Source organism: Neophocaena asiaeorientalis, unplaced genomic scaffold, assembly GCF_003031525.2.
Source record: "Neophocaena asiaeorientalis asiaeorientalis breed wild unplaced genomic scaffold, Neophocaena_asiaeorientalis_V1.1 scaffold191, whole genome shotgun sequence".
In the NCBI taxonomy this organism is placed as follows: Eukaryota; Metazoa; Chordata; class Mammalia; order Artiodactyla; family Phocoenidae; genus Neophocaena; species Neophocaena asiaeorientalis.
The window spans coordinates 4,250,668-4,322,756 of record NW_020175105.1 but is presented as its reverse complement, the minus strand read 5'-3'; positions in this window follow the sequence as shown (position 1 = coordinate 4,322,756).

Here is a 72,089-nt window from a genome sequence, read left to right as displayed (position 1 = left end):
CTAGAATAAACCCCACTTGGTCATGGTACATAAATTTTTATATATCATTTGTTGTGCTAATAAAATGTTAGTGATGTTGAATCTCTTGATATATTTCCACAGGCTACTGTGACTCTGTTTTTCTTATTTCTAGTCTGTTTTTTCCCTCTCCTTGCTTCATCTTGGATCTTTTTATTACTATTTCTTCTAGAACATGATATTTTCTTTTGTATTTTCCAATCAACTGTTATTCACATTCAGTAAATTTTTTCTGATCTAGAAATTCCATTTTCACATCCTTACTATGTTTATATCTGTTTATAAATCCTGGTATCTATTTATAATAATTATTAAAAATATCTTGTCTCATCTTTTTTATTTTTGAGTCTGTTTGTATGGACTAATTTTTCTCCTAATTATGGATTACATCTTGGAGCTTCTTTGTAAGTTTAGAAAATTTTGATTGGATGCCAAATACTTTGAATATGCTGCATTTTTTGTCTTCTTTTAAAGGGTGTTAAAGTTTGTTCTAACAGGCAGTTGATTTACTTTCTGATTATCATGGTCATTTTGTGTCAATATTTATTCTAAGGTAGTTTTGTCCTACTCTTAAGACATAACCTTTCTTGCTTCTCTGCTAAATGCAAGTGTTCAACCAGGTAAATTATTTTCTGGTTGGTAGGGTCATGAATGTCTTCCAGCCTTGTGTGAACTTGGGGAAATTTTAGCTTAAAGCTCTGCCATCCATCTTGCCCAGACTTTGGAGTTTCAGTTTATGCATGAGTAGCTTTTACTCAACCACATATTTAAGAGGACTCCCAAGCAGATGTTTAGAATTATTCTCTATCTAGCTTCCTCTTCTGGTGCCCTGCCCACAAATTGCAGCCATTTTGATCTCCCGCACAGCTCAGCTCCAACCCCTGAAATCACTGAACCACTGTGCTTTACTTAGATTCTCTCTCCTACTCCATGAACTTGAGGATGGCTCTAGACAAAACACTTTTATTCATTGTACAAAGAATTGTTTCAAATATTTTGTCAAGATTTCTAATTTTTTTATGGCTAGAGGGTAAATTCAGCTTGTTACTCCATCTTGGCTAGAAGCATATGTTCTAACATATACTTATTTCCCCTAGTATTAATACTGTTTCTTTGGGGCTTTTTAAATTGAATAAAATTGCAACTTTTGAAACTGTATACCCTGATCAAACTTTTATTTTTCTAAATTTTCTTCCAAATTTATGACCAACTATAAGGTCTAACTTGTTGAGGGTGTGGGCAGAGTAAAATGGGTGAAGGTGGTCAGAAAGGGCAAGCTTCTGGATATTAAAAAAATAAGCCCCAAGGATATAATGTACAGTGTGGAGATTCTAGTTAAAAATACTGTATTGTATATTTGAAACTTGCAAAGAGAATAGATCTTAAAAGTTGTTAACACAAGAAAAAAAAAACTGTAACTATGTGTGATGATAGATGATAACTAGACTTATTGCAATGATCACTTAGCAACATATACATATATGGACTGATGTTGCACATCTGAAGCTAATACAATGTTATATGCTGTCAATTTTATCTCAGTAAAAAAGAGACATGATAGTGCTGTTCTAGATTCTTATGTATGTATGAAGTTTATCCTGAACCTAGTTTATGTGTTGGATTCTCTATCACAGTTAATAATAAGTATCTGGTGTCTGTTGCTCAATCAGATACCAGAGGTTTAGCCAAAGATCTTCCTTCTCTCCTCTTGTGCTATACCTCCACTTATAAACAAGATTAAACATAAGAAACAGAATGGTTTGTGGTTAAGAGCATGGATTCTGGATCTATGCTACCAGGATCTAAATCCTAACTCTACCTTTCACAAGGTCTGTACCATTAAGAAAATGGTTTAAGCTCTCTTTGTATGTGTCTTCATCTGAAAATGGTTGATGATAATATGGTTATTTCACAGAATACATGAGTGTGTGGTTATAAAGCAGACACACAACTGGCAAAATATAATAAACTAATATGTTTTTCAAAACATTTAAAAATACATGTTTACTTTCTATAGATACCTTCCCACTGTTGATGCCTATATTCAAAACCATTATATTCTTATGTCGCTTTCATAACTGGTCTTACTGGCACCAAACTTTCCTCACTTTTTCTAAATTTGATTTCACACTGAAATAAACTGATTTTTAGTAAAATAGAAATACTGTATTTATTATACTTAACAACTCTGTTTGCTCGTATCCCTAAACTTCTTACCATGACATACTTGTTCTTAATTTGACCTCTAATTCTCCTCCACGATGCATTGATTATCCATTTCTCTTTTTCTTTGTATATAAAGTTATTTGCTGTTCTTGAACTATAACACACTATCTCGTACCTCCGTGTATTTGTACTTATTTTCTTATTAGCTCCTTCACTTACCCAGTAATCGCAATTACTTTTCAACTCTTAGCATGGCCATCATCTCTGCTCTGCAGTTTTTGTTGTTGTTGTTGGTTTTCTTTTTGATTGTTTAATTCCAACAATAACTTTTCATCAGATGAAACTTTTTCTTTATATCCAAAACACATTTTTATGTTACAGTTACCACTACATATAAGTACATATACTATGTACTTAAGTTATTTGCTTACCTTTCATAGGAAACAATGCATTTCTTGAGGGTCCTGAATTTTACTTATTTTTCCAATATTTACAATGTATCCCCTATGTATAGCACAAATGTTTGCCAAACCAAAAGTTAATTGAATGTCCAGTAAAATATGAAGTGAAAGAATAAAATGTAGGGTGATAAAGAGTGTTCCGAAAAAATAGCTCTAATTTATCATAGGATTAGGCATCATTACAGATAGTTCACTAGAAATTACCATAGTTCTCTTAGCATAGGAATATCCTCTCAGTTCTGACCATAAGACTTATGAAAACACATACACACACACACACACACACACACGTGCAGATGTAATCATAAGCAGGTAAGAAAAGGAATTGCTTTGTTTTGTTTTTCTTTTCAATGATCAGATATGGTACATGGATGCATATTTATTGTTTTGTACATAGTCTCTGATATTTTAATCACCTTCAATTATGTTATAAGAATACTTAAAAGGTTAGCAGTATGGAACATTAAGCTATTCAATATAGACTAACTCAGCAGAGTGGAAATTTCTTTAATAACAATCTCCTACGTAATCACTCTATGGTAAGAGATGGAAAAATAAAGATTATATTTGTAACAAGGTGCTGATAAATAAGTAAACATATTAATTTGATTAATTACATTTCTTTTGGTAAACTAGGAAAACTTCCAGTGGAAAAACAAATAGCTCTGTTTCCCTGATAAACACAAATATATCAAATCAATCTGTAAAGAGGTATTTACATGGAATGTTACACTTCCAGAAAAGTAAATGAAAGTCTCCACAAATTCTTCCTGTCACTGCTTTGACTCAGCTATAATTACCACGATACTAACTCCTGATTTCTTTGTCACTTGGTTCTCTGGAGGAAGCTAAATATGTTTTTTTTTTCTCTACTTATAAGAGAAAAACAAAAGAAAATAAAAAAATCCTCTACCAGAAAGTAAGTTCCAGAAGTGGAAAAACAGCAAAATAGGCATCAAGGAACGTGTCAATACATCACTGTGTCTATTGCCTTGTGTATTCATTCTTTGACAGCCTTATGTATTAAACAACTTTTTGTTAGAGAAATCACTTCCCCTGGTTACAGTGCTGCACCATTACCAAAAGGAAGTGGTGTCTCTCCAATAAGCTACTTCCTAGATAACATAAAATGATCAGGTATTCACAATTTAAACCTAATATACTCAGGATTTTTTCCATCAGAATTCCATGTTGATAATATTTATATTTTAATAATATTAAATACTAATGAAATTTCAAAACAAAATTTTACCATTCATAGTGGGCCTCTATCCCATCTACCCACCCACAAACACAATTGAGAAGTACAGCATGTTAAGATGATGAATGATGAATAAAATGTGGTTGGAGTTTCATTTAGGATGTAGTAGAAATATGAAAAATAAATAACATTGAAGTACTGCCAAGGCCCTCATCCCGTCACTTGTCAGCCACCCAACAAAAGAGCCTACCACAATTCAAAGAGCCTACAAACTGTGACATATACAATCATTGACATGGGATCTGGAACAAGGATCCCCTCCAGGTGATGGGATAAATTTGAAAACACTCACAGGAAGAAGCTAGGTTTGAATGACATATTGGCATTAGCCAAATTGACGATGGAGCAAAGTGCTTTCCAGGCAAAAGAAAAGCTCACGTGTCATGCTTTCAAGATATATGTGTGTCAGGGATCTGTGTGTAAGTGCAGCTAAAGCGAAGGCCCATGAAGTATACTGAAGTTAGAGTCAGTGCCGGGCTACCCCAGGACAAAACCTGAACCTATTGCTGAGGATTATGGGGAGTGATAGAAGCTACAATATGGAAAATGCTGCCTGAGAGGCAAGAGTATAGTCAGCGATTAAGCCTGAAGTTAGGCACCAGGCTATTGTACTAGTTAAAAAAGAAAATAGTAAGGGTTCTAAAGGACATTTTATAGTGAGTTGCAACAGGTCAAGGATATATATATATAATTGAATTGGGTAGATTGGAATGAATCACAAAAAGAGATTTATAGGTGAAGTAAGTGTTCATCTGGGACATTTTGAGCTTGAAAAGCAAATTAATATAAAATGTGAATAATATGAGAGAAAACAGAAGATATTTGATACAAATCAAGTTAAGTTAGAAGGTCATCAACAAAGGGGTAACATTAGAAACACAGTGCCAAAATATTTTAATAAGATGTTTTATTAATATTTGCCTGCAACTGAGGAAGAAAGACATGGAAATGTGAATAATACATTATAACAATTAAGTCACTCACCAATTTACAGCTATTTTGATGACAATCAGGGATGATGTTCCAACTATGGCTAGCATAGCCCACACATCTTGCTGTCAGAATAGACACTGATTATAACCCTGAAACATTGCCATCAATACAGTGAGAAAATATATATTTGTACATATTGACAATTAGTTTTTGGAAAGCATCAAAGTTGTCATCATGGGACAAACCAGACTTTGCTGGACATTATTACACTTCATGTAGTTTATAATTTATGACTTTTATTTTGAATAATGTATGTGTGTGTTGGAAACAGGGGTTGCTCTCATCAAAGATAACCCTCTCTCCCAGATCAGATGTAGAGGCCTCCCTTGTGTTGCCAGCATCACTGTGGGTTCTTCAGATAGGAAGAGGACTCTCCATTTTCACTATTGTCCAAAGTTTTGTCAAGAACCCTACTCTCAGAATTGTGGAGTCTCTGAGATTTTTCCCTACTGATAAACTAACAAGTGAGTCTTCCACAGTTTCATAGATACTGGCAGAAGACCTGAGAAGCTTAGTCAGAGACAAAAGACTCTATTATGCCTGGCCCAACAGGCAGTCTAAGCTTCATGTTTACACTGGTTTCCTTGCATCAGTCCCTTCTGGGAGATGCTGAGTGGCCCAGGTAGATGTTGCCTACATACAGACTTAGGAAACCAGAACTTAGGAAACCCCCAATCTTATAATGGAGCTGCTGGCAAATCTGCCTAACCTTCAGTTTAGAGGAAGTATTGTCTTTCTTACCCTGGTCAGGAAACAATTTGTCTTCTGCCTAGGAGGGAGACATTTTCTTGTAAGACGTTTGCTATATATCACTGACATGAATGCCTGTAACAAAAGCTGTCAACACCTCTTCACAAGAAGGGCAGAAACAGAGCTTCATGTAGGATTTTCTCCAAAACTCACCTTTAACTCTCTGCTACACACCTTAAGAAAGTCTGCAACATTTTATCAAGAAATTCAAAACCTTAGAAATGCTAAGACATTTTATAATAAAAGAAACTTATCGTTGATCTTACTGTGACATGCATGGACCTGGAGGCTTTTCCTACTTAGTATCTGGCTTAGATGAACAGAGAGAGGCTCACTAACCCCCAACAGCAGAGTACCTCGAAGCTTCTTTTATTTTTTTAATTTATTTTTTTTATTTTACTTTTTTTTGTCTATAAGGAAGCACCAAGATGCAAAAGGTTAACAAAGAAAAGCTCTTTAACCCAATAAAATGGCTGTTGTCAGAGTCTTCATTTGATTTCTAATTATCAGTCATTTCTATTGATTAAGGTGGGGGATGTATATTCCCTTCAGGTGGAAACACCCATTCTCCATAACCACAATCCCATTATCTTTGCCACACAGACAGAGGCAGATAATCACAGCAAAGTTCATTATCCCAACATGGATATGTCCTTCAGAGGCGGGTTACTTAGGTTACACCAGAAGTAAAACATCAATATACAGTCATATCAACCTTTGTTCTATGGCACATCTGTTTAGATATTGCTGAGTTACCCACAGAGGATGTCCAGGTTGCTGAGGGTGATAAGAAAGTGCAGCCACTTAACTTAGACCATGGAGAAAGGTTTAAAAACCTACATTGTCCAGGACATTGTCTGTCACTCTGGCTCTAATTGGATACCATGCTGCTATGGTCTGTATGTTCGTGATTCCCCAAATTCATATGTTGAAATCCTAACATCCAGTGTGATGGGATTAGGATATGTGGTGGGAGTTTAGGGAGGTGATTAGATCATGAGGACAGAGCATTCATGAATGAAGTTAACACTGTTATTGACATATTAGAGGCCTGAGAGAGCTCCATTACCCCTTCTACCAGGAGAGGACACAGTAAGAAGTTGGCAGTCTGTGAGTGCCCTCATCAGAACCTAACCAGGCTGGTGCCCTGATCTTGGACTTCCAACCTCTAGAACTGCGAGAAGTAAATGTCTCTTACTTATAAGCCACCTAATCTATATTTTGTTAAAGCAGCCCAAATGGACTAAGACCCATGTACAACTTCTCTATCATTCAGGAGAAAGTTTAGGGTTATCTATACATTTCTTTTTTATTCTGGAAGCCTACAACTTGTGCAAGAAGTGGCATACACGTACCAAATACTGTATATCACAATGTCTGAATTAAGTTAAATACAGTACATCCATATGCTATCTTTCTTTTTCCTGTATTCATTTAAAACATATTTACAGAGAATTTATAACCTTCTGATTACTACCCATTTTTGTCCATTTCTACTCTTCCATTCCTCAAAGTTTAATGTCCTTCTCTGGAAAGGAATGAAGATCTGCCGTGAAGCTCCTTCTTTCCATTGTCTTGACTTAATTCCTGGTCTCAGGAACAAGTGCTTGAATAGTAACATCACCTTTCCTAGGATCAACAGTGGTTTGCAATCAGAGCTTGGCCTAAATTTATGTTTAGAAAAGAGTTATTTCAAAGAGTTTTGACACTTCTAAAAACAGATAACCTTTATAACATGAAATAATTCAGTTGTTCTGAGCATCAGAGAAACTCCCATTGAACTTTTCAAATGTTCTCATGTTAGAATAGGTCTTTGCTTTGCAGTTGAATAACTCAATGGCAAATGTTCATGGTTTTCCCAGAGCAAAGGAACAATGTTTATGTTGAACCCAACTCTTCAATCCTATCCAGAACAGAAAAATTCAGATATTTAATCAAATATTTCCTGGCTTTTACCATTTTGATAAGATTCCAAAATCTTACTTCTCAGTTCCAGTCAATTTTTTAATTATACACATTGATGATTTAACCTACTTTTTTTTTCCTCTCTGCTTTATAAAAGAAATAATTTCTGATAATTGCTAAATGGTCTCAATTAGACAAGATGATGATAATCCAAGAATCCCAAAATAGATTGTACAGAGATCGTAGCAGAGATCAAATGAGTACAATATTTCACCCATGCCCAGTGCTTAAAAAATTAAATTAATCCAAGTAAAATTTAAAGATTGAATTGGCTTTATTAAATGATTCCTGAATCAAGCAACATCCCAGTCAGCAGATAGAAAGGAACACTGCTGAGATGTAGACAAGGAAAGGTTTTTAAAGGCAGAAAAGAGGCAGAAAAGGAAATTATTAGTAAAGAGTGTATTGTTTCAGGCAAGGTCGTCTTAATTTGCCTAATTAGCCAGGTATTAAGACTTGGTTTGGTGACGAGGGCTTAGTAAAGTGACTCCATTTTGAGTGTGTGTCTCTTTTTTAACAATTCCACCTTTTGATCAGACTCTCAGCTTAAGTGAAAGATGTGCTCAAAATTTAGGGCATTAGTGCCTCTCCCAGATACTGCTCTGTAGTTCACACAGCACAGGTCATAACGTTTTTGCATAATCTCTGTGATATTCATAAGCCACAACTTCAGGCTCGCAAGTTTTTAAGTTGGTCTCTTTGTTCCATTTCTCTCTTTGACCCTTTTCTGACATCTGTCTTAGGGAGATCATTTGTTTGGTGGTTAGCAGCTATGAATATGCATTTAAAGCCTTTGAGAAAATACAACATGCCAGGGAGATCACTATGACTATTACATTATAAACAAGATAACTCCCAATATTGGGGTATACTTGAGAGCCATGGACCCCAGGACCCAAACCAATCAAAACAAATAAGTCAAAGAAAGACCTGCTGAAGGAATCACCTTTTAAGCCAAGTGGCTTGCTCAGAAATCTTATGTAACTGAGTCTCAACTTCCCCAGAAATGTCAATCTAAGTGCAGCAGGTGGTGTTGGCCACTGCACAACACCTCCTTGCTCAGCTAGAAGATAGCAAGAGCTGTCTTATTATCAGAACAACCTTGTCCAGGGAGTCTAAGAATTTTGTTGAGCAACTGTTGTTTTAGCAGCAGATTCTGTAATATTTTCAAGAATTAAAGAAAGGATCCTGATTATAACCTCGTTTATGTTTACTCCTAACTAGAGCTATAGCGCCCTGCCAAAGGATGAAATTCCTGAATCATGAATACCTCCTCGTAATTACTTTTTTATTTGGTGATGTAAATTCAGGGGAGGAAACTAATGAGGTGTCTTAGTTCATTTGTGGAAACTTAAGGACATGACAGTGGCCAGTTATGTGCCAGCCATCTATGCGTTTGTAGGCCCAAGGGAAATGATAATCACCACAGACAGAGAAAAGTCTGTTGGGGCACAAACCATTTCCACTGAGGTAGTGTCACTAATGGATTCATTCAAAGGGATTGTTGCACTTGTCTGTTTAAGCCAGGGGTCATCTAAGTTTTATTCTGACTTGAAATACATACTTGTTCTAAATTCTAGAGGTTATCACCCTTAGCAATGTACTAGGAGGTACAGATGAGGATGTTATCTTTCTAGGCCAATGCCAGAGTAATGGAAAGAAATAGAAGAAGGAAGCCTTTCATGTTAGTTAAAATATGAACTCTTGATATGGTGTCTTGGTGGGATCAGCCTAAACAAATACTTCTCTTCCTAGTTAATTTTGGGTCCCCAACCTAACCAGTACCAAGCCAAATTTCTGTTGTCTTTAGTAAAATTTTGGCCATTTTTGGTAGACATTTTTAGCTTCTGAGACCATAGTTTTTACACAGAAGGTGGCACGCTTGACTCTAGAAATTAAGGATCCCATTAGCTAAGCCTATTGGTTTCTCAGAGTTGAATTAATACCCCAAATGGTTGTGCCACCAGTTTGGGGATTGTGCATTTTAACAGTGTACTTCATTGCACAGAAATTTTTTTGAGGTTGGGGTGGGTGACCTAATGTCAGTCTACCCCATTTGATGACCATCTTATCCTAACACAAGAGTCTTTGAGTTAGGTGGCAAGCACTCCAACTGCCTTTGGGTGTGTAAGATGTGCCCACTATGCTTATTTACATAAAACAAGACAAACAAACATGCACTTTAACACACCAGCAATAACCAATAGGTATTACTGTGAACTGGCCAAGATAAGGCCATGAATACCACCAGCAACTCCCAGCATGAACTAAACCAGCAGACCCAGTACATGGGGACTGTGAACTGGAACTGGGAAGGGATTCTAAAAGACTGGGGAATGGTACACTGAACCAAGGTCTAGGGACTCGGATTCCAGATTAATCGTCTGCCAGCTCAAGCTGACCATTTGGCTCTTGAAGACAGTTAGATTGAGAGCTCAATGCAAAGTGACTGGAGCTCAGAACTGAGGGAAGTTACCACAGCAGGTGGTCAGAAACAGCAAAGTCCATGAGGGGTTTGTAAGTACCATGCCCATATTTCTCATTGTCCTTGAAGCCACAGGAAGCCTCTTTTAATCCCATCACTGCCACAAAATCTGTTAAAAAACTAAATTCAACAAGTACAATTTAAAGACTTAATTGGTTTCATAAATAATTTATGAATTGGACAGTATCCCATCTAGCAGATAGAAAAGAACTCCACCAAACTGTAGAATATATTCTTAAAGGTGGAAAGAGGTGATAAAGGGAAATTATTAGCAAACAGGTGTTTTAGGCAAGGTGGCCTTCCTAAGGGGAATGGAAGGGACCTATGGGCAGGTTACCTCATTCGGTGTTGACCAGGTAATCCAAGTTGACTCATTAAAGGTTACATTCCTGAGGGAGGGGTTGAGACTGCTGCTAGGATGGGTATTAAATCTTAGTTTTGTGATGTGGGCTTAGCACAAGTGACTATATTTTGGGCCTGTTTTGTTTCATTTAGCACCAGGTTGTATGCACTCAATTAAAGCCGATTAATTAAAACATATTTTTATCAAGTTTAGTATCATAGATACAGCAATGCATAGCTTATGGCTAGTTTTCAAAATATAAAAGTAACTTAGTTCCTCAACCTTCTCTCTCTTTTTTCCTAGTAAATTCACAAATGTAATTTACTATTTAGACAGGAATAAATTAGTATCTTCAACTAAAACATAAAAAAACAAAATTACTCCTTTACTTTATATAAATAATCTTAATTTTAACTAATATCCCCATCCCACCAGGCTGGTGAGACATTTAGCTTCAGGTGAGTCCAAGGTACTGGGATCTTACCCACTAAGAGAGTCTTGGGAGTGAGCCAGGGGGCAGGTGGGACCCTGATCAGGTATCAACAACACACCTGGGTCCCTTAATGCCCCACCCTCTCTGGCCCTCAGCTTCCTCTACAAGTTCCTCAAGTAGTCAGCCACCATGTCTCATCCAGATTCTTCAGGCTCCTCACTTCTTCTGCCTTGTAAAATCTTTTAATTTTCTCAGAAAACCCATAGCCTTCCCCTGACGTTTCCCATTTCTCTTATTTTCCTCAACACTATCCACTCATTATTCTTTCACAGAATATTTATTTTATCCAGGCCAAGGTCAGACTCATTAGGAAGCTGACACTGTCAGAGATAAACACAGTGAGACCCTAGTCAAAGGCAGTAACTACTGAAGCAAAGAAGAGGGTTCATATGAATTCAGCTCAACCTCCATTTGCATAGAGGTGAAAGGGCATTTTAAAGGGAGAATGAGGGAATATGAGAGGAGAGGGTGGGGGCTCAAGTAGAATCAGGGAAGTGAAAAATGATAAAAGACAGCTAAGAGGGCTTGTCAATGTCACTGCAATTAAGCCAACCAGGTCTGGTCACTGGCACTTATCAAAGTTAGAGTCCTCCTCTCCCACAGGGAAACTATCTTTCCTGATGGAGAAACTTCAGAGACATGGTTTTTGGGTCCTTGGATTCAAAGAGATACATCTCACCTGGAAGAGACAGAGGACGCATTTATCATTTATCATAGGATTCATAACGCTCTAAGAAAGGGAGGTCACAGACCTATTTTCAGAGTGCGGACCAGCACAAAAGGTAATTTACTGGGGAGCCTTGGGCTTTTCCAGACAGGAGGTGAAGGGGAACTGGGTTTTCCCAGGGACTAGATTTTAGGCTGCTAGAAGGTTCACTCGAGTTGGGTCAAGGAGACAGTCTTTGTCAAAATCAAATACTCTCGACTTTAGCCATTCAGCACTCCTAACAGGAAGCAGGAGAGGGGGTTGGTAACCATTTGGATTCTACCTTTCTAGTGAGGAATAAAGGCAAGAAATGTGAGCAATGTATAATTATTTATCTGTTGATACTACTGATATTTGAAAATTCTTATGAGCATGAGTTTCTTCCTGGCAAGCATAGATTTTTCCCTCTTTATCACTCACACTACCAGACAGTAATTATTTCTCCTCATTTCTTTATCCCAGAATTTCATCTCTCAAGGTCCCACACTTAAGAAGAAGTTTCTGTGGCCTTTCAAGAAAGGCTTCCCTTAATTGCCAAGGTTTGGGAACTGCATCAGGAGTTTTATTGTTTGAAGGTTCCCAGGTACTTATACAGTATATTTCAGGTCAGAAATTAACCATAATATTTCCCAGATTTAAAGTCCTATCTAGTTCTCACAGTTTTAGACTTTCTTCATTGAGGAGTATTATCAGGCCTTTTCATATCACATATTTTACATTTTAAGAAAAGGAATTAATTTATGTATTTTACCAAAATTTCTTGAACCTAAAGCATATATAAATTTTGAGCAACAAGAATACCTTAAAAAAATAAATAAATAAATAAATTAAAAAAAAAAAAAAAAAGAATACCTTAAAATGAACATTACAAAGAAAGGTGAAAAAATTAACCAATCTTAATTTCTTTGCAGAGAAAAAAATTTTGAAAGTGGATTACTTTGTCAAACAAACATTTCATAATCAACGGCATTTTGCAACTCCTGAAACATCTGAAAAAGCTGAAATGTTTATTGTATCTTGAATGCCTAGCTTTTAGAGATGAAATATTACACAGTTTAAATATCAGGGTTTATGTATGAGTATCCAACTTAATTCATTGATAAAGTTTTAGAGAGGATACTATAATTATATTAGAAACATACTGGGATAATGAAATTGTGAAAACATTAGTGAAGATATACTACACTACCCATAATATCACTCTGAGAGCCAGAAGGACATTATGAAAATCTCTACTCATATAATTAACTCCCCAGGTATAATTATAATTTTAAAATTCATCGTTATTCACAGGGCAGATATAAGTGATACCAGTTTGAGACATGATGTAAACTTTAATGTAAATTCATAGGATATCTGAATATAGTTAAAACATCAATATTAATGAGAAATGACCTAGACTTTTAGTTTCAGCTCTGATTCACAGAATAGAAATGGGCATCACTCTCACAGTTATAACAAAAAAGGCTGGACAAATACAAAGTAGCAATTTTTCTTGAACTCTTCAGAGAAATGTTGTTACAAGATTAAAAAAAAAATCAACTCAAAATCTAGACAGGAATCTACAAAGAGAAACAGGTCAGGTCCTGGGTATTTGCTTGTTTGGAAACTATATACACACCATATAAACCGTTAAGATTGAGCTAGTGTGTTAGTCAGAATAATGCCCTCTGTCACAGATGTCCATGACTTAGAACCTGAAACCTATGAATATATTATATTACATTATGTTATGTTATATTATGTTATGTTATGTTATGTTATATGGAAAAAGGAACTTTTCAGATGTACTTAGATTATAGGTCTTAAAACAGGAAGAATATCCTGGATTATATAGGTGGATTCAATCTAATCACATGAGCCCTTAAATAGCAGAAAATTTTCTGGCTGGAAGCAAGAGAAATGTGGCAGAAGCAGCCAGATTCCCATCAATCCCCAACCCCCCAAGCAACACGCCTTTGCTGACTCAGAGATGTCAGGCGCATGTGTAAGTACTGAAGAGAGGCCTCTAGGAGCTCAGGGTGGACCCTAACGAGCAGCCTGCATGGAAACAGGGGCTTCTTATAGAGCTATGGGTTAGCAGTTCTAAAATGGCTAAGCCTGTATACTGGGATTAAAAAAATAAGTGTATGCATAGACAATGGTAGAAAGCAAATTTCTCACTGTAGAAAAGAGTGAAGTAATATATAAGCAAGGGAAGGAGGGTTAGAATAAACCCTGTGCTACTATATTAGAGTCAGGAAAATGAACATGAACTGGTTATATGTGACATATACACATATGTGATATACAGATCACATATATGTGATATATACGTGTCACATTATATATCATATGTGATATGTGTGTATATATCAATAGGGGCAGAAACAATTATAGATATATTTGTATACCTGGGCTAGTATAATACGTACAATACCCAGCTCTGTTTATTGAGACGGCCTGGAAGTAGTGACACCCCAGTAGGAATGAGTGCACCCCATACCAGATCCTGGTTTCTAAATGTCATTCACCAATAAAAGTAATCAGCATTCCCTGGAGAACTGGGTTATTCTATTATTCTAGGGAAAATATGAGTTTAGAAGATATTTTTAAGGCCATGAATCAGGGAAGAGGAAGTGTTAAATAAACAAAATGATGGAGATATACCAAAGGAAAATACAGCCCATCCAGAAAGATCTCCTAATGGAAAAACTAAAACAATTTGAGCAATAAAATAATCAATGTGGTATTGGCTTATAACAATAATTCAGGCTATGCAAGTTTGGATGAAGCAACCAAAGTATAATATAAATATGTGCACATCCATACTGATAGAAATAACTGAATAAATAAATCAGTCCCTTTAGATGTTGGCTGGGCTTAGTAACTCACCTCCAAATAATAAAATTATGGAAGGGGAAAAATTGTGACTTCATAGCAGAGGAACATGGTGTACTCCACCTTAACCAAGTAATCAGGCTGAACGTTGTCAGAAATAAATCATATTGATATGTTCCCTGACATGATGTGATGAAAAGGGTACTTCACCTATGTGTTATTCTCACCACAAACACATGCCCCCAGTGCAATTATGAGGAAATAGCAGACAGACCAAATTTAGGGACATATTACATAATATCTGACCAGCACTCCTGAAAATATTCAGCGCCTGATAAACAGAGACTGAGAACTAGCCATTCGAGGAGATTAAAGAGAAATGCTGATTGGATGTGATGCTGTGATATCCTGGATTGGATCCTGGAACTGAATAAAATAAATCAGCGGGAAGACTAGTGGAATCAAAATAAAGCCAGTAGTTTATTTATTAATGTTTTGAACAAAAGTACTGTACTTACGTAAGATGCTAGCTTTAGAGGAATTGGGTGAATGGTACTTTCTACTATTTTTATGAGTCTTTGTAAATCTATTTATTCAAAAAAATACATGTTTTTAAAAGAATTTGGCCAAAAGAACCAGAAAGTGCCAACAAAGTGCATGTGAAAAAAAATTACACCTATTGCTAATCTATACCAAGCAACATTGCACAGTTTACCAATGCATCTTATAATGAAAATTTTTAGCTTTTGAGTTTTAATTTACTTTTTTTAGATGACCTACATATGTCAAATACAGAAAACTGTGTAAATTGCTATGGCCTCTAATGTTATAAATTATCTTATCCATAATATTTTCCTCATTTCTATATCAGTTAATTTTTTGGCACATATGAGGCCCATCAAGCTATAGTATCATATGCTATTCATTTTGATATGTAAATGTGATATTTTCTTAAGAGATTGTGCACAAAATAGAACATAAAGCTAATATGAGCTAAAACTATGAAACATCTATAAGAAAGTCTAGCAACAAATACTTGCAACTTTAGGTCAAAGATTTCTTATGTGATACCAAGAGTATGACCCATTAAAAAATTAACATCCAATTGGAATTCATCAAAATTGAACAGTATTTTCATTCAAAAGATATATCTAAGAAAATTTAAAAGATAAGACACAGACTGAGAGAAAATCTTGCAAATCATCTGATAAAGGATTTTCATGTAGAATATACAAAAATTCTCAGTACACAGAAATAATGAAAGACAAAACTAAGAAAATGGACAGAGAATTTGAACAGATATTTCATCATAGTAGATGTATATATGGAAAATAAGAACATACAAACTTGCTCATCACCAGTAAGTATGGAAATGCAAATTAAAAACATTCATATACCAATTGGAGAGCTAAAATTACAAAGACTGAGCAAACCAAGTGTTTTCAAAGATGTGGAGCAACTAGAAATCTCTTACACTATGGAACACAGGGTAATATGGTAGCACAAGTACTTTGGAAAATAGTTTGGCATTTTCTTAAAAAGGGAAATGTGCACCTACTATATGTTCCAGATGTTCTAGTCCTAGTTATTTACCCAAGAGAAATAAAAGCAAATGTTTATAGAAATACCTGTACAAGATGGTTCATGGCAGTTTCATTAGTAGACAAAAACTGAAACCAACCCACATGTCCGTTACAGGTGTACAGATATGAACACAATGCAGTATATCCACAGAATAAATATTGCTCAGCAATAAAAATGAATGACTTATTAACACATGTTACATGATGGATGAATCTCAAAATAATTATGCTGAGTGGAAACTGTAGAAACTGCAATTCACCCTTAATAACAGATTACGGGTTGCCTGGTATCAGGAGAGAAATAGGGTAAAAGCCAGTGAGTGATTCCAATGTAATTATAAGTTACTTATGTGACCCTAAATTTTAGAGGTGATAGATGTGCTCATTATGCTGAATGTTATGATAATTTTACAGTTGTATACATACTTTGAGTGTTTCATTCATTTGTAATCATTTTACTTTGACAATTGTTTTATTTTACAAAGTTTTATCTTCACAAAGTAATTGATGGTTGAGTTCTATTTTCCTAGCTGGGTATGTCTGATAAGGAAACTACTAGTTTAGGTTTACATTGCCCAACTTTCAGAACTATTTGTATTGTATTTCCTTCATCATATTTTGGTTGTTGTGTCTGTTTCAGATGCAATATTTTTCATTAAGATAAAATTTAACTTCTTCATCTAGTACTTATACTATTTCTCCTTTTCTCCTCCCTCTCAATTAGCTATAGCCACCATGAATAAGTTACATCATACTGTGCCAGGGAAGACATTCTTAACTTCTAATTCCATAAATTAATGAATATATCATCCCATATAAATATAATTTTAATAGTTGAAATATGAAGATTTTCTTCTCCTCCTTTGGATATGTTGCATGTTGTTGTGTGCTTGTATGTGTAATATATTCACAGTTCTTAAATTTTAATAGCCTTAAGAACACTTAGTTTTCCAGTGTATAAATGAAACAGAGATAAATGTCCTCTTTAGATGATAAAATTTCATTTTGAGGAATACCTTTATAATACTAACGATAATTTTAACAGTAATTGTAATGAATATAGTGGTAAGTTATTCCTTATCATATCTTTCTGATTAGGTAAAATCATGTTTGTGATTTTATATACAAAGAAACTAAGTCATTGAGGAATTGAGAAGTCTACCTGTTGTCACTAGTGAATGTAGAACTTCATGTGAAACCAGGTGATGTCAGTTCACAACTCATTGCTGTTTATCAGTTCACTCTCTTGTCACCTAATAATCTGTTCATATAGATCTGTTATAGATGAGTTGATGTTAATATAAATGTTCGTATTAAGTATTGGGAAAAAATAGAGCTATGAAGGAATTTAACTTTTTTGGAGAAATCAAAGGTAGAAACCATGAGAAAGAACCTAATAAATAAATGTAGTCATCTTCTGAATGTTAGGAAACAGAACTATAAAGGACCATTTAATTACAACCACAATTTAAAGGAGCAAAGTAGCTTCACTGATGTCACAGAGATCCCAATAGAGCTGGGAGTAAAGTGCAATTGTTTTGAATTCCCAGTTGTATATTATTTCCACCACACTATAACACATGTGAGAAATAGCTCATAATGTGACATTAATAGCAAAGAATTATTCAAAGCTACACAGAGATAAATATATATATATACATTGAGAAAGGCATATTGATGAAGTAATCTGATATTCTATCATTAAAGAGGCTGTGATATTCAAGACAGTCTGCTCAGGATCCTTTAATCCTGAAAATGCCAGAGCAGAATTTCAGCATGGATTCACTGAATCTGAAAGGCTCTTTCTTGAAGAAGGTCTGACGTGTTGGTTATAACACTAGAATTTGTTCAGAACATTAACTAAATGTATCGTGCAGCTATCTATTTGAAAGTTTTTACTTAAAGTCATTTTTACTTAAAAAGTTCTTATCCTGATTGGCTATGTTGAGAAAGATATGTATGGTATACATACATGGTCTAACTCTAATATGGTTCAGACATATTGGCCCTGGACCCCTGGACATTTTTTGAGTCAAAGTAGTTATTCCAAATAAAAAGCAACCAGGAATTATACAGCAAGCAGGATTATACATCCATCAATTAATGAATCAAAAGACACACCAATTTAGTGAGGCACCCAGGAAAGGATATGGCAGGATAGTGAGGTTTATTTCACACTGCGGACTATTCTCAGTGAATTTTAGATTTTCAATTTCTACACTGAACTTTGGTATTGTCCTTTGAAATTTACGTTCAGATAAAATTGAAAAACATTTATTGAACACCTACTGAGTGCAATACATTATGCAAATTACTAAAATCTCTAAATTACCAGCATATGGAGAGATAAAATCAAAAATTTATAGCAAGGTTTGCTAATCAAATGTTATAGACTATCCTGGTTTGACAAGTTAAATAGTTATAAAAAATGGAAACAAAACAACAATATATTTTGCTGGGGTGCTTGTATAAATTTATTTCACATACTTTAGTGGACAATGTTTTTCACATACAGTGCTATTTTCCCTCAGGAAATATGTAATTAAATACAATCTCTTCTGCATTACAGGTAGATATAATTTTTTAAATGTTTTACACTTTATACTTGGTTTTTGATTAAAGTTAATCAGACTTATATGCAACACAGTGACTGGACTCATAATGTCTTTTTCTGTATTGATCATGCTTCAAAAGAGAAACAACTATTTCAATAATAATATATTTTAATTAACTTCCTTTCATTGAGCACCTTCTACTTCTAAAAGGTCAACTCTTAACATTTTAGAAATAATTATTATTTACTGAAGATATTTGAAACTAATTACTTCAACTTCTTTATCATTTATTTTGGGATTTAGTATTAGGAGCATTGCCTGCTTTGGCAGAAATTGGGGCATTAATATATTATCTGGAACATAAGGGGAGAGGGACATTTTCACCGTGAATCCCACTTTCAGCAATCATAACATGATTATTTTGAACTTTTCCATAGAAATAAAGCTTAAAATCTCATCTTGTGAAGGCAAGTAAAACACTCTAGAAAATTCACCACATTAAAGAATTGAAATATATTAGGTAATTTCACATTCTTGTAAGTAAAACTCTATCTTTTCCATTTGAAACAGGATCTGAATTTAATTATATAAGTGTATGCTTAGACTCTCCAGGGCAGGAGATTCATTTAAAATAAATTAGGTGAGACTTAAAATATATTTGCTAGGAATGTACATTGTGGATCATTTAAATGTAAAGAATGGGAGGGAATAGAGAAGTTACACACACAAAAAAAAAAAAAACAAGGAAGACTGACGTTATTCTAGAAAAATCAGTTACAGTTGTATGTTAATATACATTTTGTCATATAATGACTTACTCAATTTATAATTAATGACACTTTAAAAGAAATCTGTATTTTAAAATAATGCCAATGCAAACCAATCTGAGAAATATTTTTTTTCTTTTTAAAAATGATGCATAGTTTATCTCAATGGCATTTTTTCATTCATTCATTATTAATTGATTAAGCATCCCCTATGATGATGGAGATACACCAACAATTTAGTCCTTGCCCTCAAAGAAGTTATAGTCCAGGACACACAGACTCTTTCCTTTGATCCTGTGCTTCTCGAGTTTTCTCCTACCATAAATTTGGTTGCCTATTTCCTTCTTATCAGAACTCTTTCATCAGTCTCTCTCTGTCTTTACTGGGTATAATTATTCTTGCAGCTACTACTACTTTCAACTATAATATTTCTCCATTTTCTCTCCCATTCTCTCAGTTGCAATCCACTCCTTTACAGTCAGGTATCACCTTCCTGCCATTAAAAGGAACATGCAGCTCTGGCCGCCCAGAGGAACCAACTCACCATTTCTCTAGTCTGTGCTGCATTCAGAAAACTCCAATGAATAGACTATTGGGATTTATAATATTACCATGTAGTTATACTTAACTGTTTTCACGTAATTGCTCTTAATGTAGTGAATCAACTGTGTCCTATAACACCCTTCTCCGCATGGTGCTGTTTCAGTCAGTGTCTTAGATCTCAAAGCCATGGGCGTGTCTTGTACCTCTGCTTCTTGAGACAATGGATCAGTCTCCCATTGTCTACTCTTTTTCAATCACCATGATGTTTTCATATCCACACTTATTCTGAATGACAGTTATTCTTATACTAGCAGTTTTGTACTTTTGTCCGTGTTGCATGTTTAATTTAAACTGAATGACAAAGTCATGTCATTCTTCTACTTTAAAATACATTTTCTGATTTGTTTTCATCCTAAATCTGAATTTGCTTTTAGGTTCTGTTTTTCTCTTTATTAGAAAAGTCATGTTGTGCCACATCCTTGCTCATGGTCACACAGCCAACACCTGAGGGCTATAATTTGAGACCAGACAGTCTTCAGAGTCTGTGTTCTTCTAATAATGCAGGAATCATAACAGACTTGCTAGTAGAGAAGCTATCACATCACCAAATACTTGCGTGCAAATAATATTTTAACCGGAAGTCTGTTTATGCACCTCAGTGAAAGTGATGACAAAATGAAGAACACGAAAGAAAACTTCAATCACTGAAGAGTTACCCATAGTTCTGGAGGGCTTGATTGATTTAGTTTTTATTCTTCTCCATTTTCTTGAATTTATAAGAGAAATACCTTTAATAAAGTACATAATGGAGATGGGAGAAAAAAAAATCACATGTATTTCCATCATTCACTGTTCATTACCCGCATGTGTGGTTGGTAGTTAATCTGTAAAGTATCCCTCTGTCTCCATAACCACCCCCATGGCCTCTTTATAAATGTCACCACACCAGGGTGATGTGTACAGGGACCGTCTCTCACATGGGTGTACTTCCATCATTCACTGTTCATCACCCCATTTGTGGTTGGTAGTGAATCTGTAAAGTATCCCTCTGTCTCCATTACCACTCCCATGGCCCCTTTATAAATGTCATCACACCAAGGTGATGTGTGTAGGGCCTGCCTCTCACATAAGTGTATTTAGGTGTTATATATATATATAAATCTATCTATATAATATGCACACATGTAATGGCTAGACACACACATACACATATACATGTACACACACATCATGGCTGTAACATATTTTATCATATGCCTGTCATAGGTAAGAGCAGAAAAAAGTTGAAGCAGTACAAGCAGATTTTATTCAGAAATTACTGACAGTAATAGAAAAATGTGAGTTTCATTCTGATTTGTGCAGAGATGGCTGGATGTTTTCAAGGGAGAAGTGGGAGGGGGATTGGTGGGGATGTGCAGTCAGGTAGTTAAAAAGATTACCAAGTGTGGTAAGAGGAGGTTGGTCCATGTGAAACCCACCCAGGTTGCTAAGGGGAGCATGGAAGTTAGGTTGCTCCCTCCCCTGAGGCTAGGATAAGGTGTCCACTCTTCAGGTGTTGACTGGAACAAACACTGAACTAGTAAATTCTCTGCCAGCCTTGAGTTTTCTCAGGCAGACACTTTCAGGGGGGCTGGGGCCACCCTAGGGATGCAGCCTTGAGCTGTTAGAAACTATGTCATTGTTTGTTCTCAAAAGCCGAGAGGCAGGTCTTGTGGAGAAGAGCCCAGCTAGAGTTTGGTCAAGGGGAAAATCGTTGTGATGACTAGAAATTATTTTACATGAAGAAACTTTTAAACACACATTTTTAGATTTCACATGTATTCCAAATTACTCTACAGATTGATTATATTAATGTGAGCGCCAACAGCAGTTTCTGAACATTTTTATTTCCCTCGTTACCTTTTACTTATTAATTAGCTCGTATATTAGGGGTAGTTTTTCTTTGATATTTTTTCTATACTACTGCTAGAAATTACTTTGTCTATGATTTCCCATTTGCCTTTTTATTATCATACCAATTTTTCATAAAGTTGGTGCTGTGGACTGAATTGTGCCCCACTGTCCCCAGGTTCATATAAAGCCCCAATGCCCAATGTGACTATTTGGAGACAGGGCCTATAGGAAGGTAAGTAAGGTTAGATGAGGTTACAAGGGTGATATCCTGATCTGATGGGATTAGTGTCCTTATAAGAAGAGACACCAGAGAGCTTCCTGTCTCTCTATTCTCTCTTTCTCTCTCTCTCTTTTCCCACCTGTGATGACACAGCAAGAAGGCAACTCCCTGCAAGCCAGGAAGAGAGCTCTCACTAGAAATTAAATCCTGTTGGACCTTAACCTTGAACCCAATCTCCAGCATGGTAAGAAAACAAATTTATGTGGTATAAGCCATACAAACTCTGGCAGGGTAGCAGATTAAGACAGCTGGTAATTTTCATGTGTTTTAATTTATCAATATATTATTTTCTACTATTTATGTTATGGCTGTTGGAGGTATATCAAAAGATTAATAACGATGAAATGGGTGTATTACTAAACAGTTAATAAATTGCTACCCCATTGTGATATAATTGTTATTCTTGATATACTATCCTATTATATTAAAATAAGACTTTCTCATATACACACTAGAGTTGGTCCTGGGTTATTGTTTTAGTCAGCTGACCAAACTGTTCTGCCATTTCCACATCATTTCATGTTGTTACCTTATCATCTGTTTTAATAGATGAAGGCTCATGTCCATTTCTATTATCTGCAATCAATCTAGAGCAGTGCTGTCCCATAAATATATAATCTAAGCCACATATGCAGTTTTAAATTTTGTACTAGTCACATTTATAAAGGTAAAAAGGTATATGGAATTTAATGTTAATGCTATTTTATCTACTATTAAATTTGTACTGCAATGTATAATCAATATAAAATTTTTAATGAGCTATTTTTTGTTCTTTGTTTCATACAAGACTTTGAAATCTGGAGTGTATTTTACACTTACTATATCTACAGTTGTGTGTGTGTGTGTGTGTGTGTGAATATTAAGACTAGCCAGATTTCAGCTGCTCAATAGCCACAGGGAGCTAGCTGTTACTATATTAGAAAGTGCAGTTCAACACTGTATATTAAAGAGGAAAGTTATCATCATTTTGCCCAGTAGTAGAAATATTGTTTAATGAAATTATGCTAGGGTTGTAGGTAAAATTTAAAGGGATTTGTAAGTTTATACAATTTATCAACATAGAATTACTTGATTAATATTTCAGGCCTGGGTTAGACACATCAACATACAAACAATGTTTACCTCTAAAATGATAGTAAGTTTAATGTTTTGTACCTTTTTGTAACTTACAAGTTTTTCTATGTAGATAGATAAATGGAATGGACAACTTAATATAATTTTTTTAGATAGAGCACAATTTTCATAAGGCTGACATTCCATAAAAGGATTTGGGTAGCAATTGAAATAGTGAAAATTCTAAGATAAAACTTTTCTCAACTACTGTAAAATAAACATATAATAAAACACCTGAGGCCAGCAAAACACTGTACAAGAGGCTATTCAATAGATTAATGAAGAATCACTTTATTGTCATTCAATTATACTAGTATTTTCAGTAACTAATGCTCTCACTAACCTGAATATAGAAATTTAACAGTCAAGAATTTGAGTTGCATATTTAACCACTATTATTAAATATCACGGCATCAGAGTTACATAAGATAAAGACAACTACAACTTAACCAAGAGCATAAATTTATGTTGAGAAGGTCACTGCTATTCATGACCTGGAATGTTTAAGGATTGTGACATAAGTAAAATGTCGAGAACCAGAACCACTATGTTAATCTTAGTGGTGCCCTGCCATAAGTTTAATGCTGTTTCTGAGTCAGTGTCAACAGATAATACTGATTCACCAAACAGGGCTTTAAATAGAAATTTGAAAATGCTTGGTTAGTATTCTTATAAGGAACATTGTCTATTTTACCATAAAAAATTGAATTGAAAAATGAAGCCAAAATATGACATTTTGGCTGCACATATTTCATTATTAAATTATTTTTATCTTTCCATTAGATCTGTAAAATCTTTCAATTTTATATCTTTATTTTGCTTATGTGCACTAAGACATTGGTCGCTGCTACTTGTTGCTACGGGACCATTTTTATTCAATCAATGCTTTCATCAGTCCTTAACAATTGATTTTTTCACAGCCAGTTGGATAGATCATGCAGTTAATAAAATTTAGTCTGGGCAATAGACAAAAGAGTCACAGCAACATTCTGTCACCCAATGTTATATTTTTATTAGAGACAGAAATGTAGCTGTTCTGTCCTTTTGCCACCCACTTATTCTCTTAGAAATATGTCACAATGAGTGATCCTTTGCTTTCATCCTCTGAAAACTCCCACTACATATTAACAGTGGCTTAGTCCTTAGCTGAGTTCTAGGCACATTTCAACTATCTTTTGAACTAGGTTATTGCTCATTATTCAAAGTTTGTTTATTCATATCTTTGGTCATTTTAAAAATATCACATTCATTTTATGTCCCCACTGTCTAGGACAATGTCATGCCCATAGAAGTTGTGAAATGCATATTTTCAAAATGAGTGAATGAGTGAATCATCAGTCAATCAATGCAAGAGGACTTGTTACAAAATGACACAATATTTCAAATAAATATATGGTCTAACAGTGAACCAATTTTAGATCTATCATGATGGAAAGGATGAGATTTCTCCCATCTAATCTTTTCAAGCTGCTTCTGTGCTAGCCCAGTCTCTGTTGTTCATATTCCATCTGAGAAGCAACTGGAAACCCTTGCTGACTCACGGCCTTACTGTCCTCACTACCAGAGAAGACCTTCTCCATAAGTCTTCTGCACAGCAGGTAAATTACCTTTCATGCAAAGATACTGGACTTTAAAATCTTCACTAATTTCTCTGCTTACATGACAAACTTCTGACTGTGGCGGACAACACATTTCACCTCTGAGGCCAGAGAGGTAGGACTCCACCTCCACCATGACTCCAAAACAAAGCCTCTACCTAAGGCACACTGGGTCCCCTACCGTTTATAGCATCCAGTGGGGGTCTTATGTGCTTAAGCTAATTTCAGCATGGAATTTCTTCCCTCCACTCTTTTATCAAAATGGCCAACAGAGTTTTATAAGTGATTATGGACAAATATAATTTCCATTTTCTCTCTTTGGTTGAATAAATCGAATGATAATTGATAAAAGTTCAGGGAAATGACAACTAAATATCATGATAGTAATGATATCAGTAACGATAACTGATAAATTGCCAGGGAAATAACTATATTTATATTTTTTTTCCCCAAAACTACATGCCCCACCCCCCTGTAAGAACTTATACAACTGTTCATTCAGCACATAAGCATTGAGCATCTATGATGTGCCAGGAAAGCTGATGGAAGTGGATAGATATGTTCCTATTTTGATGGAACTTGCTTTTTCAGTGGACAAACTGATGGGAAGGAACGGACACAGATAATAAGGCAGCAAATCAATAATGTAATTTCAGATGTTATATCTTTGCTGACTCTTGACTGAAAAGGAGATTTTACAGGATAATCTGGGAATGAATGTGAAAACAAATGCAAAAAGAGGCCCACCTTGTGTGAGATCAAACTTGGAATATTTATGGAATGTCAAAGTCAGGCCTGTGATAAGGCTGAGGAAACTGAGGTGCTTACTTGCTTCGGGAGCAAAATTTAAGGAGATTCAAAAAACTCTGTAATCCAGATAGATATTTTTGTGCAATATTTTAAAACATAAAGAGAAAATTAATGCTAAATATCTATGATGAACAGAATTTAAAAATGTTATAAAGACAGGCTGTTATTATTTGTCTCATAACTCTTGTTATAGTGCAAAGTAGATGCATTCCCATCAGACATAGTCTCCACCTGCATGACTGAACTGTCCTCTACATGTAGGTTTATGAAGGCTGATGATGACAGGACAGTAGATTGGGCAACAGAGGGATTTGATCATAGAGCTTTTATGAATTCTTCCACTTGGTTCAAGGTATGGAAGGATATTTTGATAGGTGTATGCGACCACGCACATTTCCCTTTGCCTCTGGGTCCAGAGTGGCTCAGCAGCTCACTGGAGCATCACAGCTGAGGTGAAAGGCCACAAGAAAGAAGGTGGAGATACAGGTGTCCTGACAGGCACTGTTACGAGTTCAGGGGAATCTTACTCTTTGTGATTTTCCCCTGTACATTTAGAGGGTAAAGATGAAATGAGATTTCTCTAGGAGTGATGCTAAGTCAGTTGACATTCAGTGTTCTTCTGCTATTTTATTTTGTTTCATATTTTAAGATTATAGCAACAGCTTATCTGTAAGTTCAGAATGTAACATATTTTGCTATATATCTGCTATTATCTTTGACTTGAATTCAAGTGCATAATCTTGTGTCCAGTAGGTAGAAGTCTAATAAATCTTTTTAAAAGATGATGTATATGGTTATAATCATTCCTGTTATTTTTTAAAATCATTACATCAGTTTAATACCATGCCCTCTGATAGTGTTATTTGTTAAAATATTTTTTTATATTTATACTTCAGCTTTTAAAAATTAATGCATAAACAAAACATTTTGTTGCCTGAACTTATAAAGATAAAATGTGGAATTATTGAGCATTGGGTTTGACCACTCTTGGAAAGTTTTTTTTCAATCCGGGAGCATCTTGTTCTTATTCAACAATACATCTGAAGTAATATCATTACATAAACACCTGGAATCACAAAGAGCAGATCAAGGAATTGTACAATTGCTTAATTGGCTAAGAACTCAGAGAATAGCAAGGAAGATTTTGACATACACTTCATTCTATAAAATGTGATGCAGAACATCTCCATTTTGACTTCATTTGATAAACTGTCACCTAGGAAAATTAAACTGTAACCTTATTCACCTCCATCATAGAGAAAGCAGATGTTTAAACTTTCCCAACCTAAGTATATGGAGAGTCACACAATTTGAAATCTAATTCGTGTTTAATAAGCCATTTGAAATGATGTCATTCAACCCTTACAAATTAATCCTGCTCTTTCAACACCTGCTGGTATTTTGCAACAGTAATTATTTCATGACAAAAAGAGGCTTGAACCAGTCTATCTTAACATGACCATCTCTCATGACTGTTCCATACTTTGGATGCTAATAACCTCCTCCTGGCCTAAGAGGAAAGAAACTGCTACAGACATAATGAGACTTGCTCTTACTGGAAGACAGTTTACTATTCTAAAATATAATTTCTGAAGGTCAACTGGAGAAAAGGACTTTCCCCAACCTATTATGAATCTTTCAGAGATTCCTTTACTAAGCCCTTGTTTACCTATTTTTCAAAAACAGACTTGCATTGATGGCATCATAGACAGAAAATTTAACGAAAAGTACTCTTTCACTAAAAGTTGAAATTTGTAAATGGAATAGAATATCTTCCTTAAAATAAATTAAAACCTGCTATAACTAAAACTGTCAAACCCTTGTCAAATCTTCCCTGAACCAGTGTTTAACATCTCAGAATAACTGACTGCTTTGGTATAACTTAAATTCAACTGAGCTGTTACCATTTCCTTATTGGTAGTATTAGTTATAAAGTTACCAGTAGCAAAAAAGAATAATACTTTCTTCACAAAGTCTTTGGGGTTATTAGTTAAAGTTACAAATGTGAGAATTCCTCCCACATACTAATCATTCATCAAATGCCTGTGCTTTTCTTCCTTCGGCCCAGCAGTGCTGTAGAAGTCCCAGGAACTTCCAGAATTAAGACAAACACTAGGGAAAGTGCATGTCCATAAATTTGCCTCTGCACAACAACCATACCTTTATTTGAAAGAAAATTCTTTCTTATTCTCTATGCATCTAAGTGATTTGCTTCCTTTTACCCAGAGTTGAAATCCACCCTTCTCTGTGGTTCAGTTCCTAATGTTTGGGACATTCATAGTTTCTGATCCTCTGCATTCCTCCCATCTATAATATTCTCTAGATTAATATCTATAATATTCTTTAAAATGTTATAGAGAATTTTGGGAAGATCATTTTAAACATGTATAATGAATCTTCTCAGTGAAAAAGAGGTTTGCAACTAAACTGGAGATATGTATTTTATGCTTCCATTTACTCTTTTTCAAATTTTATCAATTAATGTTATCCATTATACTATTAATTTATATCCTCATCCAAATTCATATTAAAGGATATTTTTTCTCTGTTTTGATTGTCAGAAAGTAAAATTTCTGATTTTCTATCACAGTTGTGGTTTTATTATTGTTACTCAATGAAGTTTTTGTTTGTTTTAAATACATATTTATTTTCATCACTAGGTGCAATCCACCCCTAAGAAGTGGGGAGTTATAGGTTATATTCATCTCCTTCAAGTTGGAGTATCTGCAAAAATTATTTGGAATTATTTTTCACAAGAAATTTGTCTATTCTCCCACATTTATTTATTTACTTAGTCGTTTAATTTTATCAGTATAGTTTCATAGATATATATTTCATATATTGTATTATAATCAAATACTATTTATTTATTTTGTTGCTCAAATGGTCCAGCTTTAACCATTAGCAATTTGTTCACTTTCTTCCTGTGTCCCTTTGATTTCTCCCAACCATTTTATTTTTTTGTTGTTTTTTGTTTGTTTCTTCTGTTTGTTTTATTTTTAACAATTTTTTACTTGCCCTGTAAGATGCCCCAGGCTTATCATGCATACTTCTTGCCATGACCCTAGATTTAGTCATTTCTTCATGGAATCCTGTTGTTTTTATTGTCAACTGAAATGTCAGAACAGGTTTATATTAACACATATATTTGCACATATTGTATTTATAAATATTTCTTTCTTTAACCATCTATATCTATATTAATCTAAATATGATCTCATTCTTACCCCTCCAACTCTAATCCAGTAGCACATGGGTTATTCTAGCCTCTTCTCCTTTCTTATTTGTATCTTATTCCAGTTACAGCAAGAAGCCTAGTTTGCACCTTCAATCAACAACTTACTTAATTGTTTTAAACCAGTATGCTTGTACAGTTGTTTCACAATTAACAAATTTCCCTCTGGGAAACCATTCTATGTAGTAGAGCACAGTGCTTATGTACAGGTCCTCTTGCATTTAGTCTTACAGTCTCCAGCAATTTCCAAAGTTACTGAGGTCACCATCATTTTCCCCCATCCCTTTCAGTGCCTATATTTTTAATACAGTTACACTCTTATGTCAGGTCTGCATTTCAACCCAATATGCCTGAAGTTTCTAAATTATTTTTCTAATCTACATTTGTCAAGGTCTACTCTTTGTTCTGTAAAGTTCTACAGATTTTCACAAATACATAGTGCCATGTATCCATTATTACAGTATCATTCATTCCTTTCTAATAATCTCCTGTGCTTCCTCTAATCAACCCTCACATCTTCACCCTGGAAACTGCTGATCTTTGAATAAATGTGTAATGGTGAAAAGGACATTATTTCTGTGTTTCAGTTGAAAGGAAATGTTTCCATGCTCTTATCATTAATATGATATTATCACATTAGCTTTCTCTTCTTTCTTTCTTTCTTTCTTTTTTTGGCCGATATTCTTTGTGAATTTGAGACTCTTCACAATTTGCTGACAGTTTTTATCCAGATTGCACTTTAGATTTTGCCAAGTATCCACTGATGCTTGCTCAACATCAACTGATATTATCATATGATTTTCTCTAACCTGTTGATGTAGTGTGTTGCACTGACTGAACTTCCAAGGTTGAAATAGCCTTGCATATCCCATTTGGTTGTGGTGCATAATTCTTTTTATACATTTTTGAATTTGATTTGCTAATATTTTTGAAGATATTTGCAATTATATTCATGAAAGACAGTGGTCTGTATTTTTCTTTTCTTATGATGTCTTTATCTGATTTTGGAATTAGAATAATACCAGCTTTTTGGATTGAGTTAGGAAGTATTCCTTCTGCTTCTATTTTCTGAAAGATATTTTAGCAAATTGATACCAACTATATCCTTACTGATTTTCTACTTACTTGATCTATCAGTACTGAAAGAGAGGCATTGAAGTGTCCAGTGGTATATTTGTCTATTTCTTCTTGCAGTTTTTTCAGCTTTTGCCTCACATATTTGGATGATCTATTGTTAGCAACATAAATATTTAGGATTGTTATGTTTTCTTGGAAAATTAACCTCTTTATCATTATACAATTCCTCTCCTTATCCCTGGTAAATTTCCATGTTCTAAAATCTGTTTGTATGGAAATTAATGTATATGCTCCAGTTTTATTTTGATTAGTATTAATACATCATATCATTTTCTACCATTTTATTTAATGTTTCCTAAATTTATATTTAAAGAGCATTTCTTACAGGCTACATATAACTTCATCTTGTGTTTTGTTCACACAAACAATCACTGGTCTTTTAATTAATCTGTAGGCTGCTCACATACAAAGTGAGTATACAGTTTGTTAATATTTACCATATTTGTAAATGTGTTATATTTATTTCATGTGTTCTTTTTTATTTTCCTCCTTCTTATTCTGCCTTCTGTTAACTAGTCATTATTTGTATAATTCTACTTATTTTACCTACTCTTTTTGCACATTGATTACACAGATCTTTAAAGTATATTTTGGTCTTTTTCTAGAGTTTGCAATATGCATTTCTAAATATGAGAAAATCTGTATTTATTCTTCATATTTGAATAGATACAGAATCCTGTATTGGTGTGTTTATTTTCCTCTCATCACATTAAACATGTTACTCTGTTCTCATTCAGTTTGCATGATTTCTGAAGAGAAGGTGCTATAATTCTTAATTCTTACCCATGTTCCTCTATAGGTAAGTTGTTTTTGTTTCCATTTTTGTTTTCACCTACATCTGGTTTCTTTCAAAATTTTCTCTTTGTCTTTGGTTTTCTGAAGTCTGAATATTGAATGCCTAGGTGGAGTTAATATTTATCCTGTGGGATGGCTTTCTGATCTTCCTGGATCAAAACATAGTTCTATTCATATTCCTTTACATATTTAGGCTTCAAAAATATACACAGGTCAACAAAATTATTTAAGTTTGATTAAAAAATGTATCTTTAGTGATGAAAATTAGTTATTTAACTGGATGTTAGGGCTAAAATAAATTACATATCTAACCAATATTAGATGGAGTTATACATATTTTATTTATTTATTGAGGGAAACATATACTAAAACAAAAATAAAAGATTTGTGATAATATCTTTATAGTATTTCAGTATTGCTGATAAAGTCATACAATGTACAACAGAGGGACCTTACTGTAACTAAAGTAATTTGATGTCAATCTCTCATGTTTTAGGAGCAGCAGCTTTCTTCATCATTAATAAACTGTAGAATAAAATAGTCTTGTTTTTCATTCTTTTCTGTAACTAAGGAAATGGAGATATAAACAAATGAGAGTTTTCTCATTGTCCAGTTCAATACAAATCTCGTAGAGTCATATATCTATGTGTGTGCACACGCACACACATACACACACACACAACTCAGCACTAACACATTTACTTATGTAGACATTGCCATTTATCTATCCATTTCCAATTTTATCCCTATTTTACCAATAGAATACACTTAATTTACACAATAAAAGTAATATGCTCTCTTACTCTAATTATGCTACAAGTTTTCCTTTTTGTATAAGTTTCTTTCAAAACATATTTTAAGAAGCACATAGAGCTGTGAAACAAAATATTTTTAAAGAGGAAATATCATCTATGCATCTATTATTGGTTAGATATGTAACTTTTTATAGTGTCCACATGCAATGAAAAGAATAATTTCATTATTAAAGATATATATTTTATCAAAACTAACCGATATACTTGTGTACTTTTAAGCTTAAATAAGTGAAAAACACTTAGAATTACACCTTGTAATTACATGATGTAAATAATTATGACTTTTTTCTATATATATATATATTTTTTTTTTTTTTTTTTGCGGTACACAGGCCTCTCATTGTTGTGGCCTCTCCTGTCGCAGAGCACAGGCTCCAGATGCGTAGGCTTAGCGGCCATGGGCCCAGCTGCTCCACAGCATGTGGGATCTTCCTTCTACTAACTGAGTTGTTTCTATGAGATATTCCTTTTTTAATGTAGATATTTATTGCTATAAAATTCCCTCTTAGAACTACTGATGTGGTATCTCTTAAGTTTTGATATGTTGTGTTTCTGTTTTCATTTGTCTCAAGATGTTTTTGATTTCTCTTTTTATTTCTTCTTTGACCCATTGGTTGTTCAGGAGTATGTGCTTTATCTCCATATATTTGTAAATTTTCCAGTTCCTTTGTAATTGATTTTTAGCTTCATTCTATTGTAATTGGAAAATATACTTATATAATTTCAATAGCCTTAAATTTGTTGAGACTTCTTTTGTGGCCTAACATATGATATATCCCAGAGAATGTTCCACATGTGCTTGAGAATAATAGTATTCTGCTGCTGTTGGATGAAATTTCCTATATGTCTGCTATGTCGATTTACTACTAAATTAACATGTAGTCTAAGTCTAATATTTCCTTATTGATTTCCTGTCTGGTTAATCTATCCATTTTTGGAAGCTGGATATTAAACTCCCTGCTATAATTGAATTGCTGTCTGTTTCTCTCTTCTGATCTGTTAATATGTGTTTTACATATTTAGGTGCTCTGATGTTGGGTCAAGAAATACATACAATTGCTATATCGTCTTGATGAATTAACCCCTTTACTATTATATAATAAAATATTGCTGTTTTTCTCTTGTTATAGTTTTTATCTTATAGCATACAATTTTTTCTGATGGAAATATAGCTATGCCTACTCTCTTTCTCTCTCTTTTTTTTTTTTACATGAAATATCCTTCCCATCCTTTGATTTTGATTCTATGTGTGTCATTAAAGCTGAATTAAGTCTCTTGTAGGCATCATAGAGTTGGTTCTTGGCTTGTTTGTTTATTTTTGTTTTTAATCCATTCAGCCACTCTATGTCTTTTGATTGGAGAATTTAGTCTCCATATATTAAAAAATATTATAGATAGACATGAGTTTACCATTGCCATTTTATTCAATATTTTCTTGTTATTTTGTAGCTCCTTTCTTCCTCTCTTCCTGCCTCCTTGGATGATTTTATGCAGTGGGGTGCTTTGATTCCTTTCCCTTTATCTTTTGTGTACCTCCTATAGATTTTTGTTTTAGTTACCATATGGTTTATCTAGAACATCTTATGGCTATAACAGTTTATTTTTAACTGATAACAGCTCAAATTCAAATATATACAAAAGCTCCATATTTTATGTTTTTTATGTCACAACTTACATCATTTTATGCTGTTTATCATTTAACAAATTATTGTACTCATAGTTATTTTTAATACTTTTGTCCTTTTCCCTTTACATTAGAGTTATAAGTGATTTATCCACCAATATTACAATATTAGTGTATGCTGAATTTAACTATATATTTATTTATACCAGCAAGTTTTATACTTTCATATGTTTTCATGTTACTAATTAGCATTTTTTCATTTCAGCTTAAAGAACTCCCTTTAACATTTCCTGTAAGGCAGGTCTAGTGATAAAATCTTTTAGCTGTTTTTAATCTGGCAATCTGTTTATTTCTCCCTCAATTCTGAAGGACAACTTTGCTGGGTAGAGTGTTTTCAGTTGAGGTTTTTTGTTTGTTTGTTTTTTTCTTTCAATATTTTGAATATAACATCCCACTCCTTTCTGTCCTGTACAGTTTTTGCAGAAAATTCTACTGATAGTCTTGTGGGGGTTTCCTTTTGTAACAAGTTGCTTTTCTCTTTCTGCTTTTCAAGATTCCCTCTTCATCTTTAACTGCAACATGTCTCAGTGTGGACCTCTTTGTATTCCTTTTATTTGGTATTTTTGGGTTCCCTGAATCTGGATGTCTGTTTCTTTCCCCCAGGTTAAGAAATTTTCCAGCCATTATTTCTTTGAACTAGCTTTCTGCCCCTTTCTCTCTCTCTTCTCCTTCTGAGACCCCTATAATTTATTTATTGATCTTTTTGATTCCCAAAGGTCCTTTAATCTATCTTCACTCTTTTCCTTTTTCTTTTTACTGCTCTGACTGGACAATTTCCAATACCCTGTTTTCAAGTTTGCTGACACTTTCTTCTGCTTGATCTAGTCTGCTATTGAACGCCTTTATTGAAGTTTTCAGATCAGTTATTGTATTCTTCCACTCTATAATATCTCTTTGGTACGTTTTAACATTCTCTATATTTGCTAAAAAATCATTTTGTCCATAAGTTTCTCCCCTGACCTTGGTGAGCAACTTTATGACCATTATTTTGAACTCTCTATCAGGTAAATCACTTAACTCCATTTCATTAAGGTTAGCTTCTGGAGATTTATCTTGTTCTTTTGTTTGGGACATATTTCCCTGTTTCTTCATTTTCCTTAACTCTTGTCTTCCCTTCTAGGCATAAAATAAAACAGCCTCCTCTCCCAGCCTTGAAAGATTTATCCTATACAAGAGAAGAACCTCTTCAACCAGGCTAGCCTGAGCTCCTATTTAGCATTGAAATCTTTGTGATTTTTCAAGCTGCCATCTTTGTTCTTATTGGTTCCCAGTAAGTGAGAGTGTACCCATCAGTGTCCCAAAGGCACATTTGCCTGTTCAGGCTCTCAGAAGATTACTAATTGCCTGCCCATTCAGCTCCTTGAGGCAGGCTAATTAGAACTTGACCTTTTGGCCACAGCTGAGAAAGTCAGGATGTTAGATATGAAGTATTGGTCCCTCTTAAGAAGGGTGTTTTTGTTTTGTTTTTGCCTACTCATTGTTGAGTCATGGGGATATTGTCTCTGCAAGTGCTTATGAACCCAAATAGAACTACCTTGTTGTTATCCCAGTGAACTCATGAATGCTGAGTCCTGTCAATTGCTCAGTTGGGACTGATTTGGGAGCCAGTCCCCCTGGTGGTAGCCACAGTAGCTGGGTTGCTAAATATTTGGACAAGTTCCTTGCAAGGAGTAGCTGGAAACTTGCCTGTTGAAATGATCCATGGGGAAATGGCAAGAGACTTATTCAACCAGCTCTTTTAGGCTCCTTGGAGGATCCTTGTCAAAATCACATTCAGGATGATTAGAAGCCAGACCCTCTGGCAGCAGGAGAGAATTGTGTAGTCAAATCCTTTCTAGGGAGAAACTAGGAGATGAGCAATTTTTGCCTGTTTCCTCCATCCTGAGCCTTTAAGAAGTGCTTGCACACCCATTTAAAAAATGACTTTTTTGTTTAATATGGTCCTGTGGAACGTGTAAATGCCAAGTCCCATGGGTTATAACAGCCAGGAGACTCAGGGGCTTACCTCTCACGGGGAAGTTTTGAAAGTTAATTAGCTGTGTGGACAAGCTCCTTCCAGTGAAAAGCTGTAAACCTGGTTTTCTTGTTGGAGATAACCAGAGGGAAAATGTGGGGGAAGTACCCACCAGTTTTGTTGGGCTCCCAAGAAGATCCCAGTCAGCACCTGAATGCAGGCTGATTGGAAGCCAGGCCCCCAGACAAAGTTGGTAATCTATGCAGTCAATCTCCTTTCAGGAAGAATCTGGGAGATGGGTGTTTTTGCCTGCTCCCTCAACCCAAAATCATAAAACTCCTAGAGGAAAACATAGGCAGAACACACTTTGACATAAATCATAGCAATATTTTTGGATCTTCTCCTAAAGCAAAGAAAATAAAAGTAAAAATAAACAAAGAGGGTGTAATTAAATGTAAAAGTTTTTGCACAGAAAAGGAAGCCATCCACAAAACAAAAAGTCAACCTATTGAATGGGAGAAAATATTTGCAAATAATATGACCAATAAAGGGTTAATATCCACAATATATAAACAACTCATGCAAGTCAACATCATAAAAACAAACAACCAAGTTTAAAAAAATGGGCAGAAGTTTTTAATAAACAATTTCCCAAAGAAGACATGCAGATGGCTAACAGATACCTGGAAAGATACTCAATATCATTAATCATCAGACCAATACAAATTAAAATTGCAATGAGATATCACCTCACACATCAGAATGCTTATCATCAAAAAAACCATAGATAACAAGTATTGTCTCTAGCCCATACTTCATGCTTCAACTAGAATGAATTTTCTAATATCTAGCTAATAATGTCACATCCCTGATCAAATCCTTCAATATTATCAAATTATCTTCTAGAGTAAATTCTGATTATTTTACTTACTATACAGTGACTCCATGCCTTTGACATCTTCACCATCTGCACCTTTATCATGGCCTTTCATTGAGTTATTACTCCATGCTTATCAACTAGTTTTACTCTTCAAATTTTAATTGATTTTTATTCTATTCTTTCCATTCTTTTCCATTTTTCCAATTCCAAAATATTTTCAGGACCTTTCTCAAACATTAGCCCTTTTATCATTCCCTGAATCACAAGTTCTACTGAATTTGGATACTCTTCCTCTGAGGAAAAAATATAAAAATAAAAATAAAAAATAAAAAAGCCTCCCTGATAATCATTTATTATAGGGATATTATAACACTGTAATCTTAGATTTTTCATCTCTTCTTCTCTGTTATACTGTGCATTTCTTGAGACTAGTTCCTATGACACAATTACTATCTATCCACAGACTCTGAATTTTGCAAAACAAAAAATAGACGCTTAACACATATCTGATATATGAAATATCTTGACACGACTTTGTTATACATTGATTAAACTTTTCCTAATTTGCATCTTTATGAGAATTGGATAAAATTTGAATATAACTAATTAGTAGTTTTTCTTTATTAACTTCCTATCATATCAAAATTATATAAATATAATTATAATTCATAAATATAATTCTTTATTCAATATAACAATTTGGTGATCTTACTTTTTGAAAAAGTTCTGACAACGAGTTGATAAACACTGCTAGGTTATCATCTTCTTAGACAACAGAAACCAGCAGAATTCTCAGGAAGTTTGTTATTTTAAATGTTAAACCATGTGTTGTAATAATATGGAACCCCATGAAGCTCTGTGTATGTGTGTGTGGCAGGTGTGTAACGTGAGTGCACACTCATCCCTCCATCACGAGAAGGCCTGAATACTGAATTTCCATCATACTGGTGAGAACTTCAGTGTAAAAACTTGAATAATTTTACACAATTTATTTTCTGCAAGTGGGCAAAACTTTATCACATTTTAATTGAAATTTTAAAATTTCTGCCACCACCTACAGGAGATAACAGTCTCATAGAAATGATCATGTCTTATTTTCCATGATTTTCTCCCAAATATTTGACACATGGAAGATGTTCAGAAATGCCTAATACGTAAATGGAGTAATCTGTTTTTTCCAGCACTTTCTGCTATACTTTCCTACTCAAATCAAACACATATAATGTAGAATACAGTATGCTAAGGAATACTTACTCTTTTGTACATATTGGTGGTGGGATAGGATTGATTAATGTACAAGAGTTTTTTGAAGATCGTTTCATCAATAAGTTTGTGTTTGCTTTAACATAGCAATATTTTATCTTTTGTGTCCTTAGGTAATATTTTAATCTCTTTTATCTCATTTGCATTTCTGACCTTGCAGGTAAATTACGTAGCTCAATTGCATCCCTAAACTAAGACACAGGATTTTTATGGAGAACACATGGTGGTCAGGTCAGCATGTGATCTATTGGCTCAAGCATTGGAGCTTTGTTCCTGTGTTATTGTTCTTATTTTTAGATGGGCCAAGACATCTTTTTACTATTAATGAAAAAATAAAAGAAAGAGTATTAGTTTTAAAAATATAAATGCTTTTAAATCCTACCGTTTTGGTAAAAAAGAAAATAGTTCTGTGTGTGTGTGTGTGGTGGTAGTGGTGGTGGTGGTGGTGGTACTTGTGAGGGGGTTAATAAAATACTTCCGGGTTCAACTCTTACACTATTCATTTGAGTAGGCCCTTTGCAATCTGCAACGCAACTTTTTTCTTAAATCCATAGCATTGACAGAACTCTTAAATACATAGATTTATTTTTTAAATTGTGACAATACCTCTGGCAATATTGAGAAATACAGACTCCTTTCTCCTAGTCCATGATCAGAGATGTTTTCTTCAAGGGTTATATATATTGGCTTCATCCAAATTCTACCATTCCTTAAGACTCACCCATAGTCATCTATGTGGAGAACCAATGTATCATTTTTGATCAGAAACTTAATTATTGCATCAGATTTTCACAGTTAGCTATTTCTTTGGTCAGGTAGAAACTTTCCAGAAAGACTTCAAATACTGATTAAAACTGCATCCAACGTAATGAAATTGATGGTATGTGATCTGTGAGGGAGGCGCTGGTCTTCCTGGCTGCTGGCTTCAGGAGCACAGTGTGTTTTAAAAAAGATTGGACCCATTTGTCATAGCCCAGACTTCTCCTCTCCACCTTTTTAGAACCTCTGTTACCCAGCTTGGATAACGGCTATGAAATGAAAATTGAGTAGAATACATTTTATCCCATTTCATCATATCAATTCCCATTTCCCAAAACAATCTCCTCTGGGCATCACAATGAGTGGTACCACTTGTAATCACTTAGAGCAGCTGACAGAAAAGAGCTTCAAGCTATTTCGAAAAGCCCTTTTTTTCTCGATCAATTTTCAAAATATGTAACAGTCTATACGTACAATAGATATTATTCTCCTAACAACTATATGCACGATTTCACACATTTTGTGAATGCATGTCTCTCCTTTGTTTGTCATGTCTTTTTTCTTCTCTACTTCTAATAACCAATAACAAAGCCTACTGCAGCTTTTAAATATACTTGATATTAGAAATGAATTAAGTTATATGAATAAAAATAATTCAAAATTGTGAGAAATCATAATAATTATGTTAATTTACATACACTCATCTACCAAAATTCCAGCAAAAGTCAGGCTCCCACACCCACCGTATTAGGAGTTAAAGATTTGATGAGACCCTTGTGAAGCATTGGAATGATATTCTGCTTTAAGAATCTGAAAATAAAAGCCAAGTTTTCCTGATTCCATAATGGTCAGGGTTTTACACTTCATCTAGATTATAACAATCAGATGTATCCTCAAGAATCACAGGGGTGGACGTGAATTAGCTAGCAAGTGGGTGAGCTTGTATGTTTTGTAAACTCTGTGGCAGGGCTATTCAGTCATCCTTGAGCAACTGAGATGGAGCATCAGACAGTAATACTGATGTGTTTGAAGTGACAGCCCCATGACATATTCAGGAGTTTTCTTGAGCTGCTTTACTCCTGATCAATGTTATGGTGTAAAATAACCAATATATTTTATGAATTTCTAAATGCTTAAATCATGTTTAAGCATTTAAGTATATGTACACTATAATATATTCCATGAGCAGGGCTACACATTGACCTTGTTTTTTTGTTTTTGTTTTTTTCTTTATGCCTAATGAGAGAGTTGACCAGTGAACATCAACTTGAATCAAAATTTATGTTTGATGGGTTTTTGTTTAATAAGTACCAAAAAGAAATAATTTTGACTAATAGATCTGAACTTTAAAGTGTCCAAATACCTGTGATTAATCCTTAGGCAAGACAGTATGATTCTTCCCATGGTGGAGCTTTAAAAGGCTAATATTTTAGGCCATAGTCCACATGACATCCAGGAGATTGGAGTGGAGGCCAGAGGAGCAAATAGGAGAGCCGGGAGGAAGATCAAAGGAAGAGACTGGGTTACCCAATGCCCACCTGAGGCTGCTTTTTTATGAACCAGAAGGCAGATCAGTGAGAAAAATGATTTGTTTCATTCTCTGGCAATGGTGAGTATTTACCTGTCTGTGCACACATTGTAAGGCAGAAGTGAAGAGATATTTAGTTACAATGAACCTAACATTACAATGCCCAAATAAAAGCAAAATCTGTGATAATCAAAATTAATTTAAAAATAATATCAAAAGTTGACTGTCTAGAAGAAATATGTGTGAGCTGGAGTGTTGGTAGAATGTCGAGTGTTAGGGGGAGTAGGGATTTCAAACAGCTTGCCTTTCAAACTGAGGCATGAAGGTAAATCATGACAGCTATAAAAATGGTGTTCTGTATTAATGTTTATATACAACAAGAGAGTACAGCCCACTGAAACTGGGGACAATAAGAAATAAAATCTCTGCATAAAATAAACTTGACAGACAACTTCAAGCTGTCCAGTTGTGTCCAGCTGGCACCTGAAGAGGAAAAGCCCATTTGACCTCACATCTCAACTGAAGGAACAATGTTTCCTTTCAAGCTGTCTGAATGGAACAGTGCTTGGGTGGGACTTATGGGTGGTGAATCAAATTCAAACAATGGAGTGGGATTTAAGAAACTCAGCTTGAACTTTAAATAATGTTAATATTTAACATTTCCTTGCACAAAATAGAATGAAACCAAGTCAAGGAAGGGCATTTATAAAGAGAAGAAAAGATAGTGGCTAACTGGGAAAAATAAAAACAAATGTGTGCAGCATTGAATATGTATGTGCTGTATTATATAGAAAACAGAACAAAGACATAGCCAAGGGGGAAATTATTTTGTGTAGGCTTAGTTTTGTTTCAATTATTTTTTTGCTTAATCTGTGACCTTCCTCTGCTAATCTTCAACTCCCAGACAATCCATCCACTAAGAATTTACCATATGTTCAAAAGTATATTCTAGTATTTCAAAGCTCTACACTAAGATTATTGTTTATCTAGTAAACTGAATAGTAACAGGGCTTGTTGAGACTGTAAAACATTTTCACACATTAAAGATAGAAGCAGTAATTCAGGTTTTATAGATAATCACATCCTTTTAGAGATGAGGAATCAATCATCTTATAAAGTTTCATAACGTTGGCTAAATGCTCCCAAACTGGCAATAATTCCTGCTCTACCACCTGGAAATCCTGGCCCACTTCACATAATGGATATATTTTCTACCATTATCTTATTATATATATACATATATATTAATTTTAGAACATTTTTATGGAATAATTGGAAAGATAATGAGTTCACATATTCCCCACACACAGTTTTCCCTAGTATTAACATCTAACATTAGCATGGTGGATTTGTTAAAATTAGTGAAGAACTAAGTCTTCCTCCTTTTTTTATACTATTATAAGTGTTTTTATTTTCTTTCAAATTCAAATTCCAGTTGTTATTACTGATATATGGGTATATTAATACTTTACCCTTGACCAAGCTACACTGACTTATTAGTGCCAGGGGTTATTTAAAGATTCTTTGGGACTTTCTTTAACCTATAAAATGTCACATGTGAAAATGATAGTTTTAGTTTTTTCCTTATAATCTAATAAGAAATAGAAAGAATAAGAAATAGAAAACTGTAGCATAACTAAAACTAAAAACATATATAAAATGAAATAATTTTATTAACGGGAACTTTGTATTTTATCTTTTATTGCTAGTTTGACATTTGATAACTCTTGTATGGTTGAATGAATGGCTTCTCATGAAAACCTGAAATTATCTCCTTTCAAGTTTCTAGTTCCAGCCGTTGCTCTAGTGACCAGCTCCAGCAGTGGCTTCTTTTTTGGTGTGAATGCTAGGAATTCTCTGCTAGGTTTTCATGCATTTGTGACTGGAGTTAGCCCATAGGGAAAATATTTGATCAACGGGAGATGGGAGAGGTGAATAAATTCTCCTTTTTTCCTACCACCATACAAGATCTCAGGATGCCTTTAATGAGGTGTCTCTGGAAATGTGCTGTGGAACCAATGATCAGTTTCACTTAGCAGTTAGTAGCTAGATAATATGCTCCAGGATGGGTTCTCTCCTTTCCTGCCTCAATCTGTCCCTCTTTCCTGCTACCTGGGAGTGTAGTTCTCAATGATAGCCTCAGTCTCTGCTTTGTTGACAACCTAGTCTTAACTAAGTCAAGTCCCAGATAATAGTTTTGCAAAAATAGCAGTAATTATCCCTAAGGAAACATTAGGGATACCTAATGTCACCTGCTCCTTCCCAAGGCCAGATTGTTGAATCTAACCAAATGCAAAGTTAGCATGTAAAATAGATGCTGATTAAGACATGGGAAACATTGTTTCTCAACTTTAAAATTTAAGGGAAATTCAGATGCCTTTAATTCTCCTGTTGCATATCACTAATCACTTAATCAAGTAAATAAATATGCACACAAATAAATGAAAGCCACTAGTCTAAAATAGAGTTCATGAAGCACTTTCTCCCATCCAAAAGTCTATTATGACTGGCAGAGTCCTTCTCTCTCTTTTTTTTTAAATAAATTTATTTATTTATTTATTTTTGGCTCTGTTGGGTCTTCATTGTGGTGTGCGGGCTTCTCACTGCAGTGGCTTCTCTTGTTGTGGAGCACAGGCTCTAGGTGGTTGGACTTCAGTAGTTGCGGCAGGCAGGCTCAGTAGTTGTGGCTCACGGGCTCTAGAGCACAGGCTCAGTAGTTGTGGTGCACGGGCTTAGTTGCTCCGCGGCATGTGGGATCTTCCTGGACCAGGGCTCAAACCTGTGTCCCCTGCATTGGCAGGCAGATTCTTAACCACTGTGCCACCAGGAAAGCCCAACTGGCAGAGTCCTTTAATTTCATATTGGTGTGGCCTTAGTACACCAAGGGCATTGTCCCAACTAGCTGGACATAAAATGGCATCTATCCCATTTTTAAATAGAAAACTTACAAATTTCACTCCCAGTTGAGCACCCATTATTTTATTCACACTAAAATATATGCCAGTCTAATCCTCCACAGATTGTATGTGTGGGTTTTGAGGTCACCATTAATCACATAGAGCAGGAGGACCAGGGCATGGCTATTCTTTAATGGAACATAGTTATATTTCCCATCATTTTTCAGGATCTAATCCTAGAATTTTGTAAGATCAAAATATGCATTCATCATTCCAACTTTAATTCTGTGGACACAGATTGATACAGGGAAAGATGTAATAAGTCAACATGATCCCTAAATTATTTTTATATAGATATAGAACTTGTATTTAATAAAAAGGGTCAAAATTAATAGTTTCAGAATACATCAGTTAATATTTTTAACATAGTGCATTGTACCCTACTTTATTATTTCTACATATTTTAATGGCTTAAACCTACCTTAATTATTTAAACTCAGTTTTGAATTAACTTAAAGCACCCCTTCCTGCTGTGAGGTAGAAAATTATATGGATTTTCTTCAGTGCTAAGTGTAAGGTTTTATTTTCATACTGTCAAAGTGGACTCAACAGACAATTAGCTCTACAGCCTCATCAGTTGCAAACAGAATGGAAAAATGGCACAATGTCAAGTATATTTAAACCATAATACTTATTTTGGCAGATGTCATCCAATATTTAATTGGCATTTTTCCAACAAGTGCATAAACTATATAAAATCTATAAGTTATCTGAGGGTAAATGTATCAAATAATTCATCTTGGGGTTCACCGGAAAGTAAAATTACTTAGCGACAATGTCTATAGGTTTAATTCAGTTTTCTTTATGTGCATTTGACTGCAATGGGCAATCTTAATCAAAAGTTATCAATTGCAATATTGAAAATTCAATAATGTAGAATTTCAGTTCTTCAATCATTATTTTTGAATTATTAGAGACAACCTTGTACTGTATCCTTAGAATGAAATCATATTCTTTCCCTTAAATCCATTCTTTAAAGTAAAGTGGCTCTCTGTTTAGGAATATGCTTATTAATGTAGCTTGATTTTCAAAAGAATGTTAGAATTTCCGACTGTGATTGTTTGAAAATACATATTGATCTACCTGAAGCAAGATCTTTAGAGAAAGCATAACCTTAAACTATCTGCCTGCTCCTCAATCATTATTATAATATGTTTGGAGAAATAATATTTGTGGACAATTTTCTTTTTTTGTTGTTTTTTTGTTTGTTTGTTTGTTTGTTTTTGCAGTACGCGGGCCTCTCACTGTTGTGGCCTCTCTCATTGCGGAGCACAGGCTCCGGACGAGCAGGCTCAGCGGCCATGGCTCACGGGCCCAGCCGCTCCGCGGCATGTGGGATCTTCCTGGACCGGGGCACAAACCCGTGTCCCCTGCATTGGCAGGCAGACTCTCAACCACTGCGCCACCAGGGAAGCCCTTGTAGACAATTTTCTGACATAAATGTATAGTGAAATATTTTCTCAACTATTCTAAAGTTTATCCTTAGATTAAATCTATATCATTAAAGAGTTGTTTCTTTGGACCTTTAGTCCTTCACAGAATGTATGCTATTAAAATTTAATTTGGCATTATTCTATACTTACCTTAAGGAACATTACAATAAATAGCTCTATAAAATCTCTATTATATAAATTTTAGCAATTATATCAAGAAGATTTTTCCAGTATCATTGCTCTTCATAATTTTGTCTGCACAGGGGTTTAGATCCACTAAATTTTGTAACCATTTCATGATTAGAGAAGGACCAAAATTCAGAGTAACCATTTAGAAAATTTTATAGAAACTTAGAAATTATGACCAAGTACTTTTATGTTTGTTGTAATATTAAAAACAGGACTTTTATATGTCTTTGATATTTTAATTTTTATTGCATTTTTCAAAAATATTATCTGCAATGATTGGAATTAATAAAAAGGTTGATTCAAGATTGATGAGAACGGCTTCACTGCCTCACATAGTGTGTTCCTGGGCAGAACTCATAGAAACTTCCCATGGAATACTTCCCCCGCCCCATCCCCCAAAATAAAATGGCAACGTTTTACTTGTTTATTTCTTGCTTTACTTCTGCTGCTTATTTGGATGATCTTATTGCTAGAGTCTGAAGATCATTTAACATTTTGCCTGATTCACTTATTTGTACAACAGAAACTAAGACAGTATTGAGAAGCAATTATATTACAATAAAGATCTATTAAAAAAAATTGTTTTACATTCATATCTGGTATGATAGCTGATACCAGAAGAAATATTTAGCAAAGAAGAAGGGTAGTCAGGAAAATTTTCAAGTATTCTGATAACTCACCTTGGATTTGAAACGTCCATTTCTTTAGTTATGGGAATTTAAATTTAAAAGTGGGATCAGGTCACTGGAAAACCTTGGACATATGTAAATTCCTCTGATATTAAGTTGTCTCTGAAATTGGATTTAATATGTGGTAAGTGAAAATCTCATTATATAATACAGAATCCTGAAATCAAAATCTGGAGGCTGTGCTAAGTATATGAGGATAAAATAAAAATATGGTGCATTTAAGTTTTCTGGTTACATTTAATAGCAATTAGCTATTCCTTTGTTTGTTTTAGCTAGAACTCACCTCACTACTTCTAGAATGTGCTCCTTTCTGTTTTAAGGAATTTTTAAGTCAAAAATGATGTATTACCATTTCTTAAAATTTGGTGGTGGATTTATTTCAGCCCAAGACATTGTCTGATAAATATGTGTTTATGGTTGACATTATTCCATATGCATGGAATTGTATTGTTTGTTTCATTTATTTTCATAGTATATGCCCTTCCACATGTGGCAGATGCACCCCAAGGTGATTCCCAGTGAGCCACATAATTGTATGATCTCCCTGAGTAGAATGTGGGCAGCCATGGGTCTTGTTTCTATTCTATTCAATAGAATATAGCATTTACATCTTATAGTTTTAATTATCATTTCAATTAAAGTATGTGGAATAACTTTCTATTCATCTCTATGTATTAGTTATTTACTAAATTTGAGTAGAGTTTTGTAGTATTTTGGTTTGAATTTTTGTTGTTATTGTTTTGTTTTTTATGTAGGGCTATCATGGCTCTTTTATATGCTTTATACATTATGTTATCTATGAATGAGATTCTTTTCAAATATTTTTAACAGGCTATGACAAACTTAAAAAAATAAAGTAATAACTATATTTTAAAATCCATTTAGCTGTAACAGTTTTTTTTGTTTGTTTTTTGGAAGAAATGAAGAGGAAAGCATACTTTTCCCTCTATTTCACTGTATATCTACTTAATTTTTTACCATATATATGTTATACTATGCTGCACAATAGATTAAAAGAAAATTAAATTTACTTAGTAGAGAGTGTGCAACTATTTCTAAAATAAACATACTAGGAATTCCTTATTCATAGATTCAATCTTTTAGTTTATCTTTTGTACGGATAAAAAAATGTCCACCGGGCTTCCCTGGTGGCGCAGTGGTTGAAAGTCTGCCTGCCGAGGCAGGGGACATGGGTTCGTGCCCCAGTCCGGGAAGACCCCACATGCTGCGGAGCGGCTGGGCCCATGAGCCATGGACACTGAGCCTGCGCGTCCAGAGCCTGTGCTCCGCAACGGGAGAGGCCACAACAGTGAGAGGCCCGCATACCACAAAAAAAATAAAGTCCACCATGTTTCTTTTTCCCTGACCTTGATCTTGTCCCAGCAAATATAGTTGGGACCACAGTCATCAATTAATTCTCCATCCACTTATCTTTGGTTTTTTGAATCCTGCTGGTGTATGCCTCAGAGCCTGTCACCTTTCTTAATACTTTCTGACAACAATGTGTTGGTTCTGATTTTCAGTGATAAACTCCATGACTTTCTTCAGAATGACCCACAATAATAACTGTGATGTTAATAAAATATTACAAAAGTTTCCAATTTTTATTGTGGTAAACTACACATAACTTAAAATTTACCATCTTAACCACAAGTGTAGCCCTCAGTGGTACTAAGGACATGCATATTATTTTGTAACCACCATCACCGTCCATCTTCAGTACTGTTCTTCTTGCCAAACTGAAACTCTATACTCATTAAACAATAACTCCCCATGAACCCATCCTTCCAGTGCTTGGCAACCATCATTCTATTTTGGCTCTTCAGTCTATTTTTGTCTCTATGTATTTGCCACTCATGTAAGTGGAATTGTACAATATTTGTCACTGGCTTATTTCACTTAGCATAATGTCCTCAAAGTTCATCCATGTTGTAGCATATGGCAAAATTCCCTTCCTTTTTAAGGCTGAATCATATTCCATTGTATGTAGATGTCACATTTTGCTCCTCCATTTATCCATCATTGGACACCTGGGTTGCTTCCGCATTTTAGCTACTCTGACAATGCTACTAGGAAAATGGGTGTGTAAAAATGCCTTTATAAGACCCTTCTATCAATTATTTCGGGCAATATACTCAGAAGTAAGTGAGATTGCTAAATCATATGGTAGTTCTATTTTTAATCTTTTAAGGAATATCCATACTGTTTTCCACAGAAACTGCACCAGTTTACATTCCCATCAACAGAGCACAAGCTTCCAATTTTTCCACATCCTTACTGACATTTATTTTAGAAGTCATCCTAATGGGTGTGAGAAATTACATTTTCTCAATATTCAGAAAAGCAATATTCACAAACTTTTTCTCACTTACTCATTATAATATATCTATACTCTTTTGTCTGTATTCTCATTATGTCCATTTAAAGTTGGTGAAATTCATTTATTTTACTTAGAAAGTCATGCAGCAAGTTCTACTATCCAACTTCTGTGACCCAAAACACTGTATTCTGTCCACCATGCTATTTTGCAGTGTCTCCAATGTCTTTGTGTCACAAAAGGGCCTTAACAACCTCAGTGATTTACTTAAGTGGCAGTGTTTTAACTGTAATTTAGCTAATGATAAAGTCTGAAGTTTTAACAAAAGTAGAGAAATTCCTGATTGAATAGTATGTACCAGTTTTCATGTTTCTCTCCATATTTTGAATGCAGTCAGTCAATTCTTTTCAACTGCTTTTCAGAGAAACATAGCAGGAAGCAAAACCACATCTTCAGTGTTCTAAGTAATAGCTTGACACACTGATTAAAAAGAATCCCAGCTGTGTGGTTATATGTCTGAAAACTTCTGCTGATTTTTCTACATGTGGGGAATGGTTTTGCCTTACTTGCCACTCCAACTTGCATGATTTCAAACATTCTGCTCAAAGAAAATTTCAAGCACTAAGCCCTTTTCAGAAATCAGGCACACCTGCTCTGCATAGAAAGGAATGTCACCACCAGCAAGAGTTTTCCTTGGATGAGTTTGCCTTTCATGACAAAATGTGCTCAGCTCTTTTGTTCTTTCCTGGCTCTAGCTACTTACCATCACTCAGCTCTGGGGTCACTGAGGCACATTCTAGGGAATGATTGGAGCTGCGATTAGAAGTCCTCTTACTTCTCTGACTTGGAAACTACCTGACAGTGGCATATGGCACTGTAACCTCACCCTCACCACTGTAAGGAAAATGAAGGTTTATGATTTCAAAAGGAGTTTCTGCTTCCTGAGGGTCCACGTTTTCCAGTTGTGCAAATCTTCAATCCTCTATGTTCACGGATATATCCAGATTGAAGTATAGAATTGGCAGCACTATAAGAGGAAAAGCACTTTCAGTTTTTAGTTTTCCACTTTTGCAATCCAATGATATATCAGCAGATTAAAAATTGTACAGTGCCACAAGCCTGTGTCTACCATGTTTTCTCACTTCCTCCAGTTCCTTTAAGCTCACCATGTGCAACATTTCTTACCAGATTTAGCGGCAGGAGGCACTTCATATTAGATTACTTTTTCTAAAGAAGTGAACTCTGTATTTATGGTCTCATATAATTAATAGAGGAGAAAATAGAGTTTGAATTAGAAAGCTACTGTTGAAGGAAATAATATGATAATAAAAACCAAACTCAAATCCACTTATATATCCAGGTTATTCATGGGTGAAAATAACTGTCATTTGGAAGTTCTGAAAAGCAAGTGGTCACTCATTTATTAAATTTTTTTCTTGAAATATTTCAATAAATATATTAAGGCATGTACTATCAAATATATTACTATAAATATATCTTAAATATTTTTAAGGTAAGTATAAGAAGATAGGAACCAACTGTGAAATCAAGAAGAGTGTTTCTTAATCTACTTTACTTCCCACGTACATTTACTCTTATGAACTTTTGTTTTGAGACAAGATGGAGCTTAAATGTGGATCTCCCCCTGAATCTACTAATCTAGATTTTTTCCCTTCTCTTCCCAATACCAAAGTCATATTGAAGAGATATTTACTGTCTGACAAATCTGTACCTCAGTTCCAGACTTCTACCTGAAATGCTGCCCTGGGTCTATCTGTTTGCTTGAAACTGCCATTCAGATGTCTGTGTGATGTCTCAAACACAGCATGTGCAAAGAGTCACTCTGATCTTATCCCAACCCTGCTTCCCCCACCAGCTTTCCCTAAGCCTGTTCCCGATTCCTTCATTCACGTAATGTTCATGCTCACAGCTTTTCACCCATCATTTTCTCTGGCCTTCCAAATCCAAGGCTGATAGGAAACGTCACTTCTTTCATCAAAATACATCCAGAATTGATTTCCCCTGCTCTACCTAGTCTGTGACCCGGGTCCCTCCTATGATCATGGCTATCACTGTCTCACCTGGATCACCACCTTGGCCTCCTAACTGGTCTCCACTCTCCTACCACTCCTCCCATATCACACACAAAGCATTTCCAACACAGCGGCCACAGTGATACTTTTAAAACTTAAATATACAGGTCACCACTCCTCTCTCAAAACTCTGCAATGACTTCCCATTTAACTCAGAGTAGGGACCAAATTCCTCACTTTGGTTTAAGAGTCGCATGTTACCTGAATTCCCATCAACTCTTTGACATCCTCTGCCGTTCTAGTGGCACTTCCGCTGGTCACGCATCCTTCCTATTGTTCCTGGAAAGTGCCAGGCACACTTCTGCCTTAAGGATTTTGCACTGGATAATTGTTCCACTGGGAAAGCTCTCTCCCCAGATATCATCATGACTTGCTCCTTCACCTTCCTCAAGTTAATCATCAAGTGTCATATTCCCTGGGAAGCTAACAGTAACCAACCACTTTATTTAAAATTTCAGTTGGGCTTTTCATGCCTTTTCCCTGCTCTATGCTTTTATTTTCCTATTCCATCACATTTGTCTCTTTAAAATATACTATATAGTTTTACTTGTTTGTTTATTTATTCATACCATGTATTTATTTTATTGCTGCTGTCCAACTCCCCCTGCTAGAAAGTAAACCACAAGAGTAGAGATCTATCTCATTTTATGTCACAGCCCTTAGAAAGGCACCTGTACACAGTAGGTGATCAATCAACAATTCCTTAATTACTATATATTTTTCCATAGTGATGCTAAGCAATGTGGATAAAAATATAAACTAAGCACATTTTATGATACCCATTTATTCTTGTGAAAAGTATTTTTGGAAAAATTCTCCTAATTTCCCAGCCCCATTTATATTCTGGAAAATCTTTTACTTTTTCCCGAGAGAAAATAAGGGGTTGAGTGAAAAATTTTGTGGATCCATTGTTCGTAAATGTTTGAGCAATTCATACTCCTGAAAGCAAGCTCTTCGGAAGAAAGAATGAGTGGACGGATGATTGGGATAATTCTTTATAACAACAATTTGTCATCCATCCACAGGCAAAAGTCCTGATGTGGGAGCTTTGGGATTCAGGTAAGAGACTGTGAAACCCAGGTGCATCCCAAGACCAAGCAGAGACATCTTGGGAGGGCAGGCTCACAAAGTACAGACCCACAAACCATGGTCCTCACTGGAGACCTCGAAACAGCTCCAAACTCCTGAGGAATCAGCTACAGCCCCATGTGGCTTTGGTCCTGTCACCAGTGACATATACCAAGAGACCGAGAGGATTCATGCCCAACATGTATCAGGTAACAGACTTCCAGAAATCTGTCTGGGCTGTGGTCTCTGAAACAGCCTGGGAACTAGCTCTAGTCACTCTCAACCATGGTCTGAGAGCCTTGGAGGTAAGTTCACCAAACTCATTCAGACTGTAGATCCTGAATGGGGCCTTTAACTGGGCCCCAGCCCATTCCAGCCACAGTCTGTGAACAGTCTGCTGGAGCAAGGAACCAGCAGGAGACATGCCCATTTGTGTCCCCAGAGACCCTGAGAGGGTCCTGTACATGACTCCAGCCCCCCTCTCAGTCACTGTCCTCAAGTAGCCCTACTGGAACAGGAACCAGGCTGGAGAAACTCCTATGTCCCCAGAGATCCTGAAAAAACCCTATAAGTGGCTTTAGACTCCTGACAGCCACAGTCTGACATAAGTCCTGAGGTTCAGGGTCCCAGTTGGAGACATGTCCATTGGTAACCCCAGAGATTCTGAAAGAGCCTTATAGATCCTCCCAACTGCAGTCTGTGAACAGCCCTGCTGGCACAAAAATTCAGCAGGAGACACTTCTGTCTGTACCACTGTAGATCCTGAAGGGCCCTGTATTTGGCTACAAACACATCAAAAGCACAGTCTGCCATCAGACCTGCCAGCCCTGGGATCCTGTAGGAAACACTCCCATCTGCGCTCCCTAAGATGCTGAAAGAGTCCTATACTCATGTCCAGCTCCTCATAGCCACAGTCTCTGATCAATACCACTGGCCCAGAGAACCAGTGAGAGACACTGTTATCTGTTCTCCTGGAGATCCTGCTCCAGTCCCTCCAATCACAGTCAGGCACCAGTCCAACCCACCTAGGGATCTAGTAGGAGACATATCACTCATGCCTGCAGAGCTGGATCTGTAGACCTCAGTCTTGCCTGTGGAACCTTCAATAGCTCTTGGGCATAGTTCCAGTCCCTCTCAGCCATGGTTAAAGGCAGTCCTGCCAACTCAGAAACCATCCAATGACCTGGCAACAGCCATTCCAGAGACCTGGTGGGGGTCATAACTGACATGCACCAGGGAATAGGCCCATTGTCTGAAGACCCAACTGTGGACCCTGAAGTAAAGCCTTGTCCCAGGCCCACCCTACCTAGCAAGATGCTGGAGGTGGTCCCATCCAGCAAAGGGACCAGACAGGATCCATGCCCACCTAAGCGCATGTTAACTAGCCCACTGACTATGGACCCCAGTGCAGGCCTCGTGAAAGCCTTTTAACTGGCACCAACCCTGCAAGGCTGTAGCTCCAGAGGTAATTCCATCAGCTTAGGGAACAGACAGGAAAGACTACCTGCTGAACCCAATCTGCAAAGACTGAAAGAGGTCTTTGTTCCTTCAAATGCATAGATTACAATGCAAATTACATAGATCATGAAAGATCAGGCAAACATGACATGACCAAAAGAAACTTATAAAGCTCCAGTAACAGGTTCCAAAGGAATGGAGATCAACAATTTTCCTGATGAATATTTCAAAATAATTTTATTAAAGACATTCAATGAAATGAAAAAAAAGACAACTAAATGAAATTAAGTAAATAATGAAAATATGAAATGAGATATTTAATGAAGAAAACCATGAAAAAGAGAAACACAGAAATTCTGAAACTGAAGAATATGATCATACAATCAAAAAATTCAACAGAGAGCTTCAACTACAGACTTGATCATGCAGAGGAAAGAATTAGTGAACCTGGAGACATATAATTTGAAATTAACCAGTTAGAGAAACAAATATGAAAAAAAAATGAAAAAGAGTGAAGAATACCTGCATGAATTATGGGAGACCAACAAGAGAGCAAACATTCACATCATGGAAGTCCTAGAAGGAGAAGAAGACAGAACGTCTATTTAGAGAAATAAGAGATGAAAATTTCCCAAATCTTGGGAGAAAAATGGGCATCCAGCTACAAAAAGCTCAAGGACCTTAAGCAAGATCAACCCAAAGAAGATTACACTGAGAAATCTTATAATCAAAATGTCAAAAGTGAAAGACAAGAAAATGATTTTGAAAGCAGTGAGAGAAAAGTGACTCATCACATTCAAGAATCCCCACAAGTGGATTTCTCAGCAGAAATCTTGCAGACCAGGAGAGAGTAGGATAATATATCTAAAGTGCTGAACAAAAAAAAAAAAAAAAAAAAAAAAGAGAGAAAAACACAGCTGCTAACCAAGAATACTGGCAAACTCTCCTTCAGAAATGAAGGAGAAATAAAGACACCAGATAGACAGAAGCTAAGGGATTTCATCTCTAGACCTTTCTTCTTTTTTTTTTTTTGAATTTTTGAATTTTATTTTATTTTTTATACAGCAGGTTCTTATTAGTTAAATATTTTAAACATATTAGTGTATATATGTCAGTCCCAATCACCCAGTTCATCACTAGATCTTTCTTACAAGAAATGCTAAAGTTGAAATAAAACGATGTTAACTAACACCATGAAAACAAATAAAACTCACTGGTAATGGTAAATATATAGTCAAATTTAGAATATCCTAATAATGTTTTGGTGGTATGTAAATTAATTTCACCCCTATTATAAAAGTTTAAAAAAAATGATAATATTAAAAATAACTAGGGCTTCCCTGGTGGCACAGTGGTTGAGAGTCCGCTTGATGATGCAGGGGACACGGGTTCGTGTCCCCGTCTGGGAAGATACCACATGCCGCGGAGCAGCTGGGTCTGTGAGCCATGGCCGCTGGGGCTGCCCTTCCGGAGCCTGTGCTTCGCAACAGGAGAGGCCACAACAGTGAGAGGCCCACGTACTACAAAAAAAAAAAAAAAAGAAAAAAGAAAAGAAAAACAAAAACAAAACTATAGCAGCAATAATTTGTTAATGGATACACAGTATAAAAAATGTAAGGTGTGACATCAATACATAAAATCTGTAGGGTGAGAAGTAAAAGTGTAGAGTTTTTGTATGTGATTGAAGGTAAGCTGTTTTCAGCATAAAATAGATTGTTATATGTATAAGCTGTTTTCTGTAAGCTTCATGGTGACCACAAAGAAAAAAACCTATAGTAGTTACACAAAAATAAAGAGAAGGAATTAAAGCATAAACAATACAAAATATAAATTACAAAGAAGATAATAAGGAATAAGGGAACAAAATACTTTTTAAAAGTCATAAAATAATGAAATGACCATAGTAAGTCCTTACATATCATTAATTATTTTAGATATATTTTTTGTATATAATTCAGCTTTGAGAGAGAAAGGAACCCTGCAGTTTGTGACAATGTGAACAGTCCTTGAGGGCTTTATGCTAAGTAAAATGTCATGTCAGACAGAAAAAGACAAATATTCTCTAATCTCACTTATATATGGAATCTATAAAAAAAGTCAAAATCATGGAAACCTAGAATAGAATTGTGGTTTCCAGGGTCACAGGGTGTGGGCAAAATGGGGAGATCTTGCTCAAAGTACTAACTTCCAGTGGTGAAATGAGTAAGTTCTGAGAATCTAATACTCAGCATGGTGGTGACTATAGTTAACAATACTGTATTATATGCTTGAAAGTGGCTGAGAGTAAATATTAAATGTTCTCACCACACACACACCCACACACACACACAGATATAATTAAGAGTGTGATGAACGTGTTAACTAACCTATTGTGGCAATAATTTAGCAATATATACATGCATCAAATCACCATGTTCACTTTAAATTTACACAATGTTATATGTTAATTATATCTCAATAAAGCTGAAAAAAATTCTTCAGGAGAGATGTCTTTGTCCCAGTTTTAAAAACATTCCTGCAGTATATAAAATTCATCCACATTATTTTTAGAGCAGATGTTATTAAAGATTTTGCATTTGGCAGTGTCAGAAATGCCAAACAAGAAGGAAAATTCTATTTCTATGGCTATTATATTCCAGCATGATTAACGAGCATAAAGTAAGAATTTCCAAATCCATTTAAAATAACATTTGTGGCTAGTGTTACAACAAATGTTGCTGACTAAGACTGTAAGTCTCTTTCCCTTACGTGGGCTGAAAGGTATGGGAAAGATTCTTTAAAATAAACCATTGAAATAAAATTTGAAAAATGAGTAGATTTTCACTGCTCAAAATAATGCTGGTAGAGGGCTTACTTCAGACAAAGAAATGGCATCTCCACTCCCAGCATTTACAGAGTGCCTCATAGAAACCGGAGAATAGAATCTTCCTCAGAATGCTTCCTCTACCACCATAAATGTATGCTTTCACTATTGAAAAGTGATGGTCTCAGAGGCGGAAAAAAAGAAAAAAAAGCTTAAAGAAACTGCTCTTGGGCTTCCCTGGTGGCGCAGTGGTTGAGAGTCTGCCTGCTGATGCAGGGGACACGGGTTCGTGCCCCGGACCTGGAAGATTCCAAGTGCCGCGGAGCAGCTAGGCCCGTGAGCCATGGCTGCTGAGCCTGCACGTCCGGAGTCTGTACTCTGCAATGGGAGAGGCCACAACAGTGAGAGGCCCGTGTACCGCAAAAAACAAAACAAAACAAAACTTCTCTTGTGAATAAAGCAGGCCTTAATCTATACAGATATGCTGGTTTTTTTTGCGGGGGTTGTTTTTTCTTTTTTAATTTATTTGTCTTGTTTTTCTTCTTCTACTTCAGATTTCAGGCAAGTAGTTTGGCTCCTTCGCTTGCTTTCTCTCACTCTGCAAAGGTAAATTGAGAAATACTTCTTTAAAAGAAAGACTTGCAAGTGAATATATGGAGAAATATAAAATACAAAGACAGATTTAAGCAGTATGCAACCTTAAATTCTTAAAGCAAAGAAAGAATAAAACATAAAATTAAAACTACAGACAAGGGACTGCCCTGGCAGTCCAGTGGTTAAGACTCTGCACTTCCATGGCAGGGTGCACAAGTTCGATCCCTGGTCAGGGAACTAAGATGCTGCCTGCCGCATGGCAAGGTCAAAAAAAACCCCAAAAAACAAAACTACAGACCAATATTTCTCATGAACACAGATGGAAAAATCCTCAATAAAATATTAGAAAATCCCAGGTATGAAAGGCTGTTTCAACTATTGAAAACCAATCAATGTAATCTATCATATTAATAGACTAAAAAAGAAAAATCCATTGATCAAATCAATAGATGCAAAAAACCATTTTGACAAAATCCAACAACCATTCATGATAAAAACTCTCTGTAAACTAGGAAACGATAAAGAATACCAAGCTGATAAAGAATATCAGCAAAAACAACAAAAACTACAGCTAACATTCTACTTCATAGTGAGAAACTTAAATCTTTCTGAATCAGCTCCAGTACAAGACAAGTATGTCCTCTCTCATCACTACTTTTCAACTTTGTACTGGAAGTCCTTGCTAATACAATAGGCAAGAAAAGGAAATAAAAGATATATAGATTGGGAAGGAAGACATGAAAATGTCTTTGTTTTCAGATGACATAAATGTCTATACAGAAAATTTAAAAAATAATAATAAACACACCCAAATTCCTTGAACAAATAAGCAAGGATACAAGATTAATACAAAATAGTTGGTTATTTTCCTATATACTAACAATAAACAAGTGGAATTTGAAAGTTAAAATACAATACCATTTACATTAGCAGCCAGATTAATGAAATAAGTATAAATTTAACAAAATATGTTCAAGCTATATATGAAGAAATTTATATAACTTTGATAAACAGAATCAAAGTAGAACTAAATAAACAGAAATATTCCATGTTCATGAATAGGAAGACTCAACATTATCAAGTTGTATGTTCTTCCCATGATCTATAGATTCAATGGAATCCTAATAAAATCTCAGCAAGTTATATTATGGATATTAATAAACTGATTTTAAAATTTATATGGAGAGGTAAAAGACCCAGAATAGCCAACACGATATGGAAGAAGAACAAAGTTGGAGGACTGGTGCCACCCAACTTCAAGACTTAGTATCAAGCTATAGTAATCAAAACAGTGGGGATTCCCTGGTGGCGCAGTGGTTGAGAGGCTGCCTGCCAGTGCAGGGGACACGGGTTCATGCCCCGGTCCGGGAAGATCCCACATGCTGCGGAGCGGCTGGGCCCGTGAGCCATGGCCGCTGAGCTTGCGTGTCTGGAGCCTGTGCTTCGCAACGGGAGAGGCCACAGCAGTGAGAGACCCGCATACCGCAAAAACAAAACAAACAAACAAACAAAAACCAGTGTGGTACTGGCAAAATAATAGACAAATAGATCAATGGAAAGAGAATAGAGAGCCTAGATATGGACTCATATAAAGATAGCCACAAGATCCTTGACAAAGGAGCAAAGGCAATAAAAGAAAACAAAGATACTTTTACATTTTCAACAAATGATGCTGGAATAACTGGATGACCACATGCAAAAATATGAATCTAAGCACAGGCCTTACAGCCTTCATAAATATTAATTCAAAATTGATCATAGACCTAAATGTAAAATACAGAATGATAAAACTCCTCAAAGATAACACAGGAAAAAACCTACATGACCATGGCTATAGTATGCTTTTTTAGATACAAGACCAAAAACACAATCTGTGAAAGAAATAATGAATAAGCTAGACTTCATTAAAATTAAAAACTTCTGCTCTGCAAAACACAATAAGAAGAGAATGAGAGAATGAGAGTTTGGTTTCCTACAAAATTAAACATACTCTTACTTACCATATGATCCAAAAATCACACTCCTTGGTATTTACTCAAAGGAACTGAAAAGTTATGTCCATACCAAAATCTGCATGATGACGTCTATAGTAGCTCCATTTATAATTGTCAAAACTTGGAAGCAATCACAATGTCCTTCAGTCAGTGAATGGATAAAGAAACCGTGGTACATTCAGACAATGGAATAATATTCAGTGCTAAAAGGAAATGAGCTATCAACCATGGCAAGACATGGAGGAAACTTAAATGCATATTAAATAGATGAAGCCAATCTAAAAAGAACACAAACTGTGTGATTAAAATATATGACATTCTGAAAAGGCAAAACTATGGAGACAACAAAATTTTCAGTAGCCACCAGGAGTGTGTGTGAAGGAGATGAATAGGCAAAGCACAGATAAATTTTAAGGCAGTGAAAATACTTTGTATATTAGAATAATGGATGCATGTCATTATATGCATGTCATTATATGCATTATATGCATTTGTCCAAACCCATAGGATGTACAACAGTAAGAGAGAATGTTAAGATAAACTATGGACTTTGTGCGTTATGATTTTACAGTGTAGGTGTGTCTTTGGTCAAAATGATACCATCCTGGCAAGTGACGCTGATGATGGAGGAGACTATGCATGTATGGGGTCCAAGGCATATATGGGAGATCCCTGCACCTTACTCTCAACTTTGTTGTAAACCTAAGATTGCTCTGAAAGTCTTAAAAATGAAATAAAATTAAAAAGATTTAAAGAAAAGCTGCAAATTTAACAAACTATTTTATACCTTGTGCTTAAGCTTCTCATTGACTTTTTTTTTTCTTAACAACATTGCTCCAGGCCAGCTTTCAAGAATAGCCTCCTGTCTCTTTCCTAATCATGCAGAGAAGGCAAATATTTAACCATTCCCTTTACATTAAGAACATACCTCTTACACAGTCTTTTGGGAAGAGAAGCAAGAAGATCTAGCTTTCCATGCACTTCTCAATCTACACCTGATCCCATTTTACCAGTTCATAGGTCAGTGGTTTACCTCACCACAATTAGAGATTAAACAGTCAGCATATGTAACTTTTCTGAGCCTGTAAGTCTGATAGATTCCACAAATAACATAGCCAGTGAAAAGACCTGAGTTTAACTCTAGACTATGGCACAGTTGGTTGAGAAACTTGTGTAAAACTGAAATTTGATGTCTGTGTTCATTCATTTTTCCATATACCAACAATTGAAAGTAAGTGACAGATAAGGTTGAAGAGGCATTATTAAAATACAGAGAAAAAATCATCATGAATTTATATTTCTGCATAAGTACTTGTATGTTACCTTTCACAAACTTTTCATGGAAAACTAAATATTTTCAGGAAAGGTGATTGAACACATCAAATCATTTTCCTCTACTGCTGCATTTAAAAATCACAAAATAATAATACACATTCAATTAAAATAAAGGAAGAGCCACAAATGCCCATTATAAATAATCTACCTGGTAGTGTAATCTTTGAACTAAATTAAGGGAGAATGTTAGGAGCCTATGTAGATCTACCAATATATGTATAATGATGTGAAAGTTTCTCTCCAAGTTTGTTATGTGGTATGAATAACCCAAGTCAGGATGTCACTTACAAAGCAAGTTGGAACAAAAGGATTAAGAATGCCTACTTGGATTCAGATGTACACTACAGAATGTCAGAGATTTGGATGTTGAGAGCTAACATTCAACTCTTGAGATACTTTACCTTTTTCTCCATCCAGACATTTGGACTTTGTTGTTTTGCTTTGTTTTTTCCCCATGGAATCATTGGAAGGTAAAAAGGAAGCAGGACAGAACAAAATCAAGAGTTAACTATGCTGTCACTGACCAGAATCATTAAATGCATGCAAATAAATTTCTGTATGCTGAACAGAAAGCATTAACATCTAAGATTTGATGGTCGGCTTGCAAATCTTTGTGGCAAAAGAAGCTGTGTGCCAGCATGGAGAGATTACAACAAGTGAAAGAATTAAAAATGGACATAGATTAGAACAAATTTTATGAACGAAATCTCTGAAGAACTCAAGTTGCTTTTTGTGCCACTTCATTTTTTCTCAAATGTTTAACAAATGCTTATTGGATATAACTGATTAAGTTGATTATTATAGTGAGTTAAAAAAACTAGAACGTATCTGCAGGTTTTATACATAAGACACAAAAAGTAAGAATTTAATGGATAAATTACTAATGAAATAAAGAATCTAATAAATAAATAATGAAAAATATGTGATAAGGAATTGTTTCAGCAAAGTGAATTTTCAGATAAAATTTCTCCTAGTAAGTCTAAGGGCCAAAAGATTAAAAGCAGATAATGTGTCAATGAAACCATCGTGCTGACAGAGCTCAAGAGGAATCAGAAGAAAAAAAGATATCCATTCATGAAATCCAACTTGAATTTCAAGTGCACAAACATAAAATTTACTTACATGAAAATAGTGTCTGGAACATAATAAAGATTTTAAAGGAAATTCATGAGAACATGAAAAAAGTTAGGATTCATATGTATATGAATTCATATGTACGCATATTATAAAGAAGAAATTTAAAATGAGACAGACTAACCTGTGGCATGTTAGACATAAAATATAGACCTAGTTCATTCAAAATTGGAAAATTATCTGAAATTTGTAGATATCTTTTATAAGATTTTTATGAATCGTCTTCTACAATGATTAAGCATAAATCCCAGTGTGTTAGTTTTAACAGATATAAAAGCGGTTATGTTACCGGGTTGGCGTGCGCTGTGTCAAATTGCTTCAACCGAGGAGGTTAATGGAAGACCCAGACCAGCAATCTCGGTCCTTGCGATAGCAAGCAAAGAATTGCTGACTACCACTTCAGGCTTAAGCACAAAGCAAAGTTTATTTAAAGCATAGTTACACTCTCAGAGAGAGAGAGTGGGCTGTTTCTGCAAAGTGTAACCAGCATTCCTGTACAGGCTTAAGCGAGTTTATAAGGAGCCTTCTGCAGGGAGGAGGGGTGAGTGACAGGGGAGCATTATTTGGTTGACAATCCCAAACTATGCAACAAATTCATTATTGCACATGCCCTTAACCTTGATTCGCTAAGAAACTCCCATGGGGAGGGAGAGCAAAACCACATGTAAATTTTATTATAATGATGGTATAATGAGTTTGGGTGCCTGTCTAGTCTAGGCATGCGCAGCCTGTGGAAGTCCCCTTGTGTTATTGTGCCTCTCTTTATCAAGATAATTTTCCCAGTACACGACCATAGTTTCGCCCATTCTGGGTGGGGTCAGGAGAGGGTCCCCAGATGGTTGGGATGTGACTTGATTATTCCCCTTTTGTCTTTTCGCCTCTGTCACCTCCTCGCTGCTAATGTCTAACCACCTAACAGTTATGTCGTGACTACCTATGGGCTGAACACAATTAGGGAGAATATAATAGAGGGCATATAAGAAGGCCCCCAGACCAAGTGATGGTGTACCCTAGGCAGTGGCCATTACAAATGAGACAGAAAGTAACAAATAGGCAAAAATACATAAAGCTGTCATTAGATTAGTGAAAATCTCACCTTGCATATTGAAAACTCCTACACATTTCAAAACAATTTTGGAACCAATATGTATCTATGTTAGACTGAAGCTATAAAACATTACAGATTAAAAAACAAATATATTTGGTTTAAAAAAAAGGGTGACAAGAAAAGCAGAACCTAAGGAACAAAATCAGTTCACTGTCAGACTCTTCCCAGCACTGTTTAAGGCCAAATTGTGTCCTCACTCACATAATAAGGTAACCCTCTGGTGTTCACAAATATGCAAAATTCAGGAGTAAGTTTTTTGAGACTCCTTTTTTGAATTAACTGCATGATGAAGACTTGCGGACAATGAAGACATGGAGGAGGATTTGGAGGAAATGGAGAGAATGTTAATCTCTTCATCTTTAAAAGAGAACACCAATAGATACTAGTTTATTTTTACAGTTCTTAATAAAAAAAAGAAAAGAAACTTAAGGGCAAAACCACTATAAGGATTAAAAAAATCTTTCATAGCCAATGGGCCCAAGGGAAGAAATTTTAGGAATGAAAAGAAGGAAATCCAAACTATACTATAAAAGGGGGAAAAATAAAGAAATGAGGATTTAAGAAAAAAAAAATTAAATGAGGAAAAATTAGATCAAGCATAACTAGTCTATTAAAAAAGATTAAAATGCCTAACTGCATATGTTTAAAAAGTCAGATTTTATTTCTTTTTAAATACAGCAATATGTTTGTGATGAGAGCCAGATATAATAACAACTTGAAAGTAAAAATACAGAAAATTCCTGACTATAAATTAAATGATACTTTTATGTATCTTACTGAACAGTATAGTAAAAGCATCCTATATATAAAGAAAAAATGCCATAAATTGAAAAATAAATTTTAAAACATCATGTTCTATACTATATCAAATAGACACATAAAGGAATCAGGATGTAGAAATCTAAATAATATAAGTATCTGATTAAAATTAATACATATGCATGCTAAATGTTGATAATTTGTTCTTGATAATCAAATATTATGCATATAATTGCTATATGAGCCGTATTTTCCATAATTTCAACGGGGAGAAGTTAGAAAACACACAATAGTTAACCATGACATAACAGTAGTAGCAAGTTGCCCTGCTGATGTAAAAGATGCTTAATGCTCTCCTTGTCACCTAACATATAGGTCTAGGCAGGTACTTGCCTGCAATAACACGGCCTCTGCAATTGTAAACTCTTTTCTCACTTACTGTCCTTCCTCCTGCACAGTTGTCTTTAGCACTTGCTGATCTTACTATCACTCATTTTATAACACCAGGCAAAAACAAGAGCTCTGTATGAAAGCCGCTTCAGGACCAGCACACAAAACAGCTGAGAATGTTCTCAATGAGCGGCCCCTTGAAGCTTCTTCTAGTGGCAGCCACTGCTTAGAGACATTTTCTTTTCTTTTCTCTTCTCTTCTCTTCTTTTTTCTTGTCTTTTTTCTTTTTTTCTCCCAGTTTTATTGAAATATCATTAACATATACCACTCTATAAGTTTTATATGGACAGCATACTTGTTTGACTTACACATATTATGAAATGATACCTCAATAAGCTTAGTTAACATTCATAATCTGATACAGTTACAATAAAAATTTACAAAGAAGAAGAAAAATGTTTTCTCCTTGTGACGAGAAATCTTAGGATTTAGTATTTTAGTAACTTTCCTATATGTCATACAGCAGTGTTGACTGTAGTCATCATGTTGTACATGGTGTCCTCAGGACTTACTTATCTTAAAACTGGAAGTGTTTTTTTAGAGTCCACATATCAGTGAGATCATGCAGTATTTATCTTTCTCTTTCTGACTTTAACTTAGCAAAATGCCCTGTAGATCCCTCCATGTTGCTGCAAATGGCAGGAGTTCCTCATTGTTTACAGATGTGTATGTGTATATTATAACTTCCCTATCCCTTTGTCTACTGATAGACATGTAGGTTGTTTCCACCTGCACTCGATTCACATCTTTCACGTCTGTGAAGGATTTCGCCATTCTGTGAATCATATTCAGAATGTTAATGCAAACTTTTCCTACAGTATTTTTTATTACGATAAAACAGATACAACATAAAATTCACTATTTTAACCATTTTAATTGTATAATTCAGCAACACCACCTCATCCATGTCTAGAGCCCTTTCATCATCCCAAACAGAAATCCTCTACTCAAGGAACACCTCCCACCTCCCTATTTCCCCCTCTACCAACCCCAGGAAACCTCCAATCTGTCTCCATGATCCCACCCACCCTAAGTACCTACCCCACACAAATCGAACCACACAATATCTGTCCTTTGTTGCCTGCCTATTTTCACACAGCACAATGTTCCCAAGATGCATCCATGTTTTAGTGTGTATCAGAACCTCACTCCTTTTAAAGACTGAAATATATTTCATTGCACTTTGTCTACCCATTCATCCATTGGTGGACACCTGGGTCACCTCCAGCCTTTGGCTACTGTAAATCATGCTGCCATGAACTCTTTTGAGTCCCTGTTTTCAATTCCTTTGGTTATATGCCTAAAAGTGGAATTGCTCATTCACATAGCAATTTTAAGTTTAAATTTTTGAGGAATCACCTGTTTTCTACAGCAGCTCACCATCTTACTTTGCCGCTAGCAATGCAGTGGGTTCCAGTTTCTCCACATCTGACCAATACTTGTTTTCCTTTTTTTTTGTTAATAGGCATTCTAATGGATATAAAGTGGTTCTCATTGTGGTTTTTATTCACATTTCCTTAATCACTACTGATGCTGAGCATTTTTTCATGTGCTTATTGGACATTTGTATGTCTTCTTTGAAAAAAGTTCATTCAATCCTTTGCCCACTTTTAAATTGGTTGGGTTTTTGTTGCTGCTCTTGAATTGTAGTAATTATTTATATATTCTGAGTATTAATCACTTGTTGGTTACACAATATACAAATATTTTCTCTATTCTGGGGCATATCTTTCACTCTCTTGGTAGTGTTCTTTGATGCAAAACTTCTCTTTTTTAATTTTGATAAAGTCCAGTTTATCTATTTTCTTTCTTTTTTGCCTGTATTTTGGTGCCATATCCAAGAAAACATCACCAAATTCAATGTCATAAAGATTTTCCCCTATGTTTTCTTTGAAAATTTTATAGTTTTAACTCTTACATTTAGGTTTTTATTCCATTTTGAATTAATTCTCATATATGATGCAAAGTAAAGGTCTAACTACATTCTTCTGCATATTACACATGGTTTTGGGATGAAACATTTTAAAATTGTATAAAACTTAAAAGTCTCCCTTTATCGACACTGGCTGAAACACTTATTGAGAGTTTTTAATGTACTGGCATTGTTGAATTAAGAACTCAAGAGACCCTATCCTGAGAAAACATTACCATGGGAGACACTGTATGGGGTATTTCTGTTAATAAAATTCTACAATGGTAAAAATGTCTTACTTATGGTAAAAATGTCTTACTTCAAGAGCACTTGCAATACTATTTTGTTTTCCTTTTTTTACAAAGACCATATCAGATTGCTAGGAAAACTAAGATGCATTTCCCAAAATATTTATGATACAAATTACATTTGGTTTATGTCCATGTAATAATACTTAAAATAAAAATAGAAGGTAAGAATAAAAAAGATTGGCAAGTCACAGTCACCTTAAAAATTTGTGTTTCAAAGAGTAAATTGATACCCAAATTACAGAATATCTAGAAAATAATTATAAAGTCAATAGTGCATATCAATTTTTATAATGCCTCAATTTAGCCTGGGTTAGAGGAAATTCCTCTGAATATTACAATAGTCCCAGAGCATATAGCCAGGTTCTCCACAATAGGAGGCAACATGTCTTGAACCAGCACTATCAGGGTGAGAGAAGAAGAAGCCTGGCTCAGGATTTCGGGATGCTTGGGTCACACTTCACAGAGGCCCAGAGAACAGACCAGACCAACACATGTCCACCGAGCTCAAGAAATGGAGAAGAATATATGTACATATATCTGATGCCCACTCTTTTCCACCTCCACAAAATAACCATCCAGGCATGTGTAGAAAAGAAGAAATACCAAAATATAGATTATTTATAAGAAGAAATACTCACTCAAAATAGCCTGAGTGAGCAAAGTAGCTGAGATGCCATCCATATATCTGCTGATCTTATCTCTCATCACCAGACTCCAATCTCTTTGTTTCCTCATTGTTTCTCAAGGTGTGATCTGAACCACGTGTGTCAGGGTGACCGGGGATGCTTTCAGAAATGGAGGTCTGGATTGATCCCATACCTACTGAGTCATGGTCTCTTTGGATGGAGCTCGAGAGCCTGCATTATTTCCAGGCACCCTGACTCTATTGTTTGGAAACTAAAAGTCTGAGAATTGCAGCTCTGTATTCTTGTTTATGTTTCGCATGCCTGAGATACTAAAGACTTCTCTCACCTATTAGTATCTCTTCATGTTTTAATTAAGTTTCTAGTTTTTTAGGCTATAGTCATGTTTTTTAAATGCTTTGGTGTTCACAAATATTTTCCTACTTTTCTCCAGGGTTGGATCATTGCTGTAGCTGGGCTTTGGCTTCCAGTCAACTCAGAGCTATAGCATGGACAGTGGCCCCAGCCATCTGCACCAGACGTGTCTTAAGAGACGGAGCCTCAGGTGAAACTTACCTGCTGATCAGTTGCACAACAGATGCAACTCTTGGAAAACATACCCCTACTGCCTTTGACAACTATTCTTTTAATGTTACAATACATTGGAAACCAGTAAACCTGGGTTTATGGGATACAAGATTATTTTATCTGAAAACCTGTGTGTGTTCTGCATGATTTGAAAATATCCATGACTAGTGGTGTCTTGTAGTATGGTGCCTTCATCAGAACTTTCCCATCATCCAGGGGAGCTAAACTTGAAGTGAGGAATAACAGAGGCACAATTGAGAAAGAAAAGGAGAAGAAGTTGACTTGAATTACCCATCCTCAGAGCTCAGCTCTGGAGGAGGAATCAGTGCTATGAAATATCTGAATACTCAGGTCTCACCCAGTGGGTCCTCAATAGTGTTTGATGAAAACATTAGAGCAGTTCTATACCCATCTTTGTAAAAAAATATCGAAGAGACAATGTTTTCTGTTGTAAATGCCAGAGCCCTGAACTTTGTTGCCCTATCCTGCCCACAAAACCCTTGTAGCTTTACTTTAAAAATGGTAAAGCTATGCCCTAACTTACAAAATTTATCACAGATTTTTTCTCCAGGAAATTATTTTGAACCCAAGAGTAATTTCAAATTTTCATTTGAATAAAGTGTAAGAATTCATACTTTCACATTGTATTAAAATTCAGTCCTAAAATGACAAACTTCATAAAACCTTATTTTTCAGAACACCTGTTCTTAATCAGATGAAACAATACCCAAATATCTTCTGAAGTTAGCTAAATTGTACTATGCGTACTAAACATTAAACTATGTTAAAGACTTTCATTGTTAAATAGACAAGACTATGCCTTCTGAATTTAGGAAATATAGACACTTTCTAAGTAACTTTCACATATGTAAAAAGTATATTCCCCTGTCTACATGAACTCAATATGCCAGGACTAAAAGACTCCAAGTCTACCCAGGGACTATATGAACTTTCCCCCAGGGTGGACCACATTAACCCTCCCACAGCATCAGGGGAGTTGTTCACGTGGGCCGTGGACAGAGCTGGTACATATGTGCTGCTGGGTCCTGACATGAGTGTGACTGACCCATGATACACGGAGAAGGCGTGCTGGCTGTGAGACTGCAGGGAGTCCACGTTAAATTGTTACCTCATCCTCTGGATTATTATGAAGATAAATTTGCCTTATATGTTGCAGATTATTTTGACTCTTTTTAATTTCCCCATTTTAGTTGCATCAGTTATATACAATAATAATAATAAGAAAACATTACCCATATGGATGCTGTAAAAATTATAGTAGTTATTATATATTACATCTACTGTACATACATAATTGCATAGTGTTATTAAATAAGCAATATTATATTATTAATGTTAATAAATAAATTATAGTAAATAAGCATAAATGATTAGAAAAATATCTCAAATGACATGTGTTAGTATAAAGTATTACTATACAAGAAATATTGCCTCAGTTGAAAATGCTGAAACTCAGAAATCCAGAAAAAAATATACAGGTAGCATGGGGTGCATATAAAGACAGAGGGAAGAAAGGAATTGAGGAAATAGAGTCATGATTTCAGAAACAAGATTTTAAAAAGTTATTTTGTTTTTGGAGATACAATATTCAGGGAACAAATAATATTGGGTTCAAATATAAAAAGACAGTTATGAAGATGTAGAGATGGCTTTATTCAGACTAGAGCTAAAAATAACAACAATGACACTCTTTGGGTGGCCCTGGAGACAGATTTCTGCATGAGGACGATTCTTCCACCAATTTGAGTCCATGAATAAAAGTAGTGAGCTGCCCGTAACTGAAGTGGATCAAACATAGATCCCATATTTTCCTATGGAAGGACTTCAAACGTTGTTGACAGTTGATCTTGAAGGTGTCTTCAAACCTTGAATGTTTCTGATTTTCAGAAAACTTGAGAGAATTCTTCTACTTTAAATAAGGCAATGCCTTTTGATCAGGATAAATCACTTTCCTATCATATGATGTGAGATTGATGGATTTTAAGGAAGTAAAGATAATATGTGATATGTTAGATTACAGGAGAATGAAAATAGTGCTCTAATTAAAAAAAAATATGTGCCATAAATCTATAAGTTAGCTTAAAGTGATTCTTAGGCAGAAGTCTAAAGCAATTATCAATATTTTGAGTATTTTTAGAGAAAAGCCCTGATATGGAAAAAAGCTAAGCTGTCTAAATAAAAGTCCAGATACGTTAGACTAATTTTCTTTTATCAAATGATCACTAGATAGGAAAGTCAAAGCCATGATGTATATGAGTATGTGTATGTGTGTGTGTGTGTGTGTGTGTGTATGTGCGCACCTATACCTGAAAAATAATTGTTCTTATTAATTCAGTAGGAGCACAAGCTCATTTTTTTTTTCCAATGAATTCCAACTCATGAAATAATTACCAAGAATTGTTGTAAAAATGCTATCATGCCATTTCCAGAGCCACTAATTCCTTCAATGGGCAATTGGTGATTTTAAAGCTATATTCTCAAAGCTTCTAAGAAGCTACTCAACTATTTTAGGAGAACAGTCAGTAAGAAATCTTCCTCAAGGAAGGTGACCCACAGTCAGTTCTCTTAGGAGGAAAGCTGATTGTTCTAAACTCCATTAGATTTTTCTGTGAAAGGCAAGAATCTCATGATGGTTTTAGAATTAACATTAACATACATTAAGAGCAATAAAAAGATACATTCTCAGACTCAGTGAAGGGAAAGCAGTATTTTAAAAGAGGAACACAGCCTTGAAACACAGTGTTTATTAATTCAGATACCAGTTCTACCACTTCTAATTCTGTAATTTGGATGAAATGATCAACTCTTATTGCTTCTTTTTCTAATTTGGGATATAATAATGATATTACAAGTATAAAATGGTTAAAATAAAGATTAAGTAAAATGAAGTGTGTAAAGCCCCTGACAGAAAGAATGAGATCATGGTGTGAATTGCTTTTCTTTCTTCACCTTCAGATTTTATCAAACATTGTACTGAGAATGAAGTGAGAATTTTTATTATTATGTCCTGTGGTTAACAACCTAACTTCGCTTTGCATTATGAATTTTAACAAAAATCCAAAGCCAAGACCCTATTTTAAATATTCTTAAAATTTATTTTATAAATGTTGAAAATAAAATGAAATCGACCTGGATATATATGAGCAAATTTGTATCCTTCTACAGTAAATGATAAATGGATATCTGGTTTCCTGACATGTCAACAGGGAAGAGTTTTCAATGTAAATAACTTATTTTAACATAAGGAACTAAACATAGACTGAAGCAGCTTCTATATTTGTTATTTCATTATCATTAGAAGGAAAAACTAAATTTTACTGTTTCAAAATCAAAGTTACTTTGAATTGAAATATATATTGTATATCAACATATACAACATGAAATAACTTCATCCAGCAGGTTAGCTCAATGTTATATTTGGAATTCTGTTATATTGATGACATATCTTGGTGGGCCCACATAGCACTGCAAAACAAAAATAAGTATTTATTTTGGTATAGAGGAGCAATGAGTGGCCCTTGTCCTAAATATAATCCAGGACCAAATCATCCACATGGTATAAATTCTGTGGGACTGAAAGTGAACTACCTGTCTGGGTATTTGAGTACACCCACAAAAGTGTTTAATTTCAAAATAAATAAATAAATAAATAAAATTATAATATTTCTGTTTGTAGTAGTACATAAAGCAGGCCTTTTTGTAGTATGAATGATCATTTGATTGAGAAGAGATATAAAGATTGCTATTTTGAGTTCATTATCTACTTTGCTCCACAGTAAGGTATGATAAATCATTTGTTATCAAATTTGGTGATGATGACTTTCTGAGGGGTTTCACCCTTTACCAGATAAATTCCAGAATGATTAGACTCATTTTAATAGCTACAGTGGACTGAAAATTAAGTTTAAAAGGAAGAAAATATTAAGGACCTGGAAGAATATTAATCCAAGTGGATTAACATAATGAAAATCAGAAAATTTTAGAAACTAATTTTCCTTAAATGAGAGGTTTTCTCATGTATTAGAGAAGGATATAGGACAAAAATAAAACAATGATGAGTTGCAGAATCTGAAAAAAATAACATTTTTAGTGAGCATTTTTAAGAGACATAAGTATACTCATTCATATATAAGCTTTATATAGTGAATAATTAATATAATTTATAAATAAGTACATATATAGTGAAGATTTAAAGTGTAAATTGAAGATTTAAAAGCATACTTGTAAATAACTCATGAATTAAAGATCTCATAATTGAAACCTAAATAATACTTAGAAATGAATAATAATCAAAACATATTGAATCAATTACAGAAGAATGCAGTGAAAATGGTATTTAAAAGAAAAAGTATAGCTGATAAATAGTTTTATCAAAACACAACAAACTGGAAATAAATGAGTTCAGCAACCTATGTAAGAACAAAGAAATGGAATGGAGAAAATAGAAGAAAGAACATAAATAAAATAACAGCAGAAATTATTAAAATGGAAAACTAATCTATAAAAGAATCAAAAGACAGGAGTTGGTTTTTGCATAAATAATTTAAATATATTCATATAAATAAACAAATAAATGAATGAATGAATAAAAATGGAGGAATGAAAAAAGAGAAATCTGTGCCACATTTAAATAGAAGAAGAAAAAATTTAAAAGGAGAAGGATCAATTAAACAAAATTAAGAATGAAAATAAGAGCATTGTTAAGGACACAACAGAGATTATAAAGATAAAATAATTCTAATTACATTAAATTGATAAATTTAAAAGCCTATAATAAATAAATCATCTAGCACATTGTAACTTATCACAATTGATTCATGAATATCTCACTAATCTCAGAACATTTTAAAATTTTGAAGATTTATATATACCATTTCTTTCTATGAAGATAGTGTAACCTAAATATGAAAACTTGATATGGATCATGTAAGAAAAGAACAAGTATTTCAATTTTAGTCATTAGCATAAATGCAAAAAATTCTAAATACAATATTATCAAACCAAGTATATTAGCATATAGAGTATATCACCTTTGTATATAGTTAGTTGTATACTATAATCAAATGTGCAGATTAAAAGAATAGGTTTGAATAAAATTGATATATTTAACCTTTTTTGACTTAACATGACTATTTTGTCATATGTAATTAACTATTAAATGAAATTCAACACCAATTCATGGTAATTTTTTTAAAAAAATTAAATAATTTGAAAGGAAACTCTTACTTGAAAACAAGTTCTATAAATGTGAACATCTACCCAACCCTATGGAACACATATCCTCATGGATTAAATGTGAGAAGCAATCTTTAACAAATCAGGAGAAAGATGAGGATGTCAACAAACACAGCTTTTTAAAATATGTTACTGAAGTTCCTAGTCAATGCAGTGAAAATAACTTCATTTAAAAAAATAAAGGGCTTTCCTGGTGGCGCAGTGGTTGAGAGTCCGCCTGCCGATGCAGGGGACACGGGTTCGTGCGCCAGTCCAGGAAGATCCCACATTCCGTGAAGCAGCTGGGCCCATGAGCCATGGCCGCTGAGCCTGCGCATCTGGAGCCTGTGCTCCACAACGCGAGAGGCCACAACAGTGAGAGGCCCGTGTACCGCAAAAAAAAAAAAAAATGTACATGACTAAAAGTTTTAGGCTAGTTTTAACAGTGTGCTGTAAGTTCACAGAGTGTAGTTTTGGCTGCAGCATTGCATGCAAGGATGACAAATCTGTATCCTGAATAGGTGTCTATTCCAGAAAGAACAAAGTGCTGTCCCTTTGATAATGGAAGCAGTCCTATGTAGACTACCTGACACCATTTAGGTGGTTATTGACCCTGGGGTGTGATGCCCCCATATCATGCACTCAGTGTTGGTCTCTGCCACTGGCAGGTTGCACACTTAGTGGTGGCCATTCCCAGGTTAGCCTTGCTGAATGGAAGTTTATTCCACTGAGCCACACATAGCTTCCATACCTACCATAGGGCCACTTAATTTTTTTTTTTCTTTTTTTTTTTTTTTTTTTTTTTTTTTTTTTTTTTTTTTTTTTGCGGTACGCGGGCCTCTCACTGTTGTGGCCTCTCCCGTTGCGGAGCACAGGCTCCGACGCGCAGGCTCAGCGGCCATGGCTCACGGGCTTAGCCGCTGCGCGGCATGTGGGATCTTCCCGGACCGGGGCACGAACCCGTGTCCCCTGCATCGGCAGGCGGACTCTCAACCACTGCGCCACCAGGGAAGCCCTTTTTTTCATTTTTGAAATTGAAGTATAGCTGATTTTAAATATTGTGTTAGTTCCTGGTGTATAGCAAAGTGATTCAGATATACATAGATAGTTACATAGATACATAGATAGATAAATAGATGATAGATAGATGATAGATATATAAATATAGATAGATATAGACATAGATATATCCATTCTCAAATTTTTTCCATTAAAGTTTATTGCAAGATATTGAATATCGTTCTCTGTGTTGTACAGTAAGACCTTGTTACCTTGTCATTTATCAATTTTATATATAGTTGTTTGTATCTGCTAATCCCAAATTCCAATTTATCCTTTCCCCCCTTTCCCCCTGGTAACCATAAGTGTGTTTTCTATGTCTGTGAG